The sequence below is a fragment of the Pomacea canaliculata genome, linkage group LG14, assembly GCF_003073045.1.
Source record: "Pomacea canaliculata isolate SZHN2017 linkage group LG14, ASM307304v1, whole genome shotgun sequence".
Classification (NCBI taxonomy): Eukaryota; Metazoa; Mollusca; class Gastropoda; order Architaenioglossa; family Ampullariidae; genus Pomacea; species Pomacea canaliculata.
This window is the reverse complement of record NC_037603.1, coordinates 6,295,114-6,353,625: the sequence shown is the minus strand read 5'-3', so window position 1 is coordinate 6,353,625 and position 58,512 is coordinate 6,295,114. Positions and strand designations below refer to the sequence as shown.

The 58,512-nt window shown below is 41.1% G+C and overlaps 3 protein-coding genes across 4 annotated transcripts; 2 read left to right on the top strand and 1 right to left on the bottom strand.

Annotated features, from left to right (window-relative positions):
- Positions 1 to 5,133: 5,133 nt before the first annotated feature.
- On the bottom strand, positions 5,134 to 10,263 carry LOC112555177 (S-formylglutathione hydrolase-like). Its single transcript, XM_025223437.1, is given in 10 exon segments — positions 5,134 to 5,984; positions 6,727 to 6,828; positions 7,043 to 7,234; positions 7,236 to 7,263; positions 7,599 to 7,663; positions 8,140 to 8,264; positions 8,596 to 8,694; positions 9,009 to 9,097; positions 9,428 to 9,503; positions 10,163 to 10,263. Coding segments are annotated over 9 exon segments (852 nt in total). The 5' UTR covers positions 9,499 to 9,503; positions 10,163 to 10,263; the 3' UTR covers positions 5,134 to 5,903.
- Positions 10,264 to 10,423: 160 nt separating this feature from the next.
- On the top strand, positions 10,424 to 21,573 carry LOC112555176. Of its 2 annotated transcripts, XM_025223434.1 has the most exons (17): positions 10,424 to 10,581; positions 10,952 to 10,993; positions 11,284 to 11,357; positions 11,614 to 11,682; positions 12,031 to 12,094; positions 13,379 to 13,517; positions 13,907 to 13,972; positions 14,946 to 15,069; positions 15,390 to 15,489; positions 16,067 to 16,125; positions 16,364 to 16,428; positions 17,048 to 17,200; positions 17,372 to 17,414; positions 17,710 to 17,824; positions 18,217 to 18,298; positions 18,619 to 18,688; positions 18,835 to 21,573. In XM_025223434.1, the coding sequence occupies exons 1-17, from the start codon at positions 10,521 to 10,523 to the stop codon at positions 19,159 to 19,161; spliced, it is 1,653 nt and encodes a 550-aa protein (XP_025079219.1). In that variant the 5' UTR covers positions 10,424 to 10,520; the 3' UTR covers positions 19,162 to 21,573. The 2 variants fall into 2 exon arrangements, with proteins under 2 accessions (XP_025079219.1, XP_025079220.1); XM_025223435.1 differs by lacking the exon at positions 13,907 to 13,972.
- Positions 21,574 to 35,793: 14,220 nt separating this feature from the next.
- Positions 35,794 to 49,821, top strand: LOC112555278 (zinc finger protein 33A-like). Its single transcript, XM_025223609.1, has 2 exons — positions 35,794 to 36,061; positions 47,219 to 49,821. Exon 2 carries the CDS (start codon positions 47,692 to 47,694, stop codon positions 48,280 to 48,282), a length of 591 nt encoding a protein of 196 aa, XP_025079394.1. The 5' UTR covers positions 35,794 to 36,061; positions 47,219 to 47,691; the 3' UTR covers positions 48,283 to 49,821.
- The last annotated feature ends 8,691 nt before the right edge of the window (positions 49,822 to 58,512 follow it).

Sequence of the window (58,512 nt, the reverse complement as noted above, 5' to 3'; positions counted from 1 at the left end):
CAGCAGTCAGATCTTCCGTTTGTTGATGGGTTCTACACGATGCCAACTCTTTACATAGTGTTACTACGGTGTATATAAACACACATATAAATATTTAGATATATATTATTTATTTAATTAGGCAGTTGGTCGAAGGGATGATTGCACAGAGGATGACAGATATGAAACTTTTGAAAAGGCAAAAAGTGTTAAAAAGAATCAACAGTATATGCCATAATAACACGATACTTAACAATCTTAAGAGTTTATCAACACTTATAATATACTTACCAAGCTAAGATGATCTCCCGCTAGCCACTGAAATTTAAAAAGAAATGTATTTTTCTGTTGATTTCAGAAAGTGAATGCTTGTAAAAATATTTATTTATTTACTTTTTAGGTTCTGGTACATAAACCACTCTTTGTTTTCACTTTTTTACTTGGAAAGAACTGCAACTACAATGTCTGTTACAGTTGACTTCTTATGCCACGAAACACACACACACACAGAGTTGTAAACAAGTAATAGAAGTTAACTGAAGTGACAATTCCACAATGTTGATAAATTTTTTTAGTATAAAGCCCAAAATGTTTGCCAAATCTAAAGCTACCCTAATGCCAACAAACACTATCATCATTTTTATGTATATATTTATGTATGTAAAACAAAAACCTGCATAGAATCAACTTCTCTACCTGGATCTCACGGTCTTAACGAGCAACTTCACAGGCCAGAGGTCACAGTTAAAGGCGAACCCGAGTCAAACATAAAACTGAGCTTTACCGAACTTCGCTCGCAAGTACAGCCTTTAACACCTGACAAAGAAAATGTGTGTCCCGATGCACTTCAAGACAGTTTTACTTACACTTGATACTTCCTCCAACATCTGAAACAAACATTTAACAGTGATGTTACGGTTGACGAAGACCTGAGAAGACTGACTTTTCGTGTCCCCCAAACTGTCCGTGTCATCTACTACCAACTGTCAACTCTATTTCTGAACAAATCAGCTATTCGGATGTCGTTCACTATGGATTTCCCGTTTGTATTTATGAAGCATATTTACCCAGAATATTACCCTCCCCTCGGTAAATCTGTTCTCGAAGATAATGAAAAAAACCAAGCATTCCTGGACTCTGGGAAGGTGGGAAGGTGCTATAGTTTTGGGTCCAAGTTAGAGCAGTTTTATCAACTAGTAAACTGCACATGTCCATAACTACAAGCCCAGGGGAATATTTATGTTATCCATTCATTACAGATCGGCTATCTCTATCTTACAGACACTGAGAAATCTTGCAGGTTGAATGTCGTTTGTCACGTGAATGCTAGAGGTTTATCGTGTCAATACTTTATCAGCATGTTTATCATAGAGGAAAGAGTGAGCTTGAGGATAGTCCACCTCCTGTACTTACATTTAGTGGGTCTTTGGGATGGCTCTGTATAGTTTGCATTACAGCGGCGTAGTCCTTAATGAAGGTTGTGAGCTGCTTGCGGATCTAAGAAACATGCGCAGAGACAGTGTCTTGGTACCATAAATGAATAGTCGTTAGAACCTTATGGAATCATTAAATAACACCATCCACAGTCCACATGACCAAATAAATAAGTAATTAGAAAAATAAGTATTCGTAGACGTCTAGCTGACCAATCCCGCTCTGACTGACCTTCTGATCGCTCAACTTGTCAACTCCGTCTTGAACCTCCTTCAGCATGGACATCTCCCGCTGCACACATAGGACGAGACAGAGACAAGAGAACGCAGCCTCTGACTGACTAGCAAAGGAGAAGTGAGGATTTGAAAATTATTTTCTCACGGGAACAATTGCTTTTTTGTGACCTTTGCCAACTTTTCTGCTTTTGCCTGTCCATGTCTTTAAGACAAGTCTCAAATTTCGGCGGTCAAAAAACAACAAATTTTTAACTTTTTTATGATTTTACTTTTCATTCTCCGAAAAGTCTTACCTCCTGGATATTGCCTCGCTTTCTCTTGAGATACGCTTTGAAATTTTCTTCAGCATTAGTGCTATCCTTCTGAAATATCAAGAACTTTTAAGGCTTAAATCCCTGCAAACCCATTGAAATTTCCAACGCAACTTCCTAACGACTTCTATGATTTCGTCAAAAACTGACCAATCAGAAAGAAGCTTGACAAAACAACACCAAGAAACTCAAGCAACCAAACAAAATTTCAAACCGAAAGCACTCTCCTCTGTTAAAGTTGTTGATTTAGTTCAGAAATAATTTGTTCTGCGTGCTAAAGAAGATAATAAATACGCATGTATGCAGTAAGGCTTGAACAAGTACCAACATCGAAGAAAGTAAGCAAAGTGGTTAAAATCTTAACTCTCAGAATTTGAGAGATTAGTTTTGTTCGGTCAGATCACTTCAAACACTTCGGAGGCACAAATCAAACAATAATAATTAGGCAATGCATTATGTTTTAGTGGAAGTTGCTATTCCTCCAAGTATGGGTAAATAAATCCATTCAGTTTTCCGGAAACCCGCCGACAAACATCATCAAGCACAGAAAGAGGGCAACAACATGGACAACAGGCTCGAGCAGGGACTGGGAATGTATGTTAAAATGCTTTATCTCGAAGTAACGGCTCTTTCCCTGCATGGGGATGTCTGCAGACATGTATCTCGAGAATGGAAGTCTTGGTGAAATAGCATCTTGCACTGAGCTCTACCCAACCATTAAAATTTATTTCCTAGTAGTCCTTTAACCATTGCTGTTGACACAGGAGGAAATAATTAAGTCTTACTACTGATTGTAAGAAGATGGGTTGTTGAAACTGAGTATTTTTCTTACCCTGTCGTTTTCACACACTTTCGCGTACTCTTCATTAATCTGTAACAGGAAGAAAATGAATCAATGAGGAGGAGGAGGAGGAGGAGGAGGAGGAGGAGGAGGCGACAAACTCACGTTCTTGAGGCGAGCGTTGATGTTGCCAAGCTCCTCCATAATAGACTTTGGGTCTACCTGCTCACTCGACTCCGCTGTCTTTTTGTCATATCTGCCGTATTGTCGGCTGCTGGTCGACTGTCCCTGCAACAGGTTGTCCTGGGAGGGCAAATTTTCCAAACTCTCGGTTTTTTCGGACATCTTGGACCTCCGTCACTGGCATCACCTGCTGACAGCTGGACGCAGTGAGTAGTCCGCACGCAGCAAGTAGTCCACACGCAGCAAGTGAACGCTGGTTGCTGCCAGTGAACAGAAGCCAGACATAGAGTCAGACCAAGACCTGACTGTTCATTTGTATTTCTTTCTCGTAAAGTATATTTCATGCCAGCCTTGTGCTATCTACCATAGCAGAAATAATATGAGTGGATGGACGTACATAAATCTGAATAATCTCTGATTAAACTTATGTCCAAGTTTGATGCAACGATTGAGAGTTCCATTATTCTAGTTTCTGGTTTCACTGTCGCATGATTTCATTTTTTAAATTACGTGCGTTCTGAGTGGTTTGCTAACGGTTAGCAAACTCTCAAATTTATTTTGAAAGAAAGAAATTTTTTTGGAAAATGTATACTGTTTAGGCAGACACTTCTGAAAGTGTCTTCTGAAATTTCACGTGATGATAGGCATGCCTTGCTGATAGTTTCACCTAATTGCTCTCTGGTATAAACAAGTCCTGACAAGAGAGAGGGTCAGGGAGTGATAGTGTACCCAGGCCTGAGGCTGTGAGGGGGCCCAGCCTTGCTCAGTAATTTTCTTTTAAACAAAAGATAAAAGAAAAAAAAATGCATCACTAAGTAAAAGATAAAGTTAGAGTTCAAAGAACTCTATAAAGTGTAGGCTTCACTACTAGAGTGACTGCTACCTCCATGGTACCCACATCTGTGACATCACACTACTAGAGTGACTGCTGCCTCCAACTATTGTACCTGTCTATGACGACCCGCATAAGGGTGAGGAATATAAACCTTGTGTTGTCATTAATCTTCGTTTTATTTAATCTATTTTTCACCTCCACTGGCGACATTTTTACATAGAAGGGGTGCGGATAGTTTTATCTCTTATCATTTTCCCCTCACTTGTTGACCACTCAGACTATTTGTTCACAGCTCTCAAATGTTCATTTCATGCAGTGTTGTAGATCCTAGTTGTGTACACATTTCCCAACATATTTTTCCCAACTACCTCTTAAAAATAGAGAATCATTTTAGAAACAGCAACTCGTTTGGATTAGTTACCTTTATGCACTTGTTCCCAATAGAGCTGCTCAACAAAAATAAATAAAACGATGTAGGGGGAAAAGGCGGCCACTTCACTTGAAGTCTGCCTCCTGTTGATTAATCCTCCCTCGCGAGAACAGCTGGCATCGTTCAGAGACACCAGTGGCGCAGGGGAGCTCAACACGATGTGAAGACAGCGTCAGTTATCTCCCTTTCCAACTGTGAGCGATAGTGACGTCAAAAGGCGGAGGCGATATGACGCATTTTTTCGAGCATCAATCATATTCGCTTGTGTGCGCGCGTCATCGCCATGAACTCAACACGCGCGCCCAGACCAGTGTCCACGTGGCAATTGTAGAGAAGCCAGTTGAGGATCAATAGAGATAATAAAGAGAACACTGATGACTGAAGTCAGGGTTAGCGTTACACACTCACGTGAATGCTCTCGCAAACAATTAATAGTTTATGAATAGAACTTAGATTAACGAATTCACAAACAGCGAGTCAGTCCAGCTAATAATAACCTGAAAAAGTTTATAACTTTGTGTTTTCTGCTTACGGTCTTATGGGTGTGTTATGGCTGACAGGGGAAAAGCTTTTATTAAATATCATATAATTTCAGTCTTGTTATATTGGTATGTTTTAGCGACTATGATACACGTATTTTGAGTAGTATATTTTTCTGTATATTACATCAGTTTTCGTAAAGTGCATTGAACCTTCTATTTTAGTGGGCGACTGCACACAAAGGTGCAGTAATACTTACTTTTATTTGAAAAAAAAAACAAACCATGTAATCAAAATTTAATGGTGATGTTTTGTTAAGTTGTACACAATGTTCTGTGAAATATATTTCATCTTTAAAAAAATCATCTCACATATTACTTGCATTAACACATCTTTAAAACATACACATGCGCGCACACACACAGAGACATTTGGGTGGGGTGGGGAGGAATGATTTGCAGCAATTTTATTTTTTTAACACATTTTTCGCATATACTCTCACAAACAAATGGACACATTATGATATAAAGTATTATTGTTATTGCAGCATATGCACTGAATCACACATAAAAATCATATTTCAATTTTCACATTTTAGTAGTGAAACTAATTAAAACTGAGAAATGACAATGTGTGCAGTCATTTAAGCAGTAATAAAACAATTTATCTAAATGAAAATAATGTAATTCAACAACAGTGCATTTAACATTATCAGAGCTTTCTATATAATAATGATATCTAATTATACCAGCTTTCCTTGTCGCCACATCACTCTACTGAGAGTTATGCTTGTAAGCTCTGACATACTGCCTGAACACTAATTGGCTGATCTCAACTCTAATTATAATTACAGTACACCCAACACACACACACGACCAACACACTAAGGACAATTACCCTTTAGGAAAGCTGTAAAACAGACCTGTAATATTTATGCTGGTCGTGTAAACATAAATTTGTCAGCCACAAATAATTTATGACCAGTTTGACATTTTTCTCTAAAAACAAAAATATATTTACTCTCACTCTAATCACACTGCACCTTAAGGATTTCCACTTACTTATATTCAATAACTCATGCACACATTGTTTAAATTTCAATTATTTCCTTCTCATGATATATTAGAAAATCTGAACCTTAAAACGCTGTGAGCCCTTTAAAAGTTGCAGGTGGTTCTGTCCGGGAAGCTTAGAAAAAATAGCAGGTAAGTCAGTCTTCAATCTGCAAAAAGTCTTAAACCTTGAGAAATTTGGCATGATGACGAACATGGTCTTCAATGAAAGTGGCAATAAAATAATAGCTGTGGTCATATCCCTGCAATAACAAAAACAAAAACAGACTGAAATATTGCTTAGCAAATGTCACAAAAAGATAACATGACGAAACAACAAAGAAGACTTAAAGAGACTGGCAGCTAAGGATACCAAGCAGGGATAGGCTCACAAAGTGTCAGAGAAACCAGATTTTAGTCTTACATCATATGTGTGTGGCATTACTTAGTGACCCTTCAACTTCTTTACTCACAGTTTTAGACATTCTGATTCTGCATCTTCCTCTTGCGCAACAAGAATGAAGGAAAAGTACACTTCTTTCTCTGAGCCCACATCTTTTAAGATGCATTATAATAAACTATGTACTCAGTGTAATAAGACTGCAGTGAAAATTACTTTCATTCTGCCAGCAATGAGAAAAATGACTCATCACATTCTGTACATCTGATGTTAAAATAAATCACAGAAAGAGGGCCTGTGATCTTACTAATGTCAAAGAATGCTCCCAACATATGGTATCTGGTCTTCTTTACTGGCTGTAGCTCTAAAGATATCAGCATACCCATGCTCATTCATGATGCCAAGAACGTGCCCACTTTCTATAGTCTTGTATCTCAAGAAAGGGACAAGTTATTCATTCTTCTGGGAAACACTCCCAACTTCAGCCCAGTCATTTGAAAATTTTGCATTCTGACTGAAGATAAATTCTAAAATTGTGACATTTTTACACACATACACAGGCACACACTTTCGTTTTCTTAGAGTATTTAAAGTAAAAGATTAACCTCTTGCATGCGAAGAATAATGGGAACCTTGTTGACTGTGCAGGCCTCCATCAGTCTGTCAGGCAGAAGTTGACCATCTGATAGAAAATTGTCTTCTTTACCCTGTCACAAAATCCATTAAAACATTATTCAGGATTACTTCTCTTAAGAAATTGCTCGAGACAACATATTTGTGTTTTCAAAATGTCTGAGAGTTTCATATTATACACAAACATTCCTCCAAGCTGATATATACGTGAAAGCTAGTTCCTGCTCTATCATACATATGAATGTATCCACGTGTATACCACACACACACACAGAGTAATGAATGTACCTGATCAACAAACAGCTCCAGGGATGGACCACTGTATTTAGCAATCAAAGACGTTGCATCATATTGCTCCCACATCTGAGTGTCAGTGCCCAGGTAACCTGTGAATGCCTTCTGACCCCAAGGACATTTGATAGGATTGCAGATTGGAGCAAATGCACTCACAGAGCGAAACATTCCAGGGTTCTTAAGAGCACAGAATCAAAGCACCATGACCACCCATGCTAGAAAATAAAACAGTAACTTTTTTTAAAAGCTATATCTTCTTGTATTAATCCTTAAAAGCGTATTTCATCAGTAGAACCTGCATACATGTCTTTAAAGAAATCTGGGCTTTGAAAATCTCTTCATAGATCTGTATCTAAGTGACTGTACTGTACAGGATACTGCCAGGCAAACCCAAGATCTCTGTAGGAAAGTTATTTCAGTTTTTTAATTATTTTTAAATAGAGCTACAGTGTACACTTACCCTGAATTAGATGTTTTATGAATCAGAAGAATAAGCAAATAGGTATACATCAAAAATAAAAGTGCTACTACAAGTCTTCTCTCTTCTTACCTGTGTCCAAATATTGACTGTCTGTCAGGAATTGTGGGGAAGTTAGTACTGATCAGTTTTGGCAGCTGAAACAAAAGCATTTTTTGTATATATATATATACTTATATTTACATACAGCTGCTTGAAAGTGAATATGAGAGTGTATGTGTGTGTCCATTAGGTGTACACACCTTTATGCATGGTGCTTATCTCAAGTGCTTTGAGACTGGCTGATGTTGGCACCATATAAATGTGATTATTATTATTGGCTTTCCCAGCTCTTTAGCAGATATAGCAGAACCTGTAACTTCATGAAGGCATCAGACTATTCCAGAAAACATTTTTTAATTTGAAAAATAAGAGAACTGAAACTCCACAAGATAACATAAAAACGATGAAGTCTTTCTTTTTTAATGTTTGACATCAAACAAATTTAAAGTTACATATAAGAAGGGTAGATAATCTGGACTGCCAAGATCAAAGGGAAATGGGAAAAATAACAAAGTGTTATTCTACAAATAAGTCTAAAACTTGATTGGCACATCCTATTTCCACTAGGTACCTCACGTGTGACATAGGAATACATCCTGTAGTTGTTTTTCCACTTGTCTTGTGTGGCATCAACATAAAAGCCTGCACCAGTGCCAAAGTCATAACTGTCATCTTCTCCCTGGATCCCGATACCACCTGTAAAAAAATCAAATATCTCACATCACCTGTAACAAAATCAGATACCTTACAACACCACGTGTAACAAAATCAAGCACCTCATGTAGTCGGGCCCTAGATTTAAAGTGTTTGATTGTTGGGAGGGAATTTCTGTTGTTTGCGAACACACAAGCCATCAACAGTTTCCTTTCCAGATTTTATTTTCAGGAAACAAGATGGCGGCTGAGGATAAGCGGCACACATGGTAGACTATGCACACTGGTGCAACCAGTGTAAAAATGGTAGGGCACAAAAAGAGGAAAACAAAAGTGAAGAATAAAATCCTTAAAGTTCTAACAGTAAGACTCACGTGGGCTAGTATCTGGGGCCACAATGATGAGTCCAAGTTCTGAAGCATATTTCTGCACTCCTGCTTTGGTGATGAAGTTCTGCTCTGTGCAAGTTAATCCTGAACGCAGACAGGAAAATGATGCACACCAGCATTCAAGATATCAGTGCAATAAGCTACCACACTTTGATGTGTCTGCAAGATGGTTTAAGAGTTTGTTAGGCTTTCCCAAAATTTGAAACTGAGTATTGCTGAAGTCAAAAGAATCAAATTTAATAAAACTATGTTAACGGCTATCTTAAAAAATGCAGGAAGGGTATATCTGATAATGAATTTGATGAGAAAAAATACTATGGTTTGATCATCCTCGGAAGGTTTCGTACTCGTTTGTCAGTAATATGTAGCTACTCTAATTATCATTCTTCTGAGCGTACCTGACAGCCAGTAAAGTACAGGAACCTTCCCAGTTTCTGCAGCAGGTGGCAGGTAGACTGCAAACCTCATGACACATTTCAGCTCAGTACTGCAAAAACCACAAAGTTTGCAGTGAGTTATATGGTGCATAAACTGTGTGTTCTGGTGATGTGTAGTAAAATGATATTGACACCAACACTAATGTGTTGAAATGATTTTAACACGAAATTCTAAAGGGAAAAGTGTCAAATATTGTACATCATAGACATATATTACAGTTAGTCAAAACAAAACATGAACTCAATACCTATTCACAATTATATCAATGAATAGACATGCATTACTTTGAAAATATTAAAAGATAAATGATCATAACAACTAAATTTAAAATTTAAAGAACAAAATTTAAAGATCTTATCCTCAGACACTACAGACCTACCTTTCGTGGCTGTAAACCTTTTGATATCCACCAAAAATTTTGTTGCTGGAAACTTCTTGCAAGTTAGCCATATTGCCTGAGGGAAGAAAATATAAATATGGTGATCATCTTTATAGATCAAAATAAAAGCAAATATCATTATAAAACGTGTAACAAACAACTTTAAACACTCCCTTGCAATGACTTTTATGTATAAATGTTTGAAATCTTTTAGCAAATTTTGGATTTTCAAATTAAAGAAAATAAACTTTCAGTGACTCGGAAATCGACCTTCAGTAACAAGCCAATGAATCAGATATACAACATTTTAAATCTTTTCAAAGGAAGAATGCAGAGCAGAAGCATGCGAGGAATATTCTACAGCTGTGAAGTGTGATTTCTATGCGTACTGAAACTGTTATTATATCATCATTTGTCCATTGTGAGTCGAGAGACAAGAAATTAAGGAATGAACTACACACACCCGGATATTATTTTTGTATATTTCGCGACTCCAGACTTATATGCGGCACAGAAGACGGGTTTGAAAATGAACAATTCCGAATTCACTCTCGTATGATAGCGCCGACAGAAAAAAAAACAAACTGATGATAAGCCGAAGTAAGGATTAGATTATGACTGATACCGTTCAATTTCTTTTTCGAGATGCATCATCCTCTTTATCTTCCGACGAAATCAGAAATATGCAATGGACTCACAGTACTAAAGCACTTAATGCCATTGCCTGAAACTTACCTGCACTTCTGCAAGTTAACAAACAAAATAATCGAACGTGATCCTGTAGGTGTGCACAGCGAACAGACGGCAAATGGCAGGGCGAAGTGCAGAACACCGGATATAATTACGCTGTTCCTTTAGAAATAAGTTCTAGATATTTTTACAAGAAATTTCAGTAAAAAAATTTTTATCCAGTTTACAATATTCACGCACACCTTTGTAATGCTTATATTTTCTTTCTATGCAACTTACATGTGCTTTATCTTTTTGTAAAAGCAGAGAAAAAAGTGCGCGTGTGGATTATTCCACCGAGCAGAAGGATGTACACACGTTGCCAGAGATTTGGATCAGAGGTTCTTTAGATCTGATGTAAATAATGGCTCATTCTATTATCAGTCAAGCAGCAAAGTCGCCTGCAGTAGTTTATATGCAAGCATGTAAGTATCTCAGTTTTTGTCTTGGAAATGCATTGGGGGTGTTAAACCCAACTGAGAAAAATTCGTCTGCACAAGCTTTACTCCATGGAACTCAATGAATCACGCCAAAGGCACATATGTTCCCTTGGAGTCAGTCTCACAATCGCAATACAACAGTTTGCTGTTCAACAAATTTAGCAAATACCATAAAAAAAAGCTTTACTTCCCATATCTCTCTCTGGTAACAGACTTATAACTGAGGCTTTCTCTCTCAAGAATGAATTATAAACAACGACAGTTCTTTGAAGAGGTTTATGTGATTCTGCATGTTTGTTCTACTGATTTCACTGTTTCGATCAATCTTATCACAAGTGTTTTATTTCTGGGACAGATTTTGTGACAATTGCTACTATCCTTGGAACTGGCATTCTGGGTAAGATCATCTTTTTACTGTCGCATGTGTATAATCAAGAAATGTACTCAGCTGATGAGGAAGAAATACATAGACACCAATTATTGAAGATCCCCAACCTCTCATGTGAAAGTTGCTACATTATGTTTTCAAAGATTTTAATACTTTGTGTGTAGTGGGAGTGGGGTAAGGAATATGGTGTAAGCATGCATGTACATTAAAGCAGAAAAATGTATTGTCTTTTAGACTTTTAGTGTTCAGCACACACTAAGACACATGCAACAAATGCAATGTCTTATTTTTATTTTCAGGTCTTCCTGTCACGCTGACCCAGTCGGGGTTGTATCCCTTCCTGATTTCCTTTATCCTGGATGCAGTTATGCAGGTGAAGAACCATAAACATTTTTGAAAGATTTGTTTCCTTTTGCTAAATAAAATCTCACTTGCTGGTTTGACTTTCTCAAGTCTGTTATTCTGAACCTTTAACTGTTTTAGTATGGCAGCACAAAAAGTAAGACTAAGGGACAAAATCAAGGGTGCAGTAGATGAATGATGGTGAGGGAGCAGCTGTACGTACATGATTGTATGTGAAACAAGTGAGGTCTAAGATGACATAGGTTTTTTAAATTTTATTTTTGCAGAGCATCCTTATCCATTTCTTCACTGATCTGCTTCAGAGAGCCTATGCTATGCAGCTACATGATCCAGAGGTGGGCTGTCTCTCATTCCTTTTCTGCCTGCATTTGTTAAAGTTATATTTAATAGCAACATGGTTTTCCTGTCCCTTGCATGTTGCCCATGTCTCATTCTTATTCCTAAGCACTAAGGGCATTCTCTTTAGGAGTGTGAATATGCGCTTTACAAATTTTTGCATTTATTATTGTTACTTTATAACAAAAAGGGTTTCTAATTATTTTGATGAAGCTTGGTTTGAAATACTTTTCTGTTATTTTTAGTTATAAAGATTATTTGACTATATTTTTCTATATAAAGAATGAGTTTGGACTTTATATAAGACTGAGATGATGCAGCTTTGATGGAGTGTTGACTGCATACAGGAGGAGGCTGTCCCACTAAGCAAGATGGTTGAAGAGGATTTCAGCCTAGACTCTGAAGACAGCGGTAAGTAAGCTTAAAAAATGTGTGATTTACATTTCTGTCACAAGTTAATTTTTCTTAAACTCTTATCTTTCTTATTACCACTAATGCCTTAAATTCCAGAATGCTTTTCTTGCAGTTGTTGACCCTAATCTTAACTTTTTAGATATATTATACATGCTGTAGCAGGTCAGCATCACATTAGACATCAAGTGTGAACACAGGTAAGTCTGAAACATTGCAAGCCATGTATTTTTTGGAAGTCACATTCACTTTCATTGACGAAAGTGTACTTTTCTGCTTTTTTTGTTGTTTTAAATGGTAGCAGCAACATCTACTGATGTTGAACAATCTGATTCAGTCTGTCTCTGGATACTCAGTCACCCTTTCATAAATCAACACTTTACTCAAAAATCAAGGTTATGCTTTGCAGATTGTTCCAGATCTTGACTAATTCTCATCTAGGAATATCTTGTTTTTTAAAAAAGTTAACGATATAAACATCTGTTTTGCATTTAAGGTTACCATCCCTGAAGATGGTATTTGTACTAAACATTGAAATTCTGCTATCTTTTAAAGTAAGTTAATAAATTACAGTTGAACCACAGTTTTAGAATGTACCTCCATCTAGAAGAAGCACTTAAATAAGTAACATTTGTGCACTGTGATGAAACCTATTTGTCTAATGAACAAATTGAGCATAATATAAAATAAAATAAACAACAATTATTTTATGATCAACTGTTAAATAAAATACAAGCTTAGGCTTTGGAGGAAAATTTCATGCCTTTGCAGTTTGCCAGTGCAGATGCTGCTTTCGGATTTTTTTTTTTTTTTTATCTGTTCACGCATCAGGTATATTCAAAATTATAGGATTTTTTTTTTTCCTATTTTACGGATCATCGTTTTTACAGTGGGACATAGTGGTTCCAAGGGTAGTAAAAACTAGATTTCTTACAGCAGGAATTTACATACCAAGGATTGAGTGTATATATAACAAGGGACGTCATCAGATTTTGATCATTTTGTGTATACCTATTAGTTTTATTTACAGGATTTACCTTTTCTAAATCTCTTACTATTAAGCTTAACACCACTTTTAATGTTATAGAAGTATGTGTTTAACACTATTTTAAATCAGTATATCAATGCTAATTAGCATACACTATCTCTTTCTGTTTTCTTTCTGATGTGCCAAATTGTTCTCTCATTTGAAAGTCTGATGCATGCTGCTTGTGGATTTCTTTGTAACATTATAATCAGAATTATGTAAAGCATTACAAGGTAATGTTTTGTTGTTTTACACAGGGGATATCGTGATGAAAGAGATCAGAATTCCAGAAGCACAGGAAAGAGCAACCCACTTCCCGAATCTTCACTTGCTGGGGAAGCTGTTTTTACCGTGTGGCATTCAACAGATGTTTGATGCCCTTATCATCCTTCAGTTGTAGGTTTTCTTTGGGGTAGGGGGAAGGGGGAAGGTTTTTTTTTTTTTTGGTTGTTTTGTCAAGTTTGTCATTGATGTGGAGAGGACTGTGTCACACTGCAATTTTAGAATATGTTGTAAGCTGGTGTTTTTAGCCATCACTTCTAGTGAGAGATATCATAGCGCCTGCTGTTCAGTTCCTTCTTAATGTAATCCTTTTTTTGTTTAACCTGTATTTAGTGCTTTCTGCTAGATTGTAAACAAACCACTCAGAAAAAAAACATGATTACCAGCAGTACAGATAATGTGCTTTAGCATTGTGTATAGACTATAGGCATTGGCTGGAAAAGGGGGACTTTGACTCTAAACTTATGTCTGTCCTTCCCACATCTGCTTTGGTTTGTGCACAGCATAGCACTATTGATCTGCTATGCTTTGGCTGGGAGTGAGGCATATGCACAGCTGATAGGGACAAGGTGAGTATCATTTCATTTTCAAATGCTTTAGCTTGGTTTGCTAGGGCTAGCAACTTAATGTGCCTTGCTTATGAATGTTAATGTTCCTATAAGTCTGAAAATATTTAAATTGACAGGGTTGGGTGGAGAAAAGACATTTAAGTTGAGAATTATGTTTTATGTAAGCACATTTTCTTGAACTTTGCATAGTTTTACTGATGTGTGTTACAGACTGCTTTAAAGAAGTAAGTTTCTTGATTGCTACTAGAATACTGTCAAAAATCTAGCCAGTAGCCTGTAGTTTGTTGCTTCCTTTGTTTAGAGACATAAGCCTTGTGTGAAAGAAAGAATATGGCGTTGATACGAATGCTGAAAATGTTTTTCAGAAAATAATTCATTTTCACTTGTCGCATTATCCGTGGGTAAACTTATATTCACACACATGCACACACACAAACACACAAAATTTTGATGCAGTAGGAGTAAACTATGGGAAGTTTGTTAACCTGTTTATGATAATGTCAACAAACATAGCTGATAAAATAAAGCAGTGGATCAAAATTATCTTGAATGATATGGTTGTGAAGGAGAAAAAGACTAGATAATGTAGATAGCAAACAGGAAGACCCAGAAATCTTTTATTTTTGTCTGTTGAAGGATTTGCATATTAGCATCAGAGTATAGTGTTAACAAAGAGAGAAAGAGAAGTAATATAGGAGATATTTGAATAATAATAGATGTCAAATCGAATGTTTATTTTCTGTAATTGTAATGAAGACTACTTACAATCTACTGATTTCATTCATGTGATTTAAGAAGTATTTTTAGATTACATTTTTTTCATATTTCTCTTTTGTGTTTGTGTTGATCATTAACAAAATCTGTCAGGGAAGTTTCTGATCACTCAGCACACAAGATGACTGTTGTCTGTAACTATTGCTTTTGATTTTTTTAATGTTCTTGTGTTTGATATTAATTGTGTGCATTACCACAGCCACTTCTACGTCATCCCTGTCTTTGTGTGGCTTCTGACTTTGGGCATTATATTTGCCATACATCTGATTCAGCCAGTTGTGTCCATCCTTACCTTCCTTAAGGGCTCAGTTCTCCTGGCTACGGTTAGTGTGAGTGTGTGTGTGTACAGAGAATGTTGTGTATATGTAAGTGTGTTCATCCATTTGTGCATTTTTTGTATGAAGGTGCTTATGTATTTGCATTTATTTTTCTGTAACTATTCTGCTCACGAAAGTTAGTTTATCACACAGCACTTGCAACAATTCTTGATTAATTTTATTTCCTCTTTACAGCACCCATCTGTTATTTTGCAGGTTAGCTGCTGTCAGATACTTCTGCTCTAGATTTACATTTTTGTTGGACCCCTTTCGTTTGTGTTAGTATCACACTTTTGTTATTTTTAGTTGTTACTGTTTCTGTTCAGACCCTTGTGACATTTTATGTGGGAATGTCAGTGGGCCGAAAAATCAACAATGATTTTACATACATTGGGGCTCCATTTTTGATGGGTACAGTTGCCTTAGGTGAGTGATTTTCTGTTCAATTATGGTAGTCACATTTCTTCCATTTTTGGTCTTAAAAACACAGAAAGGGGTGACTCTTTAAAGTCAGAATTACAGCAACATTAGAGGGAGTGAACATGTAACAGTTTCAGAACCAGGAGAAATTTTGCGTAATCTGAAATATGGAAGGAGAGATAGGACTGTAACATCCATGTTGTAATTAGATGTTGTGATCAGTGTTTGATGGTTGACGTTCTTAAGTCTGAGCAAACTGTAGTGTGCATAATGTAACTTCACTGCCTGTTGTGACTTGTGGAACCTCAGTTATGCAATTACCCTGGGTGTAGTCTGTTAATAAACAAAATTCTTGGTTGGTTTCTTACATCATGCAAAAAGCATCAATAGCCACAAACGTTTTGATAGTCCCAATATCTTATGCCTACACCTCTTTTCAAAGCACATGTTGCTAATTAATGGAAGTGAAATAATTTAGCTTCCAAACCATTAATTAAGTATAAGAAATAAAAACAAGAAAACAGTAATTGAATATCTGTATGCCAGTCATGGTGAGAATAAATCCATTTATGTTTGTTGACAGGAGGAGCTATAAACACAATGCCATTTACCTATGAAAAGATACAGTACAAAAAGAAACAGGTAACATTAGATTTAGCTTTGTGAGATAGACATATGATGCAGTTCTTTGTGTTAAGTGACTCTTATCCTACCATTAAACACTTATTTCTTCATCACTTTGAGGGTTTTTTGGCAGTTGCATCATTTATCTTAGAAAACCCTTAGGGTTATTGAAAAACGAAAACTGAGATCTTTGTGAGAACTTGATTTATAGACTGTATTCATGTCTAAATAGACACTTCATGTTTGTTTCTCACAGATAGCAAATTACAGATTAGCTGTTCACCTGGGCCTTTGGACTTGTGTTGTTTTAAATATTTTGTGGTAAGTAGCCTATGACAGGTTTGTTCTTTGTCTCAAATCTCAATCTTTTGACATTATAAATTGGTGCAATGTTATACAATGTTGTGTTGTGATTACTATGATGAATACACTCCTTTAGACAGAATTTAGTTTAAAAATGGATTTTCAGATAAGGAAATTGTCATTTTATTTATCCTACACATCTTTTTTAAAATCATATTGTTTCCTGGAAAATCAGAAGGAACATGAAAATAAACAATTTTGATTTTAAAATTATTTAACCATTGTCTCCATGAGTTCAAAAGGAAACGAAGATTGAAATTTGGCAAATGTCATTTTTCTATATTCTTAATACCAGTGAAATGAGTCCTTATTGTCTGAAACTATAGTGCAACAGTCTGCACAATTATTTCATCTAGTTTTGATAAGAGAATCTTCATCATGACCACCACTGCCACCATTCGAATTTCTTTAGTGACACTGTAGACAGATTCTGCGCACCTTCCAGAAAACTCAGAAAATTTGTTGTTCCACCTAGCTTAAAATACAGAGTTGTAACCACTGAAGCTTTAAGACACACAAGAGACATTATAGGGCATTGTCTTGGGCTTCATCTTTCATTTGCTATCTGTGTGGTTAGGTGCTGGTCTGTGCTGTATATTGTGCCCCAGACAATTGCCCAGGCTTGTGCTGAACCTTTGTTTCATCAACCATCATCATTGGTAGCTGCCAATGTATCTTCAGCTGCAGATCTTTCTGGGATACAGTGCTATGGAAAACTCTCTCTTCAGAGGTAGTTTGTAAAAAGAACTGTATTTTTCACACTAGTCTGTACTTTTTTTTCTTTTTGCATTAATTTTTTACCAGCTCTAGCTCTTAAATCTTCTGCTTTTTTTTATTCTGATTGTAAGCACAGTGTTAGCATGATCTTATCTTTGATCACTGTTAATTCTTATTTTTCCAGTGCAAAGCTTAATGGAGAAATCTCTACATTGCCACTTACAGAAGTGAGTGGTTTTACTTGTTTCATAACTATGTTACAGCTGGACAGATGATCTTCTCAAATAGCTACTCCCAGAGTTTTTAACTCTCATTTTCACAAAAACGTTTCTTTTGCACATACCCATCTTGTTGGTGACATGACAATCTGTGTAAGATGTTAAGAATGATATCTAGCTTGCCCAATATAAAGAGTGCAATGCAAACTGTCTTAATGTTGCTCAGAACTATTGTAATATTGCGAAGAACCATGCCCTGATTGTTTTCGTTTAGTGAAGTTTGATGTCTGCGTTCATTCCGCAGCTGCTGACTCGTGACTTTCCGAAGTATTTGTGGGTAGCAGTGTTGATAGAGGTCTTCATTATGATCAGCATCACTGTGTCCTTTTTGACTATTGGCAGTGCACTGCATCACACTTGTAAGTTCACCAGCATTTTTTGTCAAGAAAATCTTTGATTTAAATCAGGTACACTTATGTACTGTTGGTCTTGGGATCTGCTCACTTAATAAGTGAATGGAAGTGACACAATTTAATCCAAGATTTTTATAAAGAGGCACATTTCACCATTATAATTCCTTGCACATAAATAATTTTGATGAATTTCAGTTGCCTTGATTTTAATCATGTAGGGAGTACTTGAAAGTATCTGTAAGGACTGGATCTTTAAGAAGTGGAACATTTATATATTTGTTATTTGAATGAGCCGTGACCATATACTTATCTACAGTGTTGAAAGGTGTTCAACTATATTATAATACATGTGCATATGTATATGTCGTTATGTGCATGCATGTGCTTTAAAAAAACAGTGACAGGAGTGGTACAGACAGTTGTGGAGGCTAGAGGTTTAAATCTGGGACCTAACTCGTCTAGGTGTTGTGCAAAACAGTGGTAAGTGTGCCTTTAAATTTATTTGACAGAATATTTACAAAAGATATAAATAGAAAGTACTTCAGCATATTTCCTGTGAAAAAGAGAGCTAATAGTCAAGAGAGATAACAAGTTATTTGATAGACTGATCATCATAACAGGTGTTCGTACGGGACATGTCTGGGGTGGCAAGTGCGTATGAAGAAAGATCCCAGTGGGTGTCAGTTGTGATAGATGATTACGTTATAATCAGATGTTATTACACCATCATTTCATGTGGTCGTATCTGTTAGTACACCTTAATTTAAGCCAAGCCAATGACTGACGTTTACATTGGGCAGGCTTATAACATCCATTGTCTCCATTCTGGCCTTTGCTGTAGTCTTCATTGTGGCTATGCTCGACCCCCAGGTAATTTTACCTGCTTTTTAGTTTACAGTTGTACGTGAGATAATTTTGTTGATGTTTTATTTTAATGCCATTTGATGAATCTGATTTGTTGATTCAGCAATAATTTTCAACATTTTTCAACTGGAATAGCATTCTGAACATTGCAGGGCTTTGTGGACATCTTGGAAAAGTTTGCCTCGCTAACCCTCAATGCTCAGGCAGGGATTTTTGTCTTCTTGATGCTGCTGTCAGCCAGGAAACACCGTTCACTACATATTCCTTTGCCACTGCCAGACTGGGCATACCTCTTTATGTGGACTATTCCTATTTTCTTTGGCTCTGCAGTACTCGTGGACATCTACAGTACCATTAGAGACATCCTGTACCCAGAACACCTTGTACCAGTTCTGATGAATATTTCTGCCCCAATTCACTCTTCTGGGGTTCCAGTTTCTACGCTTGCCAATACTGTACAAAAGTCTACAGTTTTTTAACCTGTTTTAAGATTCAACAGCAATTTGGTGATGTAGTTTACATATCTTGTGTCTGTTTCGCAAAATGCTAAGTCTGACTATGTGTAACATTCCACAAAGTGCATGAATGTATTTTTGTAAGTATTAATGTTGCTGTCACAAAGTGTTCTACAATGGTGGAATGTGGATCCAGGCGAAAGAAAATGAAAAAGTAGCTTTTGTATTTAATATTTGTTGAAGACTGTTAATCCGAATAAATGCTTTCAGTTGACAGATAAGAGAGACTGCACAAGAACACCAAAATTAAAATGTTTCTGCTTCAGCAATCCATCGCAGTAAAGACTAAATGGGACCTGCACATTGACATGTAATTCATGTGCATCTAGCTGCATGTGTGGTAGAAACTTATCATTTACAGCTGACAAGAGTTGTGTGTAAATCTGGTTGTGACACAGAATGTGAGAGAATATACTCATTTGTGATTATTTTTCAGTAATTATTACCTTTTTTTTTTTCATGTGATTTCCCTTTCCTTGGCTTTACTCACAGTCAAGTTATTAGACTTATTTTGTGGAAGGGACAAAATGTAGAAAACATTGTTACTGAAGGGTCTAGGGTGTCCAGTTCTCTAGTTCTTTAACATTCCTGATTGCATGCTTGGACATGACCTGATACTGTTTACATTTCTTCATTTCATTTGAAGAGAGTATACTGTATATTATGATTATGATTTTTGTAAAAGAATGTTTTTAAAGTTTCTATTTATTTATATACATATTTATACATCCACATCCTAGTCCCCCATGCACATGCCTAGTGCCAAGCCATATGAGTTTATTTGTATTTTCCACTTGGTTATGTGATGTAAGATGCTTGGACTTTTTATTTTATTTTTCATCATTCACTCTTGTGATAGCAAAAGATATGTTTAAAATGTTTTTAAAGCTAAGAAATTCTATGGTTTCAGATTATACTTGAATTCATGAAGCAGCCAAGATTATTTCAGTTTTACTTGCTATGTATTGTTATTGCTTGCTGAGGCCTTCACTCTGAAACTGTATATCACTACTCAGCAGTGCTTCCCCCCTTTTCCTACAAATCCTACCCACCCACCACACACACATACACTCCGTGCTTGAAGTAATAGATCCGTCTGTGACATCATGAAGTATAAAATATACCATGAAATGCAGCAAAACAAATGAACAATACTACTGTTCTCGGCATAATATTTTATTGACAGCATGTGATGTCTGGAATAAGCATTTTTTGTACAAGTGTTATTAGCACTGTTAACACTAGCAAGTGATTTAATCATTGTTAAGGATGATTTAGTTACATTATATACCTTGTGATGTTAGGAAGTACTCTTAACAGTATTTCTTTTATGTCTTACAGCTAGTGATGTATTGCCTTGTGCAGTTTTATAGATCACATGAATTGTAGTAGGCTACCATAGTTTTAAGTACAGTATTATTTTTGGTGCAGTTCATGGATTACTTTCTGGAATTTTGATGTTCTAGCAAGATATTACTATTTTTCTTTCTCCTTGGCATGCACTCTGATTTCGGCCTGCAATTTTATGTAAAATCAGTTGACCCCATGTGTAACTCAGGGGGATTTAATCCCAGATGTAACATTAACACTGAGAAATGCTCTTGCAGAGGTTTAAAAAAAAAAGTCCTAAAACTTTCATGTGTGATACCAGTTATCTTCTCCATCTCTTAACATATTTAGCAGTTAAATGTTAAGATCTGCTTTCTGCTTTTGCATAAAAAGATATCCACTACTATTGTCGTCATCATCTTCATTGAAGTTTAGAATAACTCTAACACTGAATAGATCATTATGCATTATTAATGCACTTGTAGTGAATCCAAGAACAATGCACTTGGAGTATTCAGCTGATGCAAAGTTTTTCACATGAAATTGTATAATTGTGGAAACAATCATAAACATTGCAAAGAGCTCATTCATGTGACTTTTATGTAGGTCTGAAATCCTCCACTCATGTTTTGTCCACAAATCTTGGCTCCAACTTATCTCTTTCAAAAAATGACAAAGTTTACAGGGCTGATCGATGTTTTGTTCTCCAGGCTTCCTACTCCACCCTGTGTGTGTGTTCATGTATAAAGGTGTATTTTTTATGCGTACGCTAAAAAGGTGTTTGCATACCTGTAAGCCCTGCTTTGGTGCTAGGGAAGGGCACTATACAATGCACTGTATTATTGTTATCATCATTGTTATATATTCTGACAAAACTAAGTTATTTAATTTCAGTTATCTCTATACTCTGCAACAAAGGTACTATATTAAACTTTGTGCTCCAATGACAAGGAGAAATTGTGGTATTATGCTTCATATATATCTCTATTGAGATATGACCAAATATTATATAAGATTGAAGGAAAAATAAATGACATTATCTGACCACTAGTTTCATTTTGTCCTTTTTCTGTTTGCAATTACAAAACTGCTAAATAACCTACGCTATAAAGCGCATGACTTCTATTAATTTGTGTATCACTTAACACAGCAAAGCCTCTAGAAGGTAATTTGTTGGCTTTGAAAGAAGTTTTGGTGTTTGCAAGAGGAGATAACATGGGGCTGCAGGTACACCTTTAAATGCGTCGTTTGCCGTCTGTTGATCTAAAGCGGATTCTTGTTTTTAAAAACAAAATAAACCCACTGGTCGTTGGATCGTGACTATGAATTGTGGACGATTGGCAAAGAAGATGATGCCGTGTGAAAGTCAGGCCATGATGCGCTCAGAGACAGGCTTTTGAATAATGGATTGCGGGAATCGCACATCAAATACGCATTTTTATCTATAACCTCACAAAGGGCCATTTATCTTCAAATAACCTAGCAGATGGCTGCTTAAAAGCACGCCGTAAACCTTTTTTTGCTGACCGCTTTTCTCTTACCCTTGCACATCTAGTTCTGTACCCGTTGAACTATCTGAGTGATCAGGACGCAAGAGCCTCGTATTAACCGAGGTGCAAACAGTCGAGCGCTCGGTGATAAAATCCTCGTATAATGGCGCGGTAGTTATTACGGTCTGCACAAAAGCTGGTAATAAATCGATAAAAAATAAATATATCAAACAAGATTGGCAATAAAGGAGCTCATTACTTTCTGAGTTCTTTTCAATGGAACTATACAACTACACATTTTATATTGTTTCATACAGCTCATAAAACATTTTTTTGCAACTATGACCTGGTACAGGGAGACGGATAACGCTGCAAGGGACTTAATACATACCATTCTTGTACAATTAATTAGCTGGTTGTTTCCCTTGCATCGTAGACGTGCGCTTCCCTTTTCGGTCCATGAAGCTGCGTGATTCGGTTACTGGCTGACGTCTGATGGGGAAACTGGCATCTTAAAAACTCTCGTCTTTATGGCTGTCAATTCACCCACCGGCCAGCTATCAGAAGCTATCCAAACGGCTATGTCAATAAAAAAAAAAATCTTTCATTCAGTATTTCTTTTTTCATTTAGTGTTCGCTTTGCTTGCTTTCTTCCTGGTTTTTGACTCATTAACTCCAAGGCTCAGGAGGGAAGCACAAACGCAAATAAATAGAGGTAACCCCTTCTACTTGCTGCTCTACAATCCCCGCCCTTCTACAGATATAGAGTCAGGTACCCATTCTCGACAGTTGGGGCAACTGAGGAATGTTCTCTGGGCCACATGGTTATTGCGGTGATGCTTCTTTGGGTTCGGACGCCAAAACTCTGGTCAAGTGTTTATGCGCTTCCCAATACATGTATATTGTTCCACTTCCGAGAAACCACCCAGCCTGCAAAGCTCCTAGGCTAGTTGTACGCCCCACAACCATTCAGCATTCAAGGTGGACAGCAGTGAAAGCAGGCATCTAAATAATTAACCATTTTTTTATTCTAAAAAAAATCCATTAGATCTCTATAATAGCTTTAACTCGCTTTTCACGTCCTTAGCCGTGTAGATTTTTTTATTATTATTATTTTAATGACTGAACAGATCCTAGATGGACAGACCGGAAAACGCTTGTGTCCCACACACTTTCTGTGCTGTCAGGGGAGCTCAGCACCTGATGTGAGTTTCTGTCCAAGTCAGGGTTATGTCCCTTCCCCGTTCTCAAGATGCTGCAAACATCACTATGCACAGAAGAGGTGAAAAAACAATTGTCACGATTTTACATTGATGTCTCTACGTTGTGTAGGTTTCAGCCAATGGGAGAGTTGGGGAAAACATGTTAATTACGGGTATCCGTGGACAATCGTGACGGCACTCTTTCTGAACATGTTGATATTGGTAGACGTTAATGTCGAGAAAGCGGGGTAGGAGGGGGAAAATTAGTTATCCACATTCAGAGAATCAGTAATTTGTACCGAAATGACTCACATTGATTTTTAAAAAAAGTCAAGGTTTTGTAACCAGCCTAGTCTTTGAACTTTACTATAGCGTGCCTGCCATGCTTTGCGCTCTCAGGTTCAAGTCCGACAGCTTCCAGTATCGCTGCGCTCCTCGGGACCCGCTGCTGGGAACTGTTGAGGCTGGCCAGCGCGGTGATACATCATCATCAACCTGCGGCCAGGCGGCAGGTTTACGGCGTGCTGCAGCCTAAGCGGCACCCACGGCAGACAGATTTGCGCGCCGAGGCCGCCATTTTCACGCCATATCTCCTGATCCGGAAGTGACGTAGGGATGGTTTTAGTATCCTTTGCAGATACGGAAGTGGCAACCTGATCGTCAGTTATGGAAACAAGTTGCATTGAGAGGAGCTTTCTTTCACATCTTCTTTCTTTTAACCTCTTCGCGTTTCGCTTCTTTTTTTCTCTCTTTTTTTTCCCCCTATTTTCTTCTTTCATTTTTTAAAAAGTTGTTTATGAATGCTATGGCGGTTATTTCATGCGTTTGCAAGTCTTTCAGACAAGATCGTTCATCACACAGCACAGCCGTTTGGTTCATCTTTCCTGCGAGAAACAAAGCATGCGACTGGGTGAGGATGAAATATGAAGACGATGATACAGATGACGTGGCGATGAGTGTTTTGAGCTGCTGTCCCGCGATTCACCAGCCCCTCTAAAACTCACATTATTTTCAATAGTCTTGCGTGGCTGCCAAGTTGGGTTTGACAAAATTGTACTCATCCTTATTGTTGCAGCTTCATCGACACTATCGACACTAAAGATACTCTATTCTGTACCTCCTCTCTAAAAATAATTGTGCTTTATATATGGTCACTAAACCGGAAGCTTTGTACAAGCCTGCCTCGTTTTAGTAGTTAACTGGAAAAAAATAGTCTGCTAGCAGTCCAGTAATACACGTTCGTGGTTTGTGTGTGTGTGTGTTTGTGTCGTTATGCTACAGTCATATCGTCGCAGATGTAGCAGTCGAATGCAATGCAAATGCAAATGTCCTCCACTTTATGCGTCTGCATTCCTCCTATCGTGTTTTCGAGTCTGACATGTTTATTCAGCAATATTATGTCTTTCGTCACTCTCGTTATTTCTCCTTTGCGCGAGAACAGCTGCGAGATGGCTATATCCTATGACTCCTAGTTAGCATCTTATGAATATTCATGGTTTCGTGCCTGTTCTTCGTTGGTATTGCCGTTGTGTATGACGCACTCAAATTGTCTTGACTTCGCCGGTCTTAACTACTGGCCGGCATCGATTGCTTATGGTGGTCAGGCTGTCTGAGCAAGTCTGGCACTGAAGCGAGTCTGGAGGACGACGGGAGGGAATCAGCACTGAGCGCCCCGCGGCTTGGAACTGCTCGATCAGAAGGTCAAGAACCGGAAGGAGTTGATCCAGCAGCAAACTTGTAGAGCTTCCTTCCGTTCAAAGAAACATATGAAGATGAAGAGTTCAGTAAATTCATCCCTCACATTTGGAGAAATATTATCCATTTTGAGTGAAGTTTGTGTATTAATGCTTGACTTGTGCTATAGAGGCATTGCCAAAAAATGTTGAGCGCAGACAGCCAAAAAAAAAACCCAAAACTTTGAGCTGCATAAACAACAAAATCTGATGTAAACAACAGTAATGGCGTTGATAATTTTACTTATAACTTATGCAATAAGTCGAAATTTTTAAAATAAATAAAGAAGCGTTGTATTCAGGAAAGTAGGAAGTCGGCTACGAGTGAAAGATGTCAACTCCTGCAAAATATTGCTCGTGACATTTTCAAATTTAACCCCTCCCTCCTTTTGCATTCTTCAGACATGCACTTTACCCACCTAATCCACACATTCCCATGGAGACAACCTGTGACATAGGGACCGTCTGCTTGCAGTAAGTTGTCTCGGGCTGCAGACAAGCGTTAAACGTTCTCCCTCTCTCCCTCTCTCTCTCCCTCTCTCTACCTCCCTCTCTCTCAACCACATACACACGCTGGTCATGACCAAGGTTTGCACTCACTCGTTTTCTCTTCCCTCTCCTCATTCACGACCCCATCCCACCCCCTCGTCACCTGGGGTTGCACGCGCACCTACCACAAAGCGCGTGCGATCCGAGAGACTGGCGTGACCACAACCTCACGTCGCCCACACAACTTCTGCCCAAAATGGCGGCGCCATCTCCAAGATTTGATCTAGCAGCGGGGCGATTTACCGGAGCTTTGCCAGACCGGAAGGAGGTAAGGAGAAAGGGGAGCGGAAGTGATGAAACAAGCCCGTGACTGCGCAGCGCCCACCTGTAATTTCCCTCCACATCGCATGCGGGCTCGGTCGGCAGGCAGCCAGGCTGCGGCGTCACTTCCGGTCGAGGGCATTTTTCTGTCATTACTTGCCGTGTTCTTTGTGCCTTTCCGCTGCCTCTACCCCCAGATGCGCGGCTTTGTAGAATCAACAATTTCTGAGGCGGTGTGGAGATTATGCATGGAGATTTGAATGATTTTCGTGTGGCGCCTTCAAAGGGTCTAGATTGGGCTTTGCACCTGATTACAACCGCCCTTCCTAAGACGCGATGTTGCTGTAAGATTACTACAGCCAGTGGCTGTCGTACAAAAACATGTTATGAATTTCCCTTTATGTCCAAACGCCGCGATGGAAAATTGCCGCGGGTAATTATCTAGCCCTCCTTCCTTCCCCCTCCATTCTAAACTTTGTTAGATACAGGTATCTCATCCCCCTTCCCCAATTTTACCCACCTCACGTGACGTGTAGGGGACAGCCATCGTTTAGAATTTCGAAAACTTTTGACTATGCCCCCCCCCCTCACTCCTTCTCTCTCTCTCTTTTACACGCACAGTGTCTCTGTCTCCACTTCTATCTCTCTCTCGCTCGCTTTTTCTCTCACTCTTATGAAGCCATTCACATCCAGATGTTACACATCATCATTACGGTAAAAACAAGGAAAACAACTAAAAGAGAGAAAGAAGGAAGGCTTTCTTCATCCCCGCTAGCTAAACGATAAAAATTTCTTTAGCTGAGCCAATTCAGAATGACGTAGTGTTTATTATCCTGAAGAAAAAAGAAAGAACGTAAAAACAAATAAACCGTGAATGCCGTCAATAAAATCATGAACTGCCACTTGCTGGTTTGATTGTCCGGGGCTTTGAGCAGTTTGCCATCTGGATCAGGATTTATGTCTTGTAACGTGCGAGAGCCTTGGAAGCAAGGTCCTTGTGTGGAAATGAATGACATAATTCACGAACGAAAGAAAGAAAGAAAGAAAGAAAGAAAGAAAGAAAGAAAGAAAAAAGAAAGAAAGAAAGAAAGCCGACTTAAGGTAAAACAAACTTATTTATTTACAATTTCCTGAAGAATTTATTTCTAATCTTTTACAAAATAATTAAATTATCGAGTTGAATTATCTCATATAATTATTTCACTGTTCCACACTTTTTAAAAAAAACCTATAGGATAGCAGTATATGTACACTGCGAGTGCAGTAAACAAGTAAACATGCCGCCAGCAGCATCTCATCTGAACCAGGATAAATACACTTAGAAAAGTTTTTTTCTTCATTAAACTTTAATTTCAATGGAAACAGTGACAGGTGTTTTCAATCGTCAAACTGATCGAATGTTCATTTGTGATAAACATTTGTTTCTGGGTACAAGGTGAGGTGGGGAGGAGAGGGTAAGGTAAACACACTTCTTTGTGGCCTCCGTATCCAAGCATAAAAACACAACAAAAACAAGCAAGATGTTGTAGCGACAGCACTCAACTACCTTTCATAACGGCCACTGAGGATGGCTGTCCTGAACACATGTTTTGATGACATCATACCAAGCTGTGGTGCTGGACAAGACCAAGACCCCACACACACACACACCCCCCATCGGTTTTTGCGTAAGAGATTTCAAACACGACATTATTATTTACCTGCTGATGTTTCTCCACCTGGCGAAGTACTTACCTGGCGACTTTATAGTCTGTCGGGAATCTCGGGATGCAAGCTGGCGACCCCGTGCGACGTGCGGCAAGATTTTACACACGACATAAAGCGAGTCGTGATGCGCGTCATGGTGGCTGCAGCTCGGGGTCTGGTTGCCTTTTACAGCCCCGCGCACGGCGCGCGCCGCCATCTTGGCGTTGTTTAGTGCGCGCCGAGCGGAGACGAGTCACGAGATGCCGCCTCTCGTCACGTGACCTGTTAAAGGCAGCCTCACACTGTCCGACCTGTTCCACTAAGCCTGCACGTGGGGCGTTAAGATGAGAAAAATTTATCGGTACCCAACGAGTGGCCTCTGACGAATTCGAGAAAAAAGAGAAAGAAAGAAAAGAAAGAAATTATTTATGTCTTGTAACGTTGAGAAGTTCGGAAGCACAATGCTTCCGCAGAAAGCCATGCCATAATTTACAAAAGAAAGGAAGAATTCACACAAGAACTGTTTTCGACTGACGTCATGCACAGTGGACAAGTATGTCTCCGCAAAATATAGAAACCCTTGGGGATGGTTTTATACAGGAAAAAACGAAAGTTTCAGTTTTATGACCATGTCCTAGTAGTGCGAAGTTTTAAATGTTTTCGTGACTTTTACCTCCATCATGCTGCGCATTCTTGAATTATTGTCCCGAAGGACCGCTCACGGGAGGAGGGAGGAAAACATCCGGACGTAACGCAGGACCAACGTGTTTTCCTCCTCTTCATGGATCACATTAACGAGCTTTTTTTTTTTTAATTTACCTTTCTTGCCTGAACCCGATTCCCCTTACTCCCCATGCAAGCTGGACGCTTGAACAAGGAGAACGGTTACTGAACATCACCCCGAACATGACATGCGCGACAACTGTCCCGTGGCCAGTGTTTTTGTTTGTGTTAAATAAAATTTGACCTGTCGAGCAGGAGGGAGAAAAAAAATCACCAAGTTTTTTTTTACACATTCTTTAACAAAGAATATGGGTCAAGAGGTTATATTACGATGCAGAAAACATAGCAAACAGCTGGCACCACACGCAACAGGCAGGTAATATAAAAATGTTTATAATAAAAACATCTTTGGAAGAGCAGCATGGCGCTATTGAGTCGTGCACCGGTGGGCCGCCATGCTCGGTGTGGAAGACCGAATGGCGGTCAGTCAGTGCAAAGCAGCGGGAGACGGAGATGCAGTCGAGCAAAACAGTTCGACACATTGATTGCATTCACTCGCACCTTGACTGGAGCCAGGTGACGAGCAGGTAAGGCGGTGATGGAAATGAATAGAAGGGTGACAGACAGGACTCGCCATGAGATTGTCTTAGCGGCTGTCAGGTGTGGTCATACTAAGGTAATACAAAGACTAAACCATTTGAAAACAATATTTCACTGTGGACAAATTTTAAAAGAAAAAGATGATCGTACAAAAAAAATCTCCTTTCGAGGTATGTGATAACAGCATTTACAATTTGAGACTAAGACTTGTTGCCATACTTGAGACTAAGATAAGAGAATAACTGCTTGAGACCTTGTTACAGAATTACAGCTTAAAATAATTATAATTTGGAGACAACAGCAGGTTGTTATACTTAAAACTACGCTAGGATATTTACAGTTTGAAACAATAATGATTGACAGTACTCCAGACTAATGATTACAGCCTGAGGCTGCCATACTTGAAGCTAATGCACAGCATTCCAGGAGTGCCGAGGGTGGAAACACAAAGGGCAGAACTTAGTGTGTTTGTGAAAACTGATACCTGCACCACACTCACCGAACAGGTTTCACAGACACACAAGCACACGCACGAGGAAAGTTTAGGATGGGGCGCGAGCTTTAAATCATCCGGGCACCAGACACAGCGCACCCTCTCCGGATCCAAAGCGCCCGAGATCAAATCTCCTGTCGGCAGCACTCGTTCCTTTACCTTTGTCGAGCTTTGTCTCTGCTGCTAGGAATACTAATGAGCACTGGGTGAGACCCACCCGCCTTTACGCCATCACACACCTGTAAACAATACTGTAGCCTCATGGTGTGTTGTTTGTTGTGTACCCCCACAAACTGTCTCCTGGCAGGTGTCGTCAGTCCATGTTTCCCCTAAACCGATTTTCATTCGCTCTTCTTGCTATCCAAACCTTTAAACATCGGACCTCTGGCGTGCATTTTAGAAATGGTTCCCCCGTCCAGCAATGTCTTGGCCCGAGACCCTTACAGATGCACCCTTAGACCAACCGTCTACAACTCTACATCGTCTGTAAGTTGCTTGATCGTCTGCTTGTCTCATGCTGAGAGTGCATTGTATCTTGTTATCCTGGTTTTCCCCCCAACGACCTGTGACAAAGACACTTGGTTTACTTCGTGAAGACCATAAACAACATTACGGATTACCTCCCGGATTATGGGCTTGGTCCGGTGAGGGTCACAAAGTGGACTATTCTAGGGCTTAAGGTAAATCTTGTGGCCGTTACACCTGATGCGGGTGGCAGATCGAATTTCGCATTCTTTCTTCCCCCAGCCTTTGACCAAACTACTCACTGAATTGTGTGTATCTGCCACTGTCCATCTTAGATGAAGTTCACACATCATCACACACACATTTAGTCACCAAAACTCACGAGGTGATAGAGATTTTCCACCCTCGGAAATGTGAAATGTGGAATGTCTGAATTATTACAATACCTCCCTCATGAGACCTCCGAAGTGAAGCTGCTGCTCCATCGATAATGAAAGAGAGGATAAAAGGAGAGATCCTGGTGGACGATAAGTGGGGAGTGCCAGGAGGTAACCAGGGAGGCTGGGCAAGGTCAGGACCGTTGGCGGTGGATCTGAGAGCCGCGAACCGAAATCCCTCCACGAGTCCGCAATCCTCTGCTCTTTGCCATCTGCAGTCCACCCGCTTGTCAAGTCAGGCCGGGTGTGGTGATCCAGGGGCTAAACTTTATGGCCTCTGGGCCGCGTGAGAAATTCCTTCAGGTGCGAGGGCCATGGCCGGGGCCAAAAGTGTACTTTATTACCTACACAGGTGCTTGGACACAACGGACCGATCCACCCGCATCCCTCTGAAGACTGTTCCGCCAGTAACGTGAGCAGCAGTCGTTAAACAGGCCACCAACGACCCGGACAGTCAGGGCGAGCTACCCTGTCATCGGAGCCGGTCACGGGTCGAGGACGACCCGAATTCGGGTGGGTACCTACCCGTGTAAGCACGTCAAGGTGCCGCTGATAAAATCTCCGTTACGGGTGGAGGTGCTGGAATAGAAAATTCCCGGCGAGTTCTGGCCCAGAGTGAGCGAGGCCGCCATCTTATCAGTGACAACATCTGCTCGCTCCCTGTCCTCCATGCAAAACACCTTCCCCCCCCAACCTTCTTTTTTTTTTTCAGCGCGAAGACACGAACCTGGGGGGTCCTCCGGACAGGTTAGGTGTCGAGGTCGGGGCGAGGGGAAGGCATCAAACCCTTCCAGTCAAGGCAGTTACAGCTGATGCAGCTGCTGCTGGTAAAGTGAACATCACTGCAGTCTTGAATCCAGCCCACGCTGCCATGACTGTCACGTGACAAGGGTCTGTAAGTGCGGGGCTTTGTGTTGTTCTGCTGCTCGGGATCGAAGGAACCCGGAGAGAATCAGCCAGAACGGACAGGGATATGACTTCCAGCACTTTTCCCGTCGCCAACATTTGGAAGGTCTGACCGGGAAGCCAGAGACAAGATCCGGGTCAGAAGTCAGAGGTTACACACTCCCGTACAACACAGGACGATCTGCGCCTGTCTTGCGGCTAATTGTCCATTACATGATGATCTGGAGATTAATGATAATGACAACGATGACCCAAGACCAATGTTGTGATTATATTGTAAACAACGACAATAGGTGTGAGGAAACAGAAAAGATGGCGTTCAAATTCAGGGGTACATATATAATTTTAGAGAATTGCGCTCACCTGTTAGAGGAGTGTTCGTATGGTGATTTTGGAGGAGAGTATTCAAATTAATTTGTTCTCCATGATGATGATGATGATGATGATGCTTTTAAATAATCACATGTAAACCATCAAGAGATTCTCTTACGTTTTACATCAATACGCATAATTTTGTTTATTATTATTAGCAAATGTCTACAGAAAGTTTTTAAGTGATGTATGGGGTTTTACCTATTGAACTTCTGAACTTAATGCCCTGTAACAACAGCCTGACTCTAAGGAAGAGTGGGTGGAGGTAGATGGGTAGGTTAGTGAGGCTGAGACGTTGAGCTTCCTGCCTCGTGGAACCCTCGTCGCTAAGTGACACACAGATGTCAACTGCACTTCCTGTTGTCACGGACTTGGCGCGCTGTCAAGGGCAGATGTCATGACACGGTCTCCAGCAGGACACGCAACATGTTGCGGAGATACGCTGCCCTCTGTGACCTGAGTCTGGAAGTGACGTTAGCCAATCAAACGCTGAGTCCAGGATGGTGTGTACAGGAAGAGCTCCAGACACTTAGTACGAAAGACATCTGGTTAGAAAAACAAAATAAGTGAAAAGATAGCACGTGTATAGATTGTAACAAAGCTGAAACAAGATTCCTTCGCTTTTACACAGGTATGACAAACGATTCAGTTGATTGTCATTGTGATTGTTTTCCTCAGATGACTTTTAGTTTTCTCATGTCTTTTTGTTTGTTCCTCATAGTTTACCTTTTAAACTCGCGGTGACCTTAGGCTGACATTGTGTTTGTGTGTGCGAGAGAGAGAGATGGGGGGAGTGTATTGGTGGTGTTGTCAGTGAGGAAGAGATCCCGTCCAAGGTATGCTCAGTATAGAAAGAAGAACAAGTAAATATTTATATTTATAGCTTTGAAGTACTAGTTTCAAGAATTTAATTCTTCGTCTACTACTGTGCCTTCAAAATATTAGCTCCTCGGCCTACCCTCGACTTTGTAATCCCGCCTCTTAAAGAGTAACCAGCAGATAATCCGTTAAGATGGGAGGATGGCGTCTTGTCTGTTAAATTGTATAACGGTGCTAACGTTGGGGAGTGTGTGAGGGGGGTGTCAGTCCTACCTGTACACACCTGGACATACTTCAATTCTTCTATAAGAGGATCGCAACGGACGGAACTCGACTGAGGGGTTAGGGAGGCGGGGGGACAGGGGGAGACGATCAAAGACCGATCTGCCGGTACATGCTTACTGCTCACTCTCCGCCGCCCAGGCGACGCTCGATCGCGCGGCTCCGTTCTCCACTGACGACGCTGGCTGCGTGCTCACCTGTGTGCCGATCGTCTCGCGCGCTCGTCGCGAGCTACAACATCAAAGGAGGCCGCTGTCGGTGCCGTGTCAGCGTTAATCTAATCCCCTGTGCTCCGTGAAATCGACAACCTTGTCACCGCGATGTGCGTTGCAATTACGTCAGATGACCTCTCGCGGCGACGGCGGCGGTGCTCGTGGGGAGCGACGTCAAGTTTTGATTGGCAGCCCAGACCTCCACACCGAGCCGCCCTGCTCTGCGCGAGCGTTCTCAGTGGTGCGCTCGAGCGAAGTGGGCGGGGCTAACGAGGTCCCTCGGTGTTGGCAATTGTCGGCCCGCCAGCGGCAGCTCAACAATAACCGCCAAAAAAAAAAAAAAAAAGTCTGCATCGGCAAGAAGACAGCACAGACAAGAGGGAGGGAAATATTATCTCAGCTGCTCGTCTGGTCTGTGAGTTTGGGTGAATTTCGTGATCCTCGGTGTGTTGCTACTACAGAGGGATTAATTCTCTTTCCCCGCCTCTTTCTCCTAAAAATTTGTTGACGACTACTCGTTGTGAGCGGAACATTAAGCCCTCAAAGTTGTTTCTTCTAACTTGCATTAGTGCTGGAAAATTGTGGAGTTATCGGCTCTGCACGACAAGTGTCTGGTTATTTTCTTGATTATGCATGCCATTTGTGGGACATGCCTGCCACAATCGGATTTTTTCTAATTGCGAATTTCTTTTTTTTTCCTCTGTTTATTTATCACTGCCATTCGGTCAGTATATTTTCTGACAGCTTTCACCACAGTCTACAGAACCTTCACCGCCCATCGATAAACATACAGAAGAACACACAAAACATTTGTCAAGGACTGGTGTGTGTGTGTGAGAGAGATATAAAAAGATTGTGTGAGAGAGAGAGAGAAAGAGAGAGACAATCACCATCAATATTTTAAGCTATAGAAGTACCCCCGACCCCATCATCACACTCTTTCCTCTTACTCTCCTCCTCCCATAGCAACATACATACCTTCTCAATGATTGCTTTCCACGAGCACTTTTCATTCAATTTGTTAGTATAAGAGTAACTTTATTCTATGTTTATATCGTCTGTTTCGCCGACTTCAATTATCATATCACAATAAAAAAAATATGGCTTCCCTAGATAGATATTATGTACTTGTGATGTGTTTTTTTCTTTGTAAGAGAACTAGATGTCTGGAGCAAATGTTACAGGACAAAATACATTTGCCAACAGTCTTCTTCGTCTTCTGAGTTCTGTCGGTGATGACATGTTATGACCTGTTGTCATAAAATAAATAATCTTTTCAAAGAAAAATATTCAGTTGTTTGTTGCACGGTAGTTGATGTCTGAAACTTGATTGCACTCACCTGAAATTTTGAAAACATGCGAGACTGGTTCTTATGGACAGCCCAGGGGTGATCACCGAAACAATGATTATACAAAAACAAGGACCATGACTTTGAGAACTGAAATCATCCTGCAAACGGTCAACAATCTGTTGATATTTCAGAAGCTAGTGGCATATATATATATAGTTGGTGGCATATGTATGGCACATATGGCCTTTAGAATAGTTTATTTATTATGGAGGTTGCAGTCTACTGATGTAGAAACAAAAATGGCGACAGTCCACTTATCAACATCGGTAAATAAAATTACCGAGCAGTCGACATTTGTATGTTTATATACATAGAGCAGTTAGTAAAGCTTTTCTTCTCTGAAACCTGTGTATGAGATACATCAATTTCTTCACCGGGTGCACCGAACCATCCGAAATAACAACCATTTTACAAAAAAAATACTGTACCATTAACTGAGTTTACAGTAGCAGTGACTATTTAAAGAGCCTATATACCCGTAACATTGCTCAAAGTGCTTTTCATTCACACACACAAGTAGAACACATACAGGTGGAGGAAATCGGAGTGTCCGAAGAAAAATCATCCCTGTAAACAAGTGTCACATCCAGAGAGAGATATTCGGAGCCGAGATACGACCTCAGGCCGCCCGACCCTCACAGTTGTACAGGCGCTTTTAGTCCCTCGCTACCATCTAGTCATCATCCCCACCCCCAACCCCACGATAAAATTTGAATGCATTTGTCAATACTTGTATAGAGATGTAGAAATGGATAACTACACTGATGGAAGTTCAAACAGACAGAGCGACTGATAAACAGACTGAATGAGTGAGTGAACGAGGGAGTCCATTAGGTGGCAGGTGATGAAACTGTGAGCGGACTGGTAAAGCAATTAAACGGTTGTTCGTTAAATGTTGTCTTAGAAAAAGCATGCCATGTAGAGGTCATGGGTCAACTTTGAACTGTACTTTTACACTTTGTGATGATATTATCTAGCTCATTAATACAGACACAGAGATGATACGAGCCATTGACAGCAGCCTGTACAATGGACCTAAACAACCGACAGAGGAACATGTTAACGAATATAGTAAATTAGCTCATAATGTTCAGCTACCGCAGGTATATATATATATCCTGCATATTTGGTAATGACTGTATATGGACATGTGAGATTAAACCTGTTGGACTAAGGACAGGTTCATGAACTCAATCTCTCTGAACAAATACTCTGTTAGTCACGGGCTTGTAAGGACCTGAACTAAATTGCAAGAGCAAACACGTGTTGTTATCGAAACAATATTTAGTTAGAGCTATGAGAAGTCGACTTCATTAAAGATAATTATGCCGAGATATTTAAACATAAATTATTGACCTGAAGCTTATTGTACTTGTGTATGATATTTCGAGTGAACCGTCTGATTGAATTCCGAGTTTAACATGGCGACACCCTATAGTAAGAATGCATTTCTTACAGATTTCTTTGTCCGTCTTCCCTCATCTCTCTCCTCTCTCTCTCTCTCCTTTATGAACGCCGTTAAACTTACCAACTGACACCACACGGCGAAGTCTTCCTACCGCCGCCAAGCTCCGCCTCTTTCACGGGTCATTTCCTGTCACCTTCCCTCAGTCACATGCTGCGCACGGCGTACCACGATTGGTTGACACGGCTGTCGTCTGTCTCTATAGATGAACAGTTTGCTAGAGCAGACGGCTGTACGAGTAACTACATTTGTAGCACCGGCTCGCACTGGGCTGTGGACACCATAGGTGCAAAGCTCCACACTTCTTCTCTCCACCAGTGCCCTGTCGCTGGAACAGGGACCCGTGGCCCTCTTCAGTGAATTTTTTTTCAGACTGGAGAGAGAGAAACCTGGTGAAACTGACAGTTAACAAGCAGACTGTAGGAGCAGACGACCGACATAACCGCAAATATGGAGGGAGCAGGATCGCTGGTACACGGACCTCTGAGGTAAGTCCCTCAAATTGCACTCAACTCCACAAAAACCAGCAGTGACAGTCGTGCACTGTTTTTATTTTCTGTCTGACCGTGCTGTTGTTGTTCTCAAGCTGTCCGCAGGGATTTAAAAAAAAAATGGCGATGCTTCAGTTGTTTGTTTCGCAATGGTGGTGTGAGAAATGCAGATCAGTGGGTTTGCAGCCAATGGCGGGCACGCGCACTGCATGTTTGCGCGGACAGTCCTCGTGAGAGGCCGAGACATTTCAGGGATAAACAAAAGTCTTTAATTTACTTAGTGACCTGGTGTGTCAGTTGAAGCTGTAGCATGTATCCATTGACAACACTGCCGACAGACGAGGGTTTAATGTGAGGTCTCAGTACTAAGTACAGCCCTCGTCAAGAACAGCTCCACTCGGTTGTACCCAGGCCGCCGCTCAACTTCTAAACTCAACACAAAAGCAGAATAATAAAAAAAGCTAAGAAAATGTTTACTGTAACAACAGTCTACTATAAATGTAGTAGGACCTCGCGAAGGGTGTGCTGTGAACATTAATTGAACAAAACGATTAATAAAAAATAAATTAATTTGTTATGTTTATTAACTGTAAACTCACTAGTCACTTGTAAATGGACTCAAATATTTTTGCTGACAGATATTTCTTGTTATGGTACATATAAGTTTATGGGTGGATATTATTTTAATAATTACACCTATATGCTTATAGTGTAGGTAATGAAGTGACAACTTAATAAACTTAATATACTTAAGGTTTGAGAATGTCACATTTATTTTCTAATAAATAATTTAATAAATTATATAGCAATTCTTCTTTATTCCTTTATCTTATTTTTATATTATAATATTATGCAATTTATGTACACACACGCGAATGCAATCACATACACACCCGTAAAATACATTTCCATGCATTTCATTACAGCGCAGTGATCAAAAAATAAATGTTATTGACATCAAAAAGAAACAATTTTTGTTAATGGTCACATTGTGGGTGGACAGAACATCAGACTACAAGAATTCCATTTTTTGTGTAGTGCTAACCCCTCTTAGCCACACATATCATTTTATTTTTAAAATGTCAGTTTAGTAGTAATCCTTGTAGAAGTATCTTTGTTGGTGGATGTCAAGGACCTTACACAATCTTTGGTGATACCAGCAGCAGTGGTGTGGTGATAAACATTAACTTTTAATAACAATAATAATAACAACAATAATAACTTAGTTGTTCACAATCAGACCCTCCCATCTCAGATATACTAACACCGCTCGTGCCTTGATTACCATAGTCTATAGTTTGCTCTTGTTTTCCTTCCTTTCAACGGATTTCTTTAATGTTTTTAACTAAAGTTTTCTTTGATGTTTTCATTTTCTTTTCGAGAATCGTTAATTGACTTAATAATATAAATGACCGTTGCTCTCATTATCTTTTGTAGCGATCCATTCCTTGAATGTTTGCCTCCTTAAAGACATGCCTTCGTCTGTCTCGAGGCTGACCTCTGCACTCCCTAGCTCTCCATTCTACTTCTTTTTGGTCTGAACTTCCGTCCGTCCGTCCAACATGCCCACGTACACATATATATACACACGAACACACACACACCTGCACACACTGTCTCTCACAACAGCAAGAGTGTTTGTTTACCTGTTTACCTGTTTACCCATTGGCTGTAGTGTAGTCAAATGGTAATGGCGGACCCTTACATCAGTGTTTTTCTTTGACGCAAAGTGGAGATGTGACAGAATTAATGTTTTCTATAATTCATACGTTTGTAGTGAACACATTTCTCTTTCGATTTTATCTCTCTTTCATTTCCTTTCTCTTCTCTTTCACACGCGCTGGTATACATATCGGCACGCGCGTGAACACACTTTTTCTCTTTCGTACAACTTCTCTCTCTAGCACGCGCACACACACATACACACACATGCACACACATACATATAAATATTTATATATACCATCCACACACGCGCTCTCACACACCTACTCATGCACGCACACAATAATTCAGACTTACTTTATGTCTCTCAGGCTAACATTAAGTGTCTGACATACCCTCGTGTACATTCACACCGAGAGAATAACAGTGTACATCTCCCTCATGTCACACCAAGGTACCCGAAAGTAACAAGTCTTGCCTGATGTTAAGTTCAATATTATCACTAGTAGAATCTGTGTGCCACCTATCGTCCACGGTACCCCTTGGTGTCTAACTTACATGAGCATTTAATCTCTGCTTCCACATAAAATGCTCATAAATTTCAGAAGTGGAGGAAACTTAGGGCGGTTTAACGAAAGAAAAGTTAAGGTGGTTTTATGAACGAAACACATGAGCGGTTTTCTGAAAGAAGCGGGTGGTTTTATGATCTAAACAGGGTGGGGGGAAGAAATGGCAGGCAAGTTCGGACACTAATGAACTGACAGTCAATAAAAGCGGGGAGGTGGCTAAGTTGAGGAGGAGGAGGAGGACAGGGGGGTATACTGTGGGACTTAGTCTCGTCACATTAGTGAAGTGCGTGGATTACAGGCTCAACACAGGCGCGCCCTCGGCTGACTCTTGTTTTCTCCTGGTGGCTGGTCACCAGCCAGGCCGCTCGCGCAGTGGTTGGTGTGGACATGCCAAGTGTCCTGCCAGTCCTGCCAAGTGCCAGGCGTTTCTTCACACCACTTCCAGTCGTCTCGTGCAACACACAGTTAGCTGCCAATCATCGCATTTCTCTCGTCCTTACTGTTGTCTTGTCTGTCCTGGTCTTGTTTACTCCGCGCTGACTCCAGAACATGTTTATGCAAGTAGTTCCATGTCATCGACATTAAGTTTATTTTTTTATATAAATATATATTTTTATGGTTGCGGTTGTTGTATCCACAATGGTGGCTTCATACAATTTCTGATTCTGTTTTTTCTTTTATTTATCAAATTATGAAGAAAGTGTTTGTCCTCATCTTCTGTCGCTACAACCGTCTGATCATCATGGCTCGATTTAATTCTTGTATCTTAATGAATTTGTCCTTGTTTTCTGATCTACCTTTGCTTGTTTAGAACTTACATTGCTTTATTACAGTGTTTATACTGTTTGTAGCAATTTAGTGGGTTAAACCTTGCCAACTGTCAGTAACCATACCCCTCAATATATCTCTACACTTGCAAGGCTCCGGGCAAAGGTTTAAATATGAAATCTTGCAGTTTTATTATTTGTACCTATTCTTCCTAACCTGCTGCCAGGTATGTTCTCTCTCCCACCCTCCACCCGAATCCACTCTCAAACTATCTTTTGATAAATATTTTAATTCAGTTCATTCAAACCATTTCAAAATGTGGAAAATGTACTATTCCAGACAAAACAGTCTGTAAGATCGGCTTCAATATTTCTGTCAAAGATGTATCCTGTCTTGCACTGTAATCATTATCTCAGCTTATTGAAATCACAAAGTGTCTGATACTCTTCAGTGGATACATGAATCAGTTGAATGGTTTGATATAAGGCAACTCGGATTGTTGATACTACAGAACATGTCTGGTACGAGGCACAATCTTTATTGATATGTCTGAATTATGCTGCATAATATTTATATTTTCTTCTTAAACAGAAAAATACTGGTTTTTTTAATGAATAACACCTTCTAACAAAATATATTGAATCTTTTGGAACAAATACAGAAATAAATGTGTTGTTTTGTCCCTGATGAACTACGATTGTTTAACCAAATAACTTTTTTTTAAAGGAAAGTTTTCTTCAAAATATATTTACAGAAAGATTTATTAATATATAGGGGAATAGTTTTGGCTCCGGCTCTTCAAAAAGTTATACTTTTATTTCTTCTTTCTTCATGACATTTTCCCCCATATTTTTGTTTTCGTTTTCATTGTAGCGGGATGTAGCTTTGACTAGAAATTAGTGGAACATGGATCGGAATTTATGCTACTATCCCAAGAACCTGAAGTATATAAATATTAGGTATCCTGAACAGGTAAGCCACTATGCTAGTTACTATACCCTGTGCACGAGCTGATCCCACCCGGAAAACAATATGAGACTGGAATGCAGCTCTCCAAATCCCGAGCAATAAAAACGCCTTTAGTTTAGTTTTCACCTGAAATGCACACAGTCGGTCTCCTTCAGCACACCTGCCTGGAGGATTTGATGAGCACAAAAACAGATTTTTACAAGGGTCAGAGTACAAGAGAAACAGCCTGGTGCAGAAGGTGAGAGGAGTTCACTGGCTGCCCACATGGCAGCACCTGTCATAGTGTGTAATGTCGATTAGCGAGTCGTAAAAGGAAGCATCAAGGACTGCCATCTTTATTGCTGTTTTTGTCTTTAGTGCTGGTCACATGTGCATACCTCGGCCATAGCAGAGGAGTTCAGGAGACATTAAGACCTCCGCATCCAGCGCAGGCAGGTGTTAGGAGCGGAGGGACCTGCGGGAGGGCTGCCATGATGTCAGATTAAAGGCAGTCCTGCATGTGGCCCGCCCTCTGGACCAACAACAACAACACACACAACAATTTAAAAAATCCCAACATCCGCTGGTTGTCTTTCTAGAAAACCCTTATATCGGCACTTCCGGTTACCAAACACTGACAATTCTTTTTTGCGGAGAGGCTCGGCAGACATCGTTCCATAATGAGTCGAAACGTGTCACTGGCTTCGCACGTTCTGCGAGCTATTTGCATGTCACGTGACATGTCTGTGATCTCATTCACATGTGTGTGCGCATGCTCAACAGCACACCTGCATTTGGACAGTTAAAACACAAGGGTATGCGTTTAACAGACAGCAATTAAGAGGAGGGACAATATGTGTAGTTACAACCACAACTCGATCATTGTCGAGCTCTACCGAGAACCATTGACCCACCGCCGCGATTTCCCTGGATCACGTGTCCCGCATCAGCGGTCCATTAGGAATGCAATTTCTTGTTTTCATCTTTTTTTTTCGGTAGAACAAAAGGTACGTGCGTGGCCATATAATCAGTCGCTTAACTAAGTGCACTTTGTTTCTAATGTCCACTAAGCGTTCACTTTATTAAATTAAATTTATCACTAACGAGTGATGTTCACAAGAACAGAAGACGGAGACAAGGTTTGTTTTATGTAGTTATTTTATTTTTATTTTTTTTCCGTTTTCAGCAGCTGCTATGGCGGGTGTTTTTGTGATAGCCCAGAACTGTGGTAGCTATCTCGTTGCTCCATGCGCCTCTTGGCTCGGGTGTCGGCCGGCTCTCACCCGGTAGCCCGGACGCCGAGTAATTTGCGCTGATGTGCTAATGAAGGCAGCACTCCATCACACTGGCCGCCATTGTGACAAAGCTGGTTCCGCTAAACATGTCAAGGCAGCCATGACACACCATGACACGGAGCAGCGCGGCTGATGAGCGTCCGATATGGCGCGAGACTGCGCGAGCCGCAGTGGCTGCAGCGGGTGGCACAACTGCTGGGGGTGGTGTTGGTGGTGGTGGTGGCCACTGTTTTGCATGTGCACTGAATGACACCGTGGTATCGAAATATTTCTTTGAAATACATCTTGTGGCCAATCTAGGTTTTGATGTCTAACATTTCTATTCCTTACATTCTCTTTCTGTTTAATCTCTCGCTCTGTCTTTTATTTCTCCCTCTTCCTTTATGTCTTAGAGTTAATGTATGTAAGGGTGTGTGAGCGCGTTCGTCAATAAAACTGTTACCTTGTGATCGAAACGGACATTACACTACGATTAAAGAAAATAAGAAAGAATAAAATAAAAATGCCAAAGAATTTTTTTTTTACCTTTGGTTATAATGTGGAACTGAATAATGCGCAGCTTTCACTGTCTTTATGGTTCTCGGCATAAACTACAAAATCCTGCTGCATTAAATTACCATGTTCTTCGTTTCATAAAATATAAATATAGTTCCAGAATTAGCAAACAGACACCTTAACTCTGTGTTCTTTTCTTTCAAACGTGTTTCTAGTTCTAACGGATCAAATAACGACTGAAATACTACAAATGCAGGCCACACTTACAAATTGCAGTTCTGGAAATGCCAGCTGACTGAGAAAACAACTTTTACTACGGTTTTGGCTGAGGAAAAAAATATGAAAAGGAAGAATTTTCAGTTATCTAGAAAACAGCTTCACCTTCTCCCTATACTACTTCTTGCAGAGTAAATATTTGTAGAGGTTGTCTAGTTTTGTTTACGGGTTCTTTTGTGCATAAAAAGACACAACCTCACTTTCCCGTGATTTTTAAAACTTTGAAAAGAATGTGCATGCATCGGTGACTGCAAATTTAATCAACTTCTAATTTAATAAATAATAAATAGACAGGCACTCTGGTCTACCATCTCTAGTCTGTAAATGGTTTTGTCACACAGTCGGCTCGAGGGAGAGAAGACTGGGGTATGTACCATCTCTGAAGACCATGTCTTAACTCTTCTTGTCACCAGTCAACGGTCACAGGACTTTTAGTTACTGTGCAATGGAACTCTCTCCTTTTCCATATCCGCCAACTACCACTATTTAATCCTTTGAATGTCCATTGAAAACCTTTGTGTGTTTGTTTGCTTGTTTTTGAATTCAATTTTCTTTTCTCTCCTATTTTTATCTCTTCCTCTTTTTAAAAAAATCTCTTTCCATCTTCCTTTCTCTTACCTTCCCAGTTCCTCCAACACCTCCTTCCATCTCTCCTCCTCTTCTCTCAACTGACATCGCCTGCTGTGATATCATAAACAAGGTTTTCACCTGTAAGTGATCGGCTTGAAGTGGCTGCCGGTCCCCACTAGCGAGCCTGTCTCTCAGACCCCGGGTGTGTTTGCCTGCTACCTGCATGCTGCTCCCGGGGTCTGTTGTGGGTCGAACTGTCTACTGACTGGCAAACACTGATATCTCACGGTTCACATCTACCTTCGCTAACCTTTTAGCGAAACCTTTATTCAACCATTCTTCCCTTGTCAACACATGTTTAACCGGTGAACCTCTTCTGAAAAGCTTGTTATTAATATTCAGTTTAATTTCCTCATATCTTATCCTTCATCTGTTTGGGGGTTTTTTTCTTTCCTTATTATTATGTTTCTTTTTTGCTGTCTTCTTGCCGAAAGATATCAGTTACCTTCCTTAGGGTCAGTTTTCCCAAGTGCTGTCTCCTCAAGTATCCATGGCTAGCAAGGTCTCCGGCCCCTCCTGTGGCTTCATTTTCACAGATGTCCTGACTTCAGTGTCACGTGACGGGAAGCACAGATTCCCAGGAAAGCAGATAATCGTAAATAGAAGGAAAGAGCGAACTGCAAGGTGAGACACTATTACGGGTACACGAGGACCGCTTCCCTGCTGAGACAAACCCAGAGATGGTTGTTGTTAACTCAGTTGTTGTTTTCTCAGAAAACTGTCAACAATATCTAAGCGCCAAGCGAAATGCAAAGTTAATAACAACCGGAAATCAACCTTATCCATGATTAATATTATTCGTCTCTCTTCTCTTTTCATTTACTTTTTCGTTTATTAAAGTGGACATTGCGTAAACAACTCTCCCAGGGTGGAGAGTTGCGAGTTGAGGAAACGGATGAAATCTCAAAACAAACAAATGATGAACCACGTGACAAGCACGTTAGATGTGTGGAAACTGAAATAAGATAAAGTAGGTTTAGAACAAAAAAGAGAGCAGACCGTAGTGGTCCATGTTTGTTCTCTCGATACAGAATTCCGCTTGCAGAATCCGCAGCACGTGCGTTCAGAACTATCCCATAATGTCAACACTTACACCTTTCAACAGCTCCTTATCTCTGTGTTCGTCAGCTCTGAACACTTTCTGGTTGTTCTGTGTTCTATGGAAGTGTTTTGTTTTCATTGTTGCCAGCCATTTACGTTAATTTGCTCACAAAGACCACGACACTCTCTCGAGAACGTCAGGGTTCAAAGGTTAAAGATCCGGGAACGAGCTGGGATGTGGGGGGAGAGTGTTGTGGCTGACGATAAATTGACTAGGGTTCATGATACTCTACTCCACTGTCTCTCACACACACACACAGTCTCTCACCGATACACAGACGCACACACGCAGACACTACTTTCCCTCCCATTACCGCCCCTCGCACAAGCACGACCGGGGTCGTCGGGTGGCGGTTGTTGGTGTCGCAGTTGGAAGCCGCGTTGGTAAATCGGCGCCATTGTGGAGTGTATAATGACGGCCAGTCGCCACCTTCACACTGGCTCCATCAGAATGTTTCTCCATGCCAGTCATATAAGACAGCAGTGAGACCTTTTATTACCTCCCCTCCTACCGAAGAATGTTCGGCGTTACGGTTAGGATGGAGGCGACCATGTGTGGGAAGTGGGAGGAAGGAGGAGGAGGAGGATGGTACATGTTCACCAACATGGATGAGCCAAAAAAGACATGTGTGGTTACTTGCGAGTGAATGTCTTTGCTGCATGGAGTGTAATGATTGGTTATTGACTTTCGACAGATATCAGTGAGGTATCATCACATTGTATACTGGTCATGCCTTGTGATTCCATGGAACATTGGCCGCGCACTTCCTTTGGCTAAGGTTCTGTGTTCCCAGGAATAGCTAGGAAAAATGTTGTTTTTTTTTTTTAATAAAGGCTTGTTGTTTTGGAAGCAGAAACTAGATGAAACTATTAAGCAGATGCCTGTTGTTTTGAATAACATCTCTACATTTGTATTGCCACTTTTAGAAATAAATTTTAAAACAAGTTTTACTCATATTATATATATATAAAGAAAGGATATTCATATAATTATCCTTTGTCATTCTGATGTACCCGCTCTTTCCTTAAGTACTGTAAATCAACGTCTGCGTAAACATTAATATTAATAAAGTTTGGAATTAAACTGTCTCATAGAATTCACATTTATCATGAAATTATGTCTTTGACCCTCGTCCGAGATGAAACTGTTTTTTAGTTAAGGTTGCTGTGGCCAAGGTTTAGAGTGAATTTGACTGATGTCAAAGAATATGAATAAAGCAAACTTGGCTCTAGAGGGCAAAGGTCAGGTCCATGTCCTCGATCTCAGATCATAGGACAAAGGACAAAATTGAATAAAATCAGGTTACAACGACTAATGCTCGGTGTGCACGGAGTGAATCGTTGGCAAAAAGGTCAGGTGTGGTTTTATTATTGTTTTCTCAAGAAGAGGTCTCTGGAAGACAAATGGACAATACAGGACGTGCGTTGTAAAGAGGTCCACGTGTTTCCATCGTAAAATTTAATCACAAAGGCATGTGCATGCAAAGACGCTCAGTGCAAAGAGGTCAGTGCAAAGAGGTCAGCTGCAAAGAGGTCAGCGCGTTTTCCTTCAAGAAGCGTGTCTTCGGAAGACCGATGTCCAACCAAGGACGTGCAATGTAAAGAGGTCCACTTGTCCTCGTTCGCGAAGACCGGTTCTGGGGACCAGGGCATGGACTTGCGTGCATTGTAAAGAGGTCTCTTTGTTTTCTCGCCTGAAACATGCGTCTTCACGAACTCGTTTGGTCCAACAGCACGAGAGAAGCGTCTCGAGTTGCAAAGTTCACATGGGGTCAGAGACCTTGGGAAATGGTAGACATAATTTTGCGCGTCTCTCGTGGTATCTACAGACGCAGAAAGTGCTTCACATCCGAGGCCCTCCGTCCGGTTTCCGTTATCTTTGAGCCAACAGATGACACCAGACGGACATGGCAAGTTGTGAACCTACGTGTTCTTGAATTGTTGACCCGCTGGGTCTTAAGTTCATCGGGGATCACGGCACCTCATCCTGAGGACAAGACGGTCTTTAGCACACTCTGCCTGTCTGGAGGACATTTTGGCCACAAGGAGGCGCCAGTGTGCTTCTGGACCACCATCCTGTATCTGGCACGTCCTTAGTGACCTGCCACGCGCGAGCGCCAGCACAGCACACGCATGCGCGATCAGAGACTCCGAACGACCGCTTGAGGCATGCACGGACTGGAGCGAGCCGAGACACAATTTAATTTCCCTGTGGATCCAAGTCATCTCTCTGTCTTTCACACACACACACACACACACGCACGCACACACACACTGACAGTAGAGAGAGCAACGCTCGTTAGAGGGAAGCGAGAAAATCATACAAGGCAAGGCAACTCTGTTTCCATGTTGCTCATAGCAGTGGAAGTGAACGCTGGACAAACATGCCATGGTGGACTGACACACTACACAAACTTTTATTTCATTTTCGATGGCAACTATCCTGTCCAGTCTGGCAATGGTCACTCTTGTTGGTACCCTGCTAATTCGGAATGTACGGTGGAGCTGCCATCTTTGGGGCTCTTACAGTCCCTGACCCTCCAAGCTGCACTTTGTTGATGTAGACCTGCTTGCCGTTGTGAGGACCAAGACTTTGCTCACCAGTAATGGCGTCCATGCTGTACACATTCACAGTGACGAATTGTATTGTCTGTTAGGTAAGGTCTTACAGTTCATTGTTGAGGCCGACCATCAGGCCGATGACATCCGCAGAGCGTAGATTGGATACGAACCTCCAACTGTTAAACGAAGGTGCGATGATAACCGTGAATGGATTCTCGCATGTTCTTCACGATTATAACAGTATGGGCGATAGGGGACCGGAAGCCCAATGGGCATTATAATTATTTGAACATCTACTTGGAAGCGGTCTTGTACTTCAGCGGAGGGGCGATGAAGGTTTATAAAGGGAAGTAAACCAGATTATCAGGAACCCTCACTCTATATATATATATCTGACACCTACATTTGTCATATGTAGAGAAGACTCGGGTTTCTAAAACATTTCTGGATTAATTCTTGCGACCCGCAATATCGGAGTTGCTTTTCTTGATTGCCTTGTGTTTAACAGTCAAGGGCAGGTAATAAGTGAGAAACATGTAGCCAGATGGCGTTTATTAAAGTTGTCTCGCTTTTACACCCCAATAAGAACACACTGCGCTAGCCAAACCAGGGTAAGAGCAGTTCGGGTACGTTAAATACTGTTGGAAGAAAGTAGATGCTTAATCAAGGGAAAGGCAACTCAGTCACCGGATGAATAAATGTTACGCATTCACACACAGACACACGGTTACGCTTTGCCTACAATGGTCTGTTATTTCGTTTTGTCTCCGCCATGATTATTTCATCAGCACTCTACTTGATTAAGGACCCATGCTGACCGTGTTGTCTCCCTTTGTTGTGTGCAGGCCTATTCCAGTCCACTGTCAGAGATCTGTCCCCAGCATTCTTGACCCGCTGCTCTACTCCTTTCCTCTACCCGTGGGACTCGACTTGAGAATGCCATGGAAACCGTTGCTTTTTGGAAGAGCGGACAAGTCCCTGAGCATGACGTCACCCGAGGGGCATCCGTTTACTGGCTGCTTCTCGCTTTACGAACAGCTGCGCCATCACCAGGCGATGCTGAGGGAAGAAAGGTTAGCAGCTACCCTGCCCAAAACCTCATCCGCCACGGTACCCGTCATTACCCCGGCTTGTCCTGTGACGTCACCACTTCCAGCAGCGTCTGCGTCTGGGACTTTGCCGAGCGTGTTTGTGCTGAATCCACCCAGGTCGTCGCCTCCCACGAATGCGACAGCGGCGGCCGTAGGAGAGGATAGAGGAGTGAGTGGTGGTGGTGGTGTGGTGGGGTGTACCCGGCACTGGAGTTTCGCACCCGTTGATGTCGCCGCTGTTGCCAGTTGATGCTGGTCAGGGGCCAGGAATCTCACCGTACGGCCGCAAGCTCTTTCCCTGCCCGCAGTGCCGCTACACCACGGACAGGCGCAACAACCTCAAGCGGCACATGCTGACGATGCACCAGGTGTCCGGCAAGCTGCTGGAGTGCTGCGGCGTCCTCTTCCAGACCAAGGCGTCGCTGCGCGAGCACGCGCTCATCTTCCATTACCACGGCTACACGTGCTTCTACTGCGGCCGCCGCTTCTGCCGCAAGGCGTTGCTCAAGCGCCACCTGTCGGTGCACAACGGCCAGAAGGAGTTCCTGTGTTCCGTCTGCGACTACGCCACCAGCCACAAGAGCAACCTGGAGCGCCACCGCCGAGTGCACGTGCGGCAAGAAGACGACCGTGAAGGCGGTGACGTCACTGGACACAGTGACGAGGGCGACGGACGCTTTGTGGATGACGTCAAGTCCAACGTTAGCGATGACGTTAAATCGACGTCGAGTGAGGCCACGTGGCACGAGGACGACAGCAGTGACGTAGTGTCTGTGTGTTCGGAGGACGATGAGGAGATTAACGTTCACAGCGATTAAAAAGATGGCAGCTCGCACGCTGCTGATGCACGTTGACTAAACCATGCAACAAACGCTAGTAGGATGGGGGCGGGGCAGATATCCTGCTTGTTGATTGGTCCGTTCTCAAGAACAAAGATGAATTTATTATCTTTTTGTCTCGTCTGTCTTTATTTAAGTAGACAGAAATCAATTGGCGGCAACAGCTGCGCGTGCGGACGGGCTCGAGCTGAAGCTATTCACAGAAATCGGGTTTCGATAAACTCTCGTAAAAACTTTTACGTTGTTACTGTCTGGGTGGCGAACCTGTTCAGCTGCACTTTGGTGAAAGACTATCGATAGCTTGTCATGTTTGTTGTCAGCAGCACAAACACGACTTAACGGACGACAATCATGTAGCACGTGACGAGTTTGTGTACAGAGGGGGGTGATGGTCACTTAAAATGTTTTGCCACTGGTGACCTCGCGTCAGTTGTGAGGTCAGCCTTCTGTTTCGGACTTTATCGACACAAGTAGCATTGTAGTCTCTGCATGAACACTTATCGAGGGCTGCACCGTGCTTTGCTCTTTGTGGTTCTGTCTGTGTATTCTGTTTGTGTCCATGTTTGTATCTTTATCACTCGCGCACCCCTTGGACCGGAAGTGATTCCGGTTCCTCGTAGACCTCAAAGGTCAAAAGATCGTGGCATCCCTGGGGGATGATGGGGTTGATTTATTATACCTACCGCTTCAGTTCGGGCAATGGGACCTATAATAGCTGTGGACTGCAGGTTAGCAAACCTCGGGGGTAAACGGATCAGAAGCACATCAACGGAGGGGAAGGCGAGGCAGATATTGTCTCACCATGGCAACAGTCCCAGTACCTTGTGTAGTCGGTAAACATGTGTACAAAAATAGCTCCACTAGAATGTTATTTCAGTGAGGAGTCTGTCGTTGACTGTATCCTGTGGCTGACTACACCCTGTCGCCATGTGGATGTGCCTTGTTCGTCCTCACACTGTGCGATGATCTGACGATTTGCTGATTTTATTGTGTAAACATTTTCTTCAACAAGTCGGCATGGTTGGTATCATTCTTTTAGATGTTTGTACAAACAAAATAATGCTCTAAAGGCGACAGGATAGAACTGCTCTGAGCGCTTCAAGATAATCTCGTTGAACTAGGGAGGTCACGTGACGTGCATGTTTGTGAGTGTGAAATGGGGAGTACGACAGGGGGAGGGGCGAGGGACAAGAATCGTATCATCATGTTGTCTTGGAGCAATGCTGACATGCTCGAACATGTGGGGTGCTGGGGTTGGAGATGGTACGTGGTGCCGCTCAACCGGTTGGGTGAGATGAGAGCCTCGTTTTGATTGGCTGCCAAAAGGTTGTTATGCGTCACCATGCCTTGTGCGTCTCGACGGTCGGTCTTTTGAAAAAAACACGTTTTCTGGTAAATTATTCACGTGTTTTCACATTCGAGAACGATGTTTACACACGCCTGGCTTAGCCGAAGGCATTACTGCTAAAAATACAATCATGCATTTAAATAATTAAAGTAATTTATTGACAAAGAGAAGTCTTGTCTTCAGTCAGTCCTTGTGTTTTATTTTATTTTTTTCTTTTATTTATTTATGTTTTTGGATGTGTTTATCAAATGTCCTTTTTGAAACTCACGCACTCACTTATTAACTCTTTCTTCTCACTCAGTGTGTGTTTGTTTATTTATTTAGATAGACAACATAAACATTAAAGTGTGACAGAACAACTCGGATAAGACAGATTTGCTTGTCTGGAGGATCAATTGGTCAATTTAAATTGAGATGAGGCTGTTTGTGAATTTCAGAGCATCAACGGATTAACACATACACATGCGGGCCCCAAAGCCGCTGTTTGTTACACATTGTAATCAAGTGGTTATTGTAATCAAGTGGTCACACGTTGTCATCAAGTGGTTACACATTGTCATCAATGAAAAAATCACACTTTTGTATGAAACTTTCAAAGTGTTCTTTCAGCAAGAAACTGGACCTTTTCGGGAGGAACAGCGATAAAAAAATTGTTGAGACTTTATCTGGCCTCTGTCACTATTATATACGAGTTGCATACACAATGGAAGAGAGAGGAAGAAAGAGAAAAGAATTAAATAAGAATATTTACTACTCCACAGGAACAGCAAAGCATCAGAATAACAGATACACAGTATGGATGCAGAGATGCCATAAATATACATGCCATACATATACATTTTTACTCGTTATCTCGACCAGGCAAGGCAAGGAAACTTCTAGTACATGAATATCAGCTTGAGATAAAACGATTAGTCATATTCTATCAAATGGCCAAAAATTTAATTCAAATTATAAACCTAAAAAGCCTTGCAGTCTTACAAATGTTTACTTCTTTTTTAAAAAAAAATTATGGGGGAGGGGTTTGTAATTTTGGGAATAAAAGTGTTTTTCTCTTGTCAGAGAAACATAAAAGCGGTTTTGGCTACAAAGTATTATGAAACAAAATGTATATAAATTGCTATTCAAGCGTGTGGCTTGTTTACTATTATAAAGGCAGGTTCATACACACTTTCAAAACAATTAAACATCCGCTCACGTGCTGATTTTCCCAAGCATCAAACAAACCCCATCTTCATATATTTTGCACAGTAGGTGACATATATTCGAAACCTTAGTCCTTTCAGGATTTTTTTAATCTATGTTTAGCAAAGTGTTCTTTGTTTTACGGGATACTTTATTCCACTGACTTGAAAAACTGAAGCCAGTGAATATAAACATTTATTCCCCGGAGGACAGCTTCGGGGAGAATGTCAATAACATCCCCTCCCCATTTATTTATTTATTTGACGGGACATGCAACTTCTTCAACAACATTAAAAAAAATTGAAAAGTTTTTTTTAAGCTAATGTACAGTTTCAACTCCGTATCTCATCAGTTGTTATCTCTCTCGACCTTCTCCACACTTTGTGTCAAAACTGATTTTCCCGAACATTATCTACCCCATCCCCCACATTTCAGTTTGTGGATCATGTTCCCTCTATATGTCGACACCTTTGACCCTTCTCCAAAAATTGTGTTTTAGGATTAAATATGCAATCCAATGCAAATGTGTGTGTGTGTGTGAGAGAGAGAGAGAAACAAAAGGCAGACGGTGAGAGGATACGATCCGATGGGTAACAAATGAGAAGAGCTGGAGATGTACTCATAACAAGCTAGGCGAGTGGCAAAAAGAAAGAAAGAAATTCAATCAAGGCCTGAGCAGGTAGGTCAAGACGCTAATCCGATTAATCTCATCTCCTCACTCACAACCCCGGCCACTTCTCACGTTGTCCCTATTGTTCTCGTTTTATGTCGCGAAACACGAGACGCCACTGCGAGATTTGACGCGAGCACCACTCAAATTTGTGGGTTTGCGAGGGCAAAGGTCACTGCTAAACGTGACGTCATGTCGCGATACCTTTTGTGCCGGTCGGTGTTAATCCTGTCTCGTATGGACAGCGACCGCCTCAAGATTAATGGCTCCTGCTTGGGATCACTGGCAACTCTGGCTCGAGTATAGGGCATGTTTTTACCTGCGAGTCACCTGATCCGCACACATTGTCGTGTTTGTTTGTACTGATGGGGTATCACGTGCACACCTACCTGCAAACGACGTGTCGACTGCAAGCGGATCGTTTCTTCGGGTGTCTGTGTGGGTAGGTATTCTTTATTTCTTTTTTCTCTTCTCTTGCCCGCTGGGGGAACTCTGATATAAATAAATAAATTTTTACAGCGAATTTTGAAAAAGGCACAGTTACCTGTATAGCCGCAACATTAAAGTAAAAATATAGCAACATACACTAAAAAAAAGTCATACGCAGACCAAAACAGACTAGACCTACAAGGACAAGGTGGTCCAAAGGGAGTTAGCTAACAAGCTCTCATCACTACATTGTCGCCGGAAGTGGCTGTTGGCGCCCTCTAGAGAAGCCATCGTGCTCCGTGCTTCTGTTAAATGAAAGGTATATGGAGTAGCTTTTCAAAAGCTTGTAATCTAGAATGTCTATATTTTTGTTTCTGTAGATAACTACTTATTTGTTGGACAACAGGGTCTTGCATTAAATTTTAAAAATCTCGGAAAAAAACTTATATCAGTGTTCGTTCACTGTTTGAAAAATAAAATAGAAACAATGAAGACAGAACGATGCAGTGGGACATGGTAAAAGCAGAATAAAATCAAGGTGAGATCTCGACAAAGAAAGGTGACAAGTGTTTTTAGTGGCACAAATGTACCTGAGTTGAAGATATCTTTGGGAAAAGAAACAAAATGTCAGGTGGTGATGTGAGAGAGCGGCGTTGGTCTAAAACCTTGACACAGGTACACTGCTTGCTCTGCACCTGGTGTTACCTGACAGTTTTACCTGTGAAAATGTGAGGGTAACATTGAGGTTTTTATTCCCCCGCAACTTGCAGTGTGGAGTTAAACAACAAAAACTCAGGTGAGTATAAATAAACACAATAGTTGGGGCCACAGGTACAAATGTGAAGCATTTTAAAGGTCTGAGCAGGCAGGCCCAGATGCTAATCCTATTAATCTCCTCTCTCCTCTCCCCACCCCGGACACTTTTCACATTGTCTCCATTCTTCTCGTTTTATGTCGCGAAACACGAGATGCGACTGGCAGAGTGGCCGCGAGCATCGCTCGGTTTTTGTAGGTTGCAGGGCAAAGGTCACTGCTAAATGTGACTGCCAAGAGGTCTAACACTCAGCATTCCAGGGTGGGGGAGGGAAAGTTGAGGGAAAAATTCGAAAATTAATAGTTACAGATTAGTTTGGGTTGGGGATGAGTGTCGAAGAATGTTTTAGTTTTGTCGCCACCCGTTTATTACTGCATGCACGAGGGTTGTTTTTGTGGGGGGTAATTAGGTCATGAATAATGGAGGGACTGGAAATGTGAGCAGGCATTATTAAAATAATAGATTCTGATGTCTGTTAGCAGATCATCAAAAGGGAATAATAATAATAACAACCCCGTTACCTTGGTTATATCCCTCTACCACAACATGATAACAGTAATGTAAGCAGACAAACAATCCCGACATTCTTCTAGTGGCGACCGTCCAGCAGATCCACCCACCTGGGTATCACCCTAGATCCCACTTGTTGCATCACCTGAGAGCCGTTGCTAATGACACATCACCTTCGTCTGAACGCCCTCTAGCGCCTGACTAAGTAAGTGTTGTCGTTACACTCCGGCGCCATTTTGTCGTTGTTGACTCGCCGTGCGCACCTGGACAGCCACTCAGGTAGAGGAGGTTCTCTCTCGGCAGACTTTCATCTGTTGTTAACTTTTACCTTCTTCTCACAAGCCTCTGATTATCCTCCCGGAAGGTGAGGAAGTAAAGGTTGTTGCTGTCGTAAGACAGATGATGTTGGACTTTAAAGGCTTGCAGGCTTTTGCGGAAGGGATGCTATCCTTTGCACAATATTCTCTCAAAATATATCAACACATCTCATTCCATTTCTATTTCTTTATTTCGTGCCACAACCTGCAAGTTCAGTTTTCATTAAACTTTGAAACAGAGTAGGGTCAGCCAAGATGTCAACACTGTGAGAAGACAGATGATAAAACTGTACATGTTCGATGAAATATCAGAAATACAAATCGAGATGAAACACGAACGGAAATGCACTTGTATCTATCTTTAGCGAAGACTGTCTTACATAATTTTACAACAACAACAACAACAACAACAACAACAACAACAACAACAACAACAACAAAAAACAAACATCATTAGTATGACAATGACAAGATCAAACTATCAAGTGAAAGTGTTGTTGACTATCAATATAATATTAATGTATAGCAATAAGCAGGTAGAGACAGTGTCTTGCTCACCCTAAAATCTCATTTACTATTTATTTACTGATTACAATAAACTTATCACATTGTTTTAATGTTGAAAAGACAATTTTGCTTTAAAATACTGTGTGTACAATCCATCTCCACTTTCCTGACCATTCTGTTTAACTCACATGACCTGCAAGGAGACTGCACTCAAATATAATTACTATATAATTACAGGTAATTAGTACAAAGCACGCCTTCATGTTGATTTTCTTTCTTTATAAAATATTTGGGAATTAAAATGTTTGGTATAACTGTTGCAATACTTTTTCCATTGCGGGACATTAATTTGTGTTGGTAGCCATTGTTTGTGTATCTAGGACCTACTGAGTACAATTCAGAAAATACACAATAAATAAAATTATTTACGGATGTGTGGACACACAAACACTGTTGACAACAGTAAGTTCTGTTTCCTTTCATCTATTTTAGCTTGAAATTTTTGGAATATTTACTGTGTTAGTCTGGCTCGCCTTTACAAAAAGAAATCGGGTGTAATACATAAAAGCTGTTGACATAATCGACGAACATGGAGTTTGCATTCTTGTTATGAGGCTGGTGCCGACAGAGTGTTTGAAGGTGCTCGTGCATGCAGGTGAGAGCTTGCAGCCTTATCGTCAACACACTACCTGTGCGACTGTCGAGGCAGTTTGCTGTGGCAGTCAGTTGTCTTTCTAAACAGACGAAAGATTAAGAACTCGAGTGCGCAAGTTGTTTTGTGGATTCAGGCGGTGTGCGAGGTGGTCACGTGACGACTACAAAGGCCGGCGGCGCGGCAACAGTGTGTTTATTTGCTGTAAAAGCCGACCGTTTGTTCTGCCTGACTGTGTGGAGGGATGAGGACACGTCGTTAACGTGCACGATCCCACAGGGAGGCTCGCAGGCCCGGACACATCCTCGCTTGTTCGCTCGTGCAGAGAGTGCAGTAACTCGTGCACCGACAGACGGTAATGTGCGCGTGCACACACTTTCTCTCTGCCTCTCACACTCTCTTACTTCCTCTCTCTCAAACACACAATTTCTCTCTCACACACTGTTTTCTCTCTCACACACCCTTTCTCTCTCACACCCTTTCTCTCCCTCTCACCCTTTCTCTCTCTCACACTCTCTTACTTCCCTCTCTCTCACTCAACAACACCCTTTCTCTCTCTCACTTTTTCTCTCTCACACACACCCTTTCTCTCCCTCTCACCCTTTCTCTCCCTCTCACCCTTTCTCTCTCTCCCTTTCTCTCTCTCCCTTTCTCTCTCTCTCTCACACTCTCTTACTTCCATTTCTCTCACTCAACAACACCCTTTCTCTCTCTCTCAAACACACATACACCCCAACATACACCCCACTTGCACACGGATTTAATGGACCAGCGGGAAACCACTGGCTGTCCGCTCCTCCATGCTGCCACTAGGGAGGAAAGAAAAGGCACAGAACAATGTTGAGTTGTATGTAGTTCAGCAGTGACAAGATCGGGGCTCCATGGCAAGCCAAGACTATGTCCTCTATTTAATCACGTGACAAAGGCTTTGAGCACAGTACTGCCCAATCCTCTGCGAGTAACTGTTCACAAGGCTTCCGGTCCAGACGGGATGTGAACCCACCCTCCATTGCTGTCCAGCAACTCAAGGGGAGTCTACAACAACTGTTCCACCTGTCTGTAGGTTCTGCTGGGATACCCGATGCCTGTATGCAGAATATCATCACATTCATTCCACGTGCCATACCCTTGATCAGTTCCACCAACGTCATGTTGTGTCCGTCTGAGGTGATGAGCCATCATTATCGCCATCTTCGGGAACAGGAGTGCCACCTACCCGGGATATATTCTGAACCCAAAAAAACAGATGATCACCTGGCAACCAATAGTACCGCTCATCCTAAGCCACGAAGACTCCAGTAGTACTGTGATCAGTCGAGCTGACTACACCTCCTCCACCACCAACAACCTCCTGCACGACCCCACACCTGGCCGCACCCCAGTGTACCCCGAAAGCGCACGCGACGGCGGCTGTACCCCTGGACTTGCACATACCCTTCTTCACCCCCTCACACCTGCAGCAGCCCATCAGTAACTGTAATCCTGGCGAATAATTCGGGTGGAAGAACGGAGCAGCGGGTTACAGCACCCAACGAGCGACTCTCACGCAACAAGACGGGGTTGATATCAAACAATTAGACACCTGCGGCGAGAGGGTGGGTTGGGGGTAATCACACGGAGAGAAGAGAACTGTTCTGCCTTCTTTCCTCAGCTTCCTAATCCTCCCTGACCCCTCCAGTGCCCTCCCCGACACGTCAAGCTGCCAAAAAAAAAAAAAAAAGTTTGGGGGACAAACAAGGATTCGAGGTTTGCAGTCAATCGTTGACTTCATGTGTCGCGCGAGAGCTCGTTTGTTGTTTGTCACGTGCTTCTCGGTAAATGCAGGTTTTTCTTTGTTACAGTTCAAGGACCCGCTCATTGTTTGTTTGTTCTTTCTTTCTCGTAGTTTATGGTGAAGATGTGTGATGGGAGGAGCGCGTGTTGCGAGGTGGGGTAGAATGAGTACAAACCACTTAATCTTTGTTTTGGTGACCGTTACCGTCAGGATGCTTTGTCTTTGAAATGATTCTTTATATATATATATGTGTGTGATGAGATATAGAGGAGTGGTGTGTAAGTAGGGATCTTGTGTGTGTGACTGGGTATATTCCTAAATAATGTGTTTTGAAGTGTGTGTGTGGGGGGGGGAGGTTTATTTATGTATACAAGTCGAGTATAACTGGTCTTGTTTGTAACTGAATTATATTTACAGCAATTATAAGATGTTGTGTAGTTGTTGTGACAGATCCTTACATCATTGTTGGAGTATGTTCTGGAAACAATAAAGAATCAATCAATTTCTCTATTTTTTTTTCTTTCTCTCTCTCACACACACACACATACACACTGAGAGAAAGAAAAAGTAAATAAAAGTTAGTTTTTTTTTTCAACTTCCTCTTGTTGTATTAGTGCAAATGCACCGTTTCTGATAAATGCCAATAAAAAGCGGTTGAATTATTTCCTCTTGTTCCCAACCGTTATTGTCGGCCATATCCACAGTCTTCTGAAGTTTACCTTGAAGATTCCGTTTATCGACAGATGAAAGACCTTCTCTCTTACCATCTCTCTTTCTGTATCCTCTCTCACTCTTCTTCTGTCAACTAATCACTTTTCTTCTTTCCCTCTCTCCGTACCCATCTTTCGTTTCCTCTTTCTTCATTAAAGAAATGATCATTGAATGAGTAGACATGTAGTTATTTCTCTTGGCGACAAACAGTTTGTTAGAATCATCACAAGCCTACCTGCTGTGTGACTCATCATTGTGCAGGCTGGCTATGGATGAATGACCAGCGATGAAAACAGCGATGGTCAGTATCATTGTCACAGATGATTTCAGAGGATTGATAACAAGGGTTCCAACCTACCACCTATCGCATTCCTCTAGTCTCCGCCATCTCAAGTCTGAAAGTGTCAAACGGAAAGACGTTACGGATGACTGCTTCCCTCCCTCCTACAACAACACACACACACACGTAGATACAACTTACTATTGGTCAATAGGAAATATGCCAGTTGATCAACTGAAATGAATGGCCAAGAAATATACTCATGATTACCTCAGGTATATTCCTGATTACCTCAGGTAGATGCTCACGACAAACATCGCCTGCAACTGATGCGATGTCTCTAGTCATGGCGAAAAATAAAGTTAGAAATTTTTAATTAAGAGAAATCATCTCAGAAATCTTCAAGTGTGGACAAACAAACTCCAGAGCATACCTACGACTAGGAGAAAAATAACGGCAGAATCCTCAGAGGGCTCGTGAAAAAAAAAAATCGCCAAACTCTCCCAGCATGTTTACAAACTCGTCTCAGGTGTAACTTGTGGACGATGTAGTGTCTCCAGTGTCTCTGTGATCGCTTCCCGGTGCGCCAGGTTTTATACTCTGAATATTACTTTCAAATTTCATGCCTAAACTTCCTCTTGCTGCTCACTGCAGTGTTCAGATTAGCTAGCATGAACGGCAACTGCGACTTCAAACGAGCATCAAAAGCTGCCGCGGCCGACACTAAGACGCTCACCGGTGGATCGAATTTCACGAGGAGAGAGGGGAGGGAAAAAAAAGTCGGCAGGTGGGATTAGCTTGTTTGCTGAGTGCGGTGCGCGTCGCTTTGTTTATCAATACTTGTTCATCTTATTGACCTGTAGTTGACGTTCCCGTTCATGTCACACACTCGTAAAAAAAGAAGTTTGGTCGTAAATGAAGCGGCAAACTTCACGCTCGACTGCCCCTCCACACACATAGCGCAAGCGGAACAGTTTAAAAAAGACATTAAGGCGAGACTGTGTAAAAACGA

Bases quoted from the DNA above. Each gene is read 5' to 3' on its own strand.
- LOC112555176 (XM_025223434.1), top strand. From the start codon at position 10,521: ATGGCTCATTCTATTATCAGTCAAGCAGCAAAGTCGCCTGCAGTAGTT. The intron at 10,994-11,283 runs GTAAGATCATCT...TTTTATTTTCAG, and splicing joins CCTTGGAACTGGCATTCTGG to GTCTTCCTGTCACGCTGACC. The intron at 16,126-16,363 runs GTAACATTAGAT...TGTTTCTCACAG, and splicing joins TACAGTACAAAAAGAAACAG to ATAGCAAATTACAGATTAGC.
- LOC112555278 (XM_025223609.1), top strand. From the start codon at position 47,692: ATGTCGCCGCTGTTGCCAGTTGATGCTGGTCAGGGGCCAGGAATCTCA.